Source organism: Thunnus albacares, chromosome 4, assembly GCF_914725855.1.
Source record: "Thunnus albacares chromosome 4, fThuAlb1.1, whole genome shotgun sequence".
In the NCBI taxonomy this organism is placed as follows: Eukaryota; Metazoa; Chordata; class Actinopteri; order Scombriformes; family Scombridae; genus Thunnus; species Thunnus albacares.
Window position 1 is genome coordinate 36,151,542 of NC_058109.1, and position 72,089 is coordinate 36,223,630.

The window sequence follows — 72,089 nt, forward strand, 5'->3', positions numbered from 1 at the left end:
TTTGACATGCCTCATAATGCTTTATCCATTTAAAACAATAGGCGTACTTTATTAATACATTCCATTACTTGAAAATTTTGGGGGTGGGGTATTGTTTACTGTCGCACCAGGAGCTGACTGGAGGGTGAACAGACTGCTATGTGAGGTGTTCGCAATTCTAGATGTTGGGAGGAGGCTCCTATCCTCAGAGGAGGAATATGCCTTAAGTTCAAAGTTGTTTAATTTATATGCTGTGTCTTCTTAGCCGCCAGCTAGCCACTGTAATCCCACATTCAGGGGATATACATATATACACCTACATATATATACACATACACACACACACACACACACATACATATATATATTTTTTATTTATTTATTTATTTGACGATTCTTCATCTTCAGTGGCTTAGACTTCATGTTGTGTCTGTTGAGGCAGAGGTGCAGGAAACAGTCTGGAGACCAGCCTGACCAGTTGGGTTTTTATTAATTTTCAGAATCATTTCTTTAAAAAAAAAAGTATTTAATGAGCCAGTTCTCAGTGGTGCTGTTACGAAGCTTGCATGATTCCTCCCACCTCTAATGGCAGCCATCTGTCTGTAAGGCAAAAATAGACACATGGATTTTGAAAGTGGAATCTTATTAACATGCTTTTTTAAGGTGTATGGGAGTTCAGCTCCTCTTCAACTGTCAGTGAAAGCCAGCAGTCTTACTAACGTTCCTTTGATTGTCTGCTACTGTTTGACTGATTGATAGCTTATGATGCAAATATTTTTGGCAGCTTTTTGTTGCTGCTGATATTTAGTGTAAACACAAACTAGTTTAAGTAAAACTTTCATTGTCATATGTATTGATGCCTTGCTGGCTGTTACAGAACAATCCGAAAAACAATCAGCGATCAAATCAACGAAATGGGGTTTCTAGATTTTGTTCGTTTGTCATTATTAATAAATTTTTTGACTTTACTAATGCTCAATATGTCCCATCAACATGGTTCTTATACCCATGAAACTATGACAATCTCATTCTTCCATTCATATATGGATATTTGTGCTTTATTGAAAACTTCTAGACATAAAGACAAAAAATGACATGGAAAGTCTCCCATTATGTATTGTACTACTTGCCTGCAGGATGATGGCATTTCTTCTCCTGAAAAAAAACAATATATAATGTGCCTGCTTGACACCCACCATGAATATTAAAGAGTGCTATATCTTTTGTTAATTTTGTGATTCTAGGACAAAGTATTTCATTTTATTTCTGTTTGTAAGAGCTAAGAGTAATACAAATCTCCCTGAGACATCCCTCAGTGTCCCTTGAACCACCTGTTAAAACTTTGAAATGTCTAGACTTACAGCATCTTCTCCTCTTAAGGAAAAAAAAATAAAACCTCCACAGCTATCTTCTCCTATAGTTTGAAGCAGTGGTAATTTGCATTGATACATGTAAGCTTGGAGGAGCCTGCGGTGCACATTTACATAAAGCATTAAGAGTGTGGATCATTAGATCAGTGACACTGTATCCCTCAGATCCCCTGACCTGCTTTGCGTCATAACTCCACATGGAGATTTGTGAACAGGGATGCATAATGTAAGAGAGACTGTATCAATTATGCACCATTTATTCATGCCACAACAATACCTCACACAGTTGATTTGGTTCCTTCTGCTTCATGTATAATTCAATAGAGCTGTGTCCATTCTCTCAAAGTACTGTATTTTCCCAGCTCGTCAAACATGCAGATATATTGTGTTAGTGCTTTGTTGTGCGTCATTTCTGTCTCTGACACACATACCTCACCATGTTTGACTTCTGGAGAAGCTGCTGTATGACTGTCTTCAAACCCAGACCCACACTTCCCAATTTGTCACATTTACTCACTTTGAGTCTAGTTGATTTAGTCAAGTGACAGTTTTGTAAAGATGATAGATATTTGATTTGATGTTCAGATATCTGAGGAGGTCAAGAGAGAGTTTATACATTTTGTGTGTAATCATGACCTTTTTATGTATGTGATTTGAACTGAAGCAGTAATACACACATCAAAACTGTTTCAGTATGTTCTATATTAAGCAACACTTTGCACTGAGATAATTTGTGGGTGTTAAGATATAAAGACGTAAAGAAGATTAGTAGGGACATCAGTTCAGAGTTCATTTTGAGGGACTTATGTTATCACATACCAACATTAGTTTCCTTATATCATAAAAAAAGAGTAAGAGGATGTGAAGATTGTAATGCAGGCTGTAACTCAGACTAGCAAACTATCATTAATTGATAAATACCATTAAAATATATATATTTTATACATGTACTGAGGGTTCTTCTGGAGCCCTTTGTATGAAAAAGGAAGCAGCAGAAAGTTGGAGTGAGTGGGTACCTCGGGTAAAAATTGCCTCAGTTGTAATTCAGTTGTGGGTGTGTGTGTCTTCGTGCATGCATACTGCTAGAGGTCAGAGGAGCTGCCAAATGATTTTCACTGAGAGGTCATAAGGTCAACGTCAAGGTGTGGAGAACAGGGGCTCGGCCGGACCTCAAGCTGCATACCAATGCTCCACCTCTCCCCCACAGCACTTCTCACATTTACATCAAAAATCACATCCTGCACAACCTGCTTTCTCCTCCCATAGGCAAAGAGAGCTGAGCAGCTGGTATATTCTGTCTCAGCCTCGAAAAAACAAGAAGTCCACTGCAGCACTGAGAGGTTTCCCTCCACAGGTAAAGCTTACATAGCTTTCAAACTGCCTACTTGATCTGAACCGAGCAGTACTTGTGACTTGTGGTTGTGGTGGTTTTGAATGTTTTAGCTAAGTAAGTACAAGTACAAGTAAGTACTAAGTACAAGATGTGTATACTTGACATCACAAACAACGCTGTTCTATCTGTTCAGCCATTTTTTCAATAAATTTCAGTTAAAATGAAAATCATCTTGCCAAGACTTGAAAGCAAGTTTAACATCTGCAAGTTTAATTTTGAAATCAAGCTGCTGAAACTAGTGGCTCGACAGCATCCTTGAATGCACCAATGACAATTACATGACAAAATAAAATTTTAAAAATCACTTTTAAAAAATGGTTATTAAAACTTACTAAACCACCAGCAATGTCCTTTAAGTTGAAGTATTCATCCTAAATGAATGCAAATCAGTTGTGGTGCAAACAAACCTTTGTGAAGAGCTGTGTGGAAGCAAATGGCTCATTCATCAGTATTTGCGAGCACACAGTGCTTCAGACTGAAGCCCCACTAATCCACTAAGTGACTCATTCTGCCTCCATTCATTTTGGATGGGAAGTGAGTAATTTGCTGCACCAAGCTTTGCAGTTCTGGGAAAAGAGAGGGACAGAAGTTCAGAATCAGGTGACATGTCTTGGGCTGGTACCACTTAGTGATTATCAATAATTATAATCAGTAATGTTATCATGTCTATACAGGACATGTTTTTGAGTACAAAATCACATTCAAGGCATTTGAGCTGTTTAATGCAGGCAGCTGTGGTCCTTTACCTCTACTATAAGCTGTTCAGAGAGGGAAGACGCAACTAGTGTTTCCTGACAAGGATTTTTTGAGAGAGGGTTTACATAGGTGAATTATTGCTTTGATTGTCCCTGTTGCAGTACACTTCTTCAGTGTTTTCGTGTCACTGATGAAACTGTCTAGTGTTCTCCAGCAGGAATTTTTTTATGAGGCGGTGTCTCTCGGCAGGTCTGACAGTATAACATAGTAAGTGTGTTTCCATTAGATTCCCAAGAGAATTTTAAGCAAACTTTTAAAATGTCACAAAAAGGAAAATGCGAATTAAGTGCATTTCCATAAACTAGTTTGAAACAAATAAACTAGGCTATGAAACGCATAGTTTCGTCAGTTGATGGCAGTATAGGCTTAAAAATCTGCCAGTAAACGGTAGAAGAAGTTGAGGTTGCCAATTGAAAACAAAACAAAAGGTATTTCCTTCATGAGAGAAAAATGGAGAGAAGTCTTCAAGAATGTGTTTCAAGTTGGGAAATTGTAATTGTTCTTTCATGTCAGCTAGTATTGGCCATGCTTCATGCTATGCTGAGATGAAGACAAATAAATGTAATGATTGTAATGGCCGCAGCAAGGGCCATACAACAATGACAGGTGCCATACATATGGGAGAGACAGCGCACGCAGGATTTCTGGGAGGTCATAGTGAACACACATTTCACAGCCAGCCTTTGGCTGCAACATTTCAGAATGTCCAAGCCCACTTTTGAACTGTTGTGCAATATGATCGGTCCATTCGTTGGGCCCATCATGACAGAAAGCCCTCAACCTCCAGTTCCAATGAAAAAACGCATTGCCATCGCATTGTACAAGCTGACCTGTTCAGAATAATGGGTTGTGGCAGAGACATTTGGTGTCAGCAAGACAACTATTCATCGCTGTGTGTACTAGGGGTGTGCCTGAATACAAAGACGTTATTCGCACAAATAGTGTTTTGTTTTTGTTTTTTTACAAATATTTGTTTCATTCAAATATTTTTAAATTTATTTGTTTTCAGGAAGAAAAAAAAACATGTTAAATACCAGCGCACAGGTCGGTTACATCACTGTCTCAGTCTCTCTCCTCTGCTCCACTGTTACGTCTATCAGCAGGTCTCAGTGAGGGGAGTCACATCCACCTGCTACATGACGCACATTTCCTAATTTGGATATCACTCCTGGAGTTGTGGTTGTTCCCCAGAGATAAAGCTCTGACACAAGTACTCCCAAGGGAACAATTCATGAACACTTATTGTAACACTTTAATTTTCTAAAGGTAAAAGCGTAATAAAAACAAAAACAAGATTTTTAAACCTCTCTCCACTTTTATTCAAATACAAATACAAATAATTTTGCTGCCTCAACAAATACAGATACAAATACAAATACTGGGCCCTCTGCACATCCGTAGTGTTTACATAGTGTGCAGGGCCATACGATTCAACCTCTTGAGCCAATTCAACAAATTACCCAACCTGTCTGAGGCACAGGCCACAGTGCACCGCAACTCCAAGACGCACTTTGTGCCACAGGTGTACAGCGCATTGGATGGGACCCATATCCTGATCCTTCCCCCATCCGATGGATACCAGGAGTATGTGAACCGGAAAGGGTGGCCCTCCATAGTATTAAAGGCATTTGTGGATGATCAGTTTCAAATCAGGGACATTTGTGTTGTATCACCCGGCAGTGCGCATGACGCAGCTGTGTTCACCACGTCCAACTTATACAGGTATGATTCCAACAACCAGTCGGTTACCTTGTTAGTAGACTTAAATCAAACTGGTATGCTAACGCACTTGTACGCTAGCCTATTAATGTAAGCCTAATGTTTTACTCAGTGGTGCAAGGTAACTAAGTACATTTACTCAAGTGCTGTACTTAGGTACTTGAGGTACTTGTACTTTACTTGAGTATTTCCATGTGATGCTACTTTATACTTCCACTCCACTACATTTCAGAGGGAAATATTGTACTTTCTACTCCACTACATTTATCTGACAACTTTAGTTACTTTTCAGATGAAGATTTTACACAATGGATAATATAACAAGCTTTTAAAATGCAACACATTGTTAAAGATGAAACCAGTGGTTTCCAACCTTTTTGGCTTTTGACGTCTTACAAAAAGCAGTGTGTAGTCTGGGTCACATTTCAGATGTCTATGAGTTGTTAACAGCTCCACTAAATAGTGATTTTTCCTTCTAAACTCCTCACATGCTTTCATTTCAATAAATGTTCAAATTATCCAATATTTCACCATAAATCAGAGTAGAGAAAAAGTTCACAATCTGAAAACAGATTTGTGTATCAGAACTTTTCTTCTTCTTTCCTCTCCCATTGATCATCTCATGACCCCTCAGATTTATCTGGTGATCCTTTGGAAGGGCCTGACCCCTAGGTTGGGAACCACTGGACTAAACTAGCTAACTGTATATAAAGTAGTCCAAACTAGCTCCACCTCCAGCTCCAGGTGCCTCTACCGATAGCTGGAGACCCAGCCTATCCACTACTCCCGTGGCCCATGAAAGAGGCTTTCAACATTCATCTCAGTGCTATTTGTGTGAAGGTTGAGCACACATTTGGGCACCTTAAGGCAAGATGGCGTATTCTTGCCAAGCGGTCAGATGTGCACTACTCCTTCATGGCGACAGTTGTGGTTGCATGTTGTGTGTTACACGTGTGAGAAGGAGAAGCAACAGCTACCACCTGGCCTGTTGGAGCCCCCTGTGAATGCCCCACCTCAGCCACCTCGTCAGTGCTATGATGATCAACCCAACAGAGAGGCCCAGGCAATCAAAGATGCCCTTGTCTGTCATGTGGCAAACAGACTTCACCTGGCAGCTCCTTAAAGCTATGAGGACAAGGGCAGATAGTCTCTCTCGTGGACAGATGCATCCATTTATCTCAGGGAAATGTACATAGTTAAAACCATTATCTACATGTCACTTATACTGGGTATTGCCTGGACTTGAGTTCTGGACTTCTCAGATTACTTAATTTAGCTGCAAGTAGGCCTATGAGGCCAATGGAACCCATACAGAGCCCATATTAAGAGATGGAGATGTACATTTAAATTTAATTTCATTGTCTATTCCCAATTATGACAGTGTTTGAGTGTTCTGAAAGATAATTGAAATGTGGGCTTAAAATGCTTTCAACTGTATATACAGTAAGCCAGTATTTCCCAGTCAGTAGAAACCTGTATGTTGGCCAGTTGGTAAACCTGTGGTTCTTAAATCTCATCTAAGGAGCAGCTCAGCTCTTTTGAGTGTTGGTGTTAATATAAATGAGCTAAAAACATTTTTTGTGTTTTCAGAGGGACGATGTTTTCAAATTATTATCTAAAGGTGGTTAGTTAGTGTTGTGTTTGTTCATATTTTAAGTGATTTGGATTGTCTTTATAACTCATAATAATACACTGGCTGTCCAAAAAAAATTTCAAAACTGAGATATATGATTCTTCATCTGAAGGGTTCAATTACTGTATACAAATAAAGTAGAAAGAATTTACTCTCAAGTAAAACAAGTTTATTTATTTAACAAATACACTTGCACACATTGTGCAGTACTACAGTAACTATTACAGCTGGCATTAAAACATATTGCTTCTGTAGCATCTTAAAAAGTCTCAAAGTTGGGCCAAAAACAAAAAAAGAAGCCCCCCCAACTGCAATTCACAGGCCTTACAATATGCATTCTTTAAAACTCTACTGACCTTGGATAGTGCAATTGTGACAGATGTGGCAAGGGTATGTAACGAGAAGACTCATTGCCTTCTGGTCTCTCCTGCACATCTGCTCCCTCAGCAATGCAAAATGGCACTGTGTGATTTCATTTTATTTCCCAAAATATAGCACCTAAATACATTACATACATACATTAATTGGGCATTACAGTATCTACACAGATCCACAATATTCCTAATATAAAGACATTTTTAACCAAGAGCCATTAAAATTGAAAATTGGAAACTCTTCTCTTTTTCTTTGTCCTAAATTATCACGACAAAGTCTTAACTTATCCCTCTTCAAAACTACAAAAGGACAAACTGTGCCACCTGGTGGGTAAAGTAAACAACTACGCAGGATCAGGTGATTAAACATTGAAAATTATAACATTTTAAAAGAAACAAAGCACGTACCAGAATACAATGTAACACATATAAATTGCCCTCTGGTTTCTCCTGCACACCTGCTCATAAACATGCAAAATAACAGAATTTACACTCAGAGATAGATGATAAAATCTCTGCAGCGCTATGTTGACTACATGACGCAGGGCAGCCTGCCGTAATACAAATGGTGCCAAGAAAGTTAAATGAAAATGTCTACAAAACTCATATTAATGGTCAAAACAACATGAAACAGCTAGGTAAAGTAACAGTATTGACAGTAAACAATATGCATTAAATGTTACAACATAAACGGTTCAATTTCCAAAGAAAACAATAAAATAGGGCAGCGGCATTTGTCTGCACAACTTACCCTAAGCAATGCAAAATGATACTGCGAGGGACAGAGGGGGAAGGCTACAGATGCTCAGGAGGTACAGAAGGGGCAATGTGCAGCAAGATAATTTCCACAGGAAACATTAATAAAAATGGTAAATAAAAATAACTCATTGAGATAAAATTCACAACACAAAGTGGAAATAAGGATAATTAAAGTGCCTTTTTTAATTCTGTTACACAATCAACATATATAAAACTGATAACTGTCTCAAGTTTTTTTTAATACAGCTCAATTTCTAGCACATAGTGTGCAGTGCAGTTTGCAGCTCAACAAGCCTTACATCCTTTTAAAATATATTAAAGACGAGAAACAATCTAATGCAAGTGCAAATAGATTTCACCTTGGACAGTGCAATCAATATCTGCAAACAATAGACAACTGTCTCCTTATGCTGGGAATAAGAACACCAAAAACATATCCGTGATGTCATTAAGTGACACTGCAGTGTACCAGTAAGTGGCCTTATACAAATAACATAATGCGCAAATGGTGATCAATCAATCAATCAATCAATTTTTATTTATATAGCGCCATATCACAACAGAAGTCATCTCAAGGCACTTTTCACATAGAGCAGGTCAAGACCGTACTCTTTAATATACAGAGACCCAACAATTCCCCCATGAGCAAGCACTTGGCGACAGCGGTAAGGAAAAACTCCCCTTTAACGGGTAGAAACCTCAAGCAGACCCCGGCTCTTGGTGGGCGGCCATCTGCTTTGACCGGTTGGGTTGAGAGAGAGAAAGAGAGAGGGAAAGGGGGAGGGGGGACAGAAGAAAAACAATCACAACAACAACAACAAGCACAAGCAGCAACAGCCAGGGAAGGATGCCATCAGGACTGTGAAGGACCGCGAAGGTTCGGCCCGGGACTCAGGTTTTCCTGTGAGATGAGAAAGCACAAAAAACTCCGGGGAAGAAGCAAAGTTAGTGACATGCATTGATGTTACATGAATGCATACAGATGGAGAGGAGGAGGAGGAGAGAGGAGCTCAGTGCATCATGGGAAGTCCCCCAGCAGTCTAGGCCTATAGCAGCATAACTAAGGGCTGATCCAAGGCGAGCCTGGTTGGCCCTAACTATAAGCTTTATCAAAAAGGAAAGTTTTAAGCCTACTCTTAAACATAGAGAGGGTGTCTGCACCCCGGACTGAATCCGGTAGATGGTTCCATAGAAGAGGAGCCTGATAGCTGAAGGCTCTGCCTCCCATTCTACTTTTAAAGACTGTAGGGACCACCAGTAAGCCTGCATACTGGGAGCGCGTGTTCTAGTGGGATAATACGGTATTATGAGCTCTTCAAGATATGATGGTGCCTGACCATTAAGGGCTTTGTAAGTTAGGAGAAGGATTTTAAATTCTATTCTATATTTTACAGGAAGCCAATGTAGTGAAGCTAAAATGGGAGAAATGTGGTCTCTTTTTCTAGTTTTAGTCAGAACACGTGCAGCTGCATTCTGGACCAGCTGGAGAGTCTTTAGAGACTTGTTAGGGCAGATGTGTTACCAAAGGTTTGAAAAGGAAAAACATTGCATATTACAAGTTTAAATATGATGTGAAAGACACGCTGGAATCATATGTGTCAGCAGAGGTAGTTGGATGTTGGTTGTAGGGGGTTGAATGGTGTTGGTAGTAAGGGGCAGACTGGTGGTGGCTGTAGGAGGTATACCACTGTTGGTTGGATGTTGATGGCTGTTGGTTGTAGGAGGTAGAGTGTTGGTTGTGTGAGGCAAATAAGGATGTTTAGAAATGACCTTGCACTGTGTTGTCGTTTCCTTGGTTCCCTGAATCAGCCATTACCTCACATGCATGTGCTTGTCTCTCTGCTGCTTGTGCACAGCGCTCAAAGCACTGCACTGTTTTACCCAGAGCAGTGGAAATGTGGAAATGGACTGCAGAGTCACTTGGTCTTTCTCTGTTTGCTCCTGCTGTTGTCTCAGGAGGGTATTGAAGATGGTCGTCATGTCCCCTGCTCTTGAAGGCTGCTTGAAGGCCTTTTATTTGCAGTGGAACGTGTCCACAATCTTTCGCGTCTTGATGGTGACTTAGAACTTCCCTTCCCCTCCTAATAGTAGTTCTAGGACTCACTAGGCTTCATAATAACAACACAGCTGCTGGAGATATATCATTAATAACATAACTGCTGGAGATAAAATGTTAATATGAACAGTGGAGCACTCTGCCTTCTGCCTCTGTTATTTCTAAATAGCTAGCAACCACAACATGAACATAGAAGGATAATGGCTGTGCAAAGCCTCTAATGTTATATAACACGTTAAATGTTCAACAATATTTTTTTTTTTGTAAAAACTTGATACCAACCTGAGCTGCTGATAATAGAGCTCAGAGATGTAATGATGGGCCTCTGGCCCATGGATTCATGGATGAGACCGAGGAATACTTCGGTCTCCTCATCAGTCCACACGAACTTGTTGTTGTTACTACTACTAGCCATGTTTCATGCCTGGGAATATCTGGGAAGACGCCGAGAGTGGAAACAGCTGATCAGTCACGTGAGTTAAACGTTCGCTACGTCATTATTTATTCCACAAATGCCATCCTGTTTTGCGTATAAACTCTCTTTCGACATTTCCAAAATCCACCTCAAGCAAGCATAAAACCTTTTGTGAAATTGAGGAAGTTTTTTCGAATTTTGGCGTTTCCATTAAACTTTTTTAATGCGACAATTCAAAATGCACATAAAAATAGGTTAATGGACACGGCTAGTATCTCCTCCTGATGTACTGTCAGTCGCTATCCAGCCCATCCTCCAACCTGCAACTGTAGACTCTGACAGCTTTGGTAGCTTTTTTTAGGCACAGAGCAGACCGGGAGAAGGTCTATGAACTGACTATGATCATTTTGAACTGATTGTGACTCAGCCGGAAGTGTGACAGGTTCGCAATGCTCAAGTGGGAGGAGGGGGCAGGGGTTGTACAGGTAGCTAAGTCACACTTTGAATACAGAGAGAAATCTGGACAAGCTGCAGTGTTTCCACTAGGATTTTTTCTAGCAGCGGCCCGCATTTGTGCTCATCAGCAAATTAAATCTACCTTGGAATTGTTCCAGACTTCCACAGAGCATGAGCATTATAATTTACAGGAGCTTTTGACACCAAAAGGATTCCAGAGACCCAGATAGCTGTAGTTCTAATAAATGTCATAGACTGAAATGAACCAACACAGAAAATGTACACTATTTTTTAGATGCACTGATATGGAATTACAGGGACGATGACAGTTATGATAATTATAGAGTAAGTTACTACAGTTCAAAACAAGATAATTATGTGTTTTTTTTGTGGTTGATACAATACAATAACTGATAATTAAATGCAAAAATAACAATGAATATATATATTTAGATTGGTTGATTAGATTTTTTTTCTAATACAGCACCAGGGTTTGCAGCACTCACCATCCCTACAATAAAGAATATATTTATTTATTGTAAACTTGTTTGTAACAACCAGTTTATCTTTTTAATATGTAGACTAATTAACATCCGACCGGAAGAATCAGAATCAGGTTTATTGCCCAGTAGGTTTAAACATACAAGGAATTTGCATGGGTGTTGTTGTGGTGCATAATAATCAAGAATATACACAAAATTAAGTAATCCTAAATAATATAAAAGAGAAAAGAATTTACAATAAAGAAATATATAAATATATTCTAAGTGAGAAGAGCTGCTACAGGTTTAAATTTTAAATATTAAATAGAAGACAATAAGTTGAAATGTACAAAATATTGACCATGAGTAAACAGTATACGTAGTGTGCAATTAATAATAGTAATAATAACGCAAGTTGTGTTAATGTAACAAGCCATGTTAGATCAAAGATCATAGATCTGCAAATATGGGATTATGGATAATGTGTAATGTCCATGGGTGGGACAGAGTCCATGTCAGTGGGGTTCCCGGGCCTTGTTGATGAGGCTGGCTGTAGATGAGAAGAAACTGTTCTTGTGATGTGAGGTTTTGGTCTTGACCAACTGCAGCCTCTTGCCAGAGGGAAGCATTTCAAAAAGCTTATGTCCAGGGTGGGAGGGGTCAGGCATAATCTTACCTGCTCGCCTTAGTGTCCTGGTGGTGTGCAGGTCCTAGAGGGACAGCAGATTATAGCCGATCACCTTTTCAGTACATTGAATGATGTGCTGCAGTCTGCCCTTGTCTTTGGTAGTTGCGGCACTATACCAGATGGTGATGGAGGAGGTGAGGATAGACTCAATGATGGGGGTATACAAGTGCACCATCATTGAGTCTGGCAAGTTGAACTTCTTCAGCTGCCGCAGGAAGTACATCTTCTGCTGAACCTTCTTGGTGAGGCTGCTGATATTTTGCTCCCACTTGAGGTCCTGGCTGATGGTTTCCAGGGAGCGGACGGTCACACAGGGTGATGGGGACAGGTGGGGCTCTGTTCCTTCTGAAATCCACATTCATCTCCACTGTCTACAGAGCACTGAGCTCCAAGTTGTTTTGTCCGCACCAAGTCAATTGAGAGATTGATAGTCAATCTCGCCCTTGTAGGCGGTCTCATCCCTACCAGAGATTAACTCAATGAGGGTGGTGTCATCCACAAACTTCAGGATCTTAACAGTGTGCAGGGAGAAGAAAAATGGAGAAAAGAAGCATCCTTGAAGGGAGCCAGTGCCAATGGTCCAGGAGTCAGAGTCATGTTTCCCCAGTCTCATGTGCTGTTTCCTGTCAGACAGGAAGTTGGTGATCCATCTGCAGGTAGAGTCAGACACATGCAACTAGGAGAGCTTGTCCTACAGCAGAGCCAGGATGATGGTGTTAAAGGTGGAACTGAAATCCACAAACAGGATCCTGGTGTGGGTTCCTGCAGAGTCCAGGTGCTAGAGCATGAAGTGAAGGGCCTTGTTTACTGCATCATCCACAGACCTGTTGGCTCTGTAGGCAAACTGCAGGGGGTCTAGGATTGGGTCCGTAAAAGGCACTCAAAAGATTTCAATACCACAGAGGGCAGACAGATCTGTAGTCGTTGAGTCCCATGGTCCTTGTTTTTTTTGGGAGAAAGAGTCTGGTCCAGCTGTTTTGCGGGGGTTCTGTCTCTTGAACAGCCTATTGATGTCACTCACTAGGATGGGAGAGTCGTCATTGTGGATCAGAACCTCTGCTGAGGTGGGGGAGGAGTAACTGGTGGTCTGGAGCTGGTGGATGGAGTCACGGGGGATGGTGTCAGGACTGTTCCATTGTCTTTCAAATCAACAGTAGAACTCATTCAGGTTGTTGGCCAGGTGCAACTCATTAGTGGAGCGGGGGGCTTTCGGTTTGTAATTGGTGATCTGTCTGAGGCCCTTCCAGAGGCTGAGGTGTTTTCTGAGAACTGCTGTTGAAGCTTCACAGAGTACAGATGTTTAGCATCTCTGAACCCCCTTGCTAAACCTGTATTTAGACTCTTTAAACTGGTTCTTGTCCCCATTCCTAAACACTTCCTCCTTTTCCAACTATTGTTGTATGAGTTTAGCTGTAAACCAGGGTTTGTCATTGTTGTAACTAACCCAGACCTTATATCCTTATTGACAAGACCCTTAGAATAACCTTTCATACTGTTGAACTGATTAATGGTTGAATCCCTCAGACTCCACTGTTTAGAAAAGGTGCAGGTCTTTAACAATGTACTGGTTAACAGCTCTGTGGCATCATCCTCCGCTCCTCTGTCCTCCTCCTTCTGCTGCTGCTGGTCAGACTCACTGCTGTAGGTACTGTTGGACGAGGGTGTGTGTGTGCGCGTGTGTGGGAGAGCGTGATCAGCCCCACCCTTGTGCAAAGAGGTACAGACCATAGGCAGAGAGCATAGGTGAGAGAGATGGAGAGGCAAAACTCCCATTTGCTCACTACTACCTCCAGTCAAGTGCTCGAAGTGGAGAAAGCGTGTGTTTTGCGTTTGTTGTGATTACGTTCACCACTGGTGAAAGCATAAAGCACTGTGCTTTGCAAAATGTATTAAGTCTTTGTTTAACTGTTTATTTTCACATTTAAAAGCCCCCATCACCCCAATTCCATGGGCAATTTTTAAGGGCATTTTTCCCTGAGCCCCCATTTGTTTCCAAACCTGACTGGAACCAGAGTTTAAACATGTGATAATGCATGCCTTCACTGAGTTGTGTGTGTGTGCAAACAGATATGTAAGTAAGTACACACAGTATATCTCGGCTTTCTTTTCTGGTTCATAGATGTTCTCTGGTTTCACTGTATTGACAACAAATTAAAAATCTATTTTTCTTTTTTTCTCTCATCTTTCAATTATTATTATTATTATTATTATTATTATTATTAGTAGTAGTAGTAGTAGTAGTAGTAGTAGCAGTAGCAGTATTCATTTATATATGTACTTTTTTCCATTGTGAATCGCAATTACGCTATATTTTTGATTAGTTATCACTATTGCACATAAACACTTGAAACATGATTTAATTGGTGCTGCGGACCTGGTATGGACATTGTCAGTGAACTCAAATTATGTCAAAATAAAGTAGAAAGTATAAAAATAATAAAACGTGAAAGATTCCAAATGCAATGTATACCAGACATGTTTATTGCACACTGACAGGACTGTAGCTGCTGACCTGCTGCTTTCACTATGCGGTATGTTGAACAAGAGGAAAGACCCAGAGGTTTTGAGAATTAAATAATATTGTATATCAATAGGCATGTAATGACTGACCGATATGTATCAGAAAACTGATACAAGAGTCAGAGATTTGGCAACATCGATACAGAACCACAGATCTGAGACAAATCCTGAGCAAAAGAAAAGTTACTTGACAGAGATAAAAGGCGAGCAATGCATTAGCAGCTAATGCTATTTCCAACTAGCCTTTAAACTCCTTCTGGTTTCTGAAGCCATGAACTGTTTTATTTACTGGGACATATAGTCAGACAGTACTATTTATAAATAAATAAATATTTAAATATTTATAAAATACTTCATTCAGAGGTGATCACTCTGACCCAGGAACTAAAATAAGAATGCTCAGTCAGCAGCCTTTAAGTGAAAAAAAAAACCTTTGGGGACTGGCTACAAAAAAAATGATTACAGTGTTTCACTGCCCATGGGTACTACTATTGGTATGGCAGAAGAATTCATTTTCTAGAATATTTCGTATTTAGTATTTAAAATCAATATTATGGAAATTATAAAAAATATCACATGCTAATTGTGGCGGAATTGTATTGGCCTTGAATCAGAGAGTATTGTACCAATACACATTTCGTGGATCATGAACTGTGTATCTAGATAGATATCAAATCATCTGAGAGAGAGAGATACACACTCCTAATACCCCAGAATAAAGAATCTCTAAAGTTGTCCTGGAGGCATTGCATAGTGTGTCTTGACTGATCAAAACCCACATGATGAGATGCAACATGTCAATCAGAGAGCTTTGGATATTTTGGGCGTTGTATTTTTTGACACTGGCTAACAGTTCCTTCCTGCTTCTTATTTTTGTGCTAAGCTAGGCCCTGACTTTGTACTGAGCACATAAAAACAAATCTGATATGAACTTGATTAAAACATTACCCAAAATGCCATGTTGCTTCTTGACAATTGGCCCAACCTGAAAAACATGATGTTACAGTTAAAATTACAAAAAACTGTATTTCTTAGAGTGTGGGTGACCAGTGCCCCGCATAATTCATTATCTGCATAGGGGTCATAGGGTAATCTAACAGGTTGAACCTTGTGTCCTTTGGCCTCTTTCTACTGGGAGATCTCTAATCTGATGAGTTGCATGTAGTCTCTGCTTTGAAAACAATATAAAGTTGGCTAAAAAAGAGATTTACACAGAATGAATGAATACCAGTGTTCTAATTTGGCCATTCTAATGTCATGTGTGTGCTCTAGCTCTATAAACATAAAGTGAAACAAACTCGTGAACCGCTCCAAAGACACTCCTTATGCTTCCAGTCATGTATAATTATATGGGCTTACTGTTTGCAGCGAGAGTATCAAAATCAATGGGGATAAGTCAAAGTCATTCATGACCTTTTGAATCATTCAAATGCAATAAAAGGGTATCAGGCAATAGAGAAGATCTTTTGGAATATACAGTATCATGCTATTATTATTTTTGATACTCTTCAGCTGAGTCTATCCTGTTAGTGTTGCTATGGTGGCAGCTCACGTCTCTTGGCGGAAGCTTAGTGTACATCAATGTCAGCACTTGCTGAATGTGGGGAAAAAAAAAAGGAACCACAGCTGCCTGCAGAGCCCAGCATAGGAGAGTCAATTATCCCCATTCAGTAGTTTGTGACATTAATCCATCACTCTAAGACATATTAACTAGTTAGCTTCTGGTCAGACTCAGTTGTTTACTCTATTTGTTTCTTTATGGGCTGGAAAATGTTTTACTGTAAGTAAGTCAATGATAAGACTGTGCTACTGGACGATTACCCAGAATATGATGTAGGGAAAAGGGGATTTCTCTAAATGTTGGATTGTTTCTTTAAGTATTATGAAGAGGGGAATAATGTGGGCCAATGATATTAAATTGTTTACCACATTTGATGGCACACGCCTAATTCATGGAGCAAATTAGGGACAAATCTGTCCCGACGGGTCTGCCTGAATTTCTTGGGATGAGCAGAATCCAGTTTGACGTTTGTCTTGGTTTAAAAGAAACCCACATGTTCTTTTATTTTCATGGTGGACTTGATTGCAGGAGATCTGATGTAACATGTTTGTGCACTATCTCTCCTAGCTGGTGGATCTGTGCATGCTACACTGAACAAAGACAGCAAATATTAGCTGCATTAAATGCCAAATTTCTTCATGTTATGTCATGTTCCATAGATTCATTCCAGAGCCTGTCAAGTTGCATGTCTTAGAATATACTCATTACTTTTATTTGCTCACATCTTAAAACACAAAAGAAAAAGCAAAATACTGTTATTGTTTTAATTGGATTAACATGATCACTTGCATTAGATCTGGGGTTCTGAATGTGTTAGTCTAAAGTGTGTGGATAGTAGTGGCATCATTTTACTGTCAGCCTGTGGTCTAAAATGCTGAATTAATATAAAGTTGAAAGTTTTCTGTTTAACAGAACACTGTCTTATAAAAATATATTTGATTAATGATGCACATTACACTTTTGACTAAAAGTGTCATCTCCATCATGCCTTACATTAAGACTACATACACTGCTGTACAATATGTGTGCTATTATGAGTCTAGTGTATGGAGTCTAGAGTATTATGAGTCTAGACTCCATACACTGACATCTCACTCACACATAAACTTTCTGAGAAGTTATGGGGTAATGCTTATTCCATTATGATGACATGGGTGCAGTGCAGTAGTTTGTCTTTTCTCCATTCTCAAATTATTATTAATAGGAAGTAATGTATTGTGCAGTCAGTGCTTGCTAACTTATTTTGATGATGATCTTACTCATCTTCAGCAATTTCCCCAATTAGTTAGTTATTCATATTGCCACTTGTTTATGTGTATTTGTATTAGCAGAGACTAGAGGTGCAGTCATAGCACTTAGCTGTTATTGGGCAGTTCGTGGTAGAGAGAGGAAGAAGAGATCCAAGAAAGGTCTCTGGTTAGATTCAAACTGTTAACATTACAGTCGTGATGTGGTATGCACCTTTGAAAACTGGATCAAAATATGTCAAATGCTAATTAGTGGGTGTTTCATCAAATTTGCTGTGGATATAGAGGATGAATCAAATGATTTTGGTGAAATAGTGACCTACACATAGCTCCACCATTCAGCCAAAATTTCTCCTGGACCCAGACTTTGTTCCACAACAAGGTATCTTGAGAATTGTTGGCCAATATTCAATGCAATTTTCTTGTGGATATTCATGGTTCCCAGAGGATGATCCTAATGTTTTTGATCACCCTCTGACCTTTCCCTCAGTGCCACCATCAGACCAAACCAGTGTCAATATTCACACCTGTGTTCAGTTTGCAATCACACCCTGTGTATTTATAGTCCAGTTTTCAGTTCAGTCTTTGTCCAGTATATAAGGCAGGGTCTTGCTGCCGCTCACATCCCTCTCATTCACAGCAATGGTGAATCTAGTCACTGATCTTACCATTCCATGGATGGAGTCACAACTTCAAGCTTGTTCTTGCCCGTTGTGCCGTGGCCTCATCGCTGCCGCCAAAAGGTATCTCTTATGTTTCGAGTGCCTTGGACAGGACCATGCAGAGAGTGGAATGATGCAGCCACTGCCCTGCATTCATTGTCGAGGCCTTCCTCTGACTCCATGCTGGCAATGGTGGGACCATTTTTGGCTGTGTGATGTCTTGCTCCACTGCAACGAGAGTGACCTGGAGCTCAAGATAGATTCCTGCGTCGATGACGAGTCCTTGCTTCATCCGGTGCTCCACCACCACCACAGCCAGATGCCTTGGTCAAGGCTGTCTCAGTGGCTTCACTGATGGATGATGTCTGCAACATTGCTGACCTCCGGAAATCCACCTCTGATTTCAGTTTGCCATGATTTCCCAAAGGTTATGGCCCAAACCAGTTAGCTGGCTTCATGAAGGCTTTTATGGCCCGGCTCATGCAGCTCAACCTGCTTTTTTTCACCTCCTCTCCTGGACATTTCTTAGTCTGTCGAAACATTCTGGAAACAGCCACTGAAAACAAAGTCACTAGTCGCAGAACTGATTTCCTTCCTGGGAGTGCAGGGCCACACGGAGACAGGCTGTCCTGGTATGCCCCCCCTAGAAGAGGCCCTTGCAGCCCTCCTGATTCCACACTCAGCTGGCTGGGCAGTGAGCAGGAAGCTCCAGCCTCCACTGGTGCAAGATAGAGACACGCTGGAATATTTTGAGAAAACTTTCTGTCAGCTGGCCGCAGCAGCTAACAACTTGGTGTTGGGCATCGCTGCGGCTAATACACCACTAGACCCTGACACATCAAATGCTGTGTTGAAGCAGCCGACAGTGATGACTTCACAGACCACCCTGTTAGCTCGGCGCTTTCGATATCGGTCCCTCATGGGCTAATCTTCCATTTATCCAAGGTTTGTCGGTGGAGAGGGCCAAAACAGTGTACCACAGCTTCCTGGCTGCTGCCACTGAGCTGGCTGCCTGCCCTCTGACACTGTTTTATGAGGAATGGTGTCACAGCTGCCCATTAACAGAAGGGATGGACAAAACACAGAGCGTGTTATTCACTCCAGTTCTGCTGTGGTCCTTCTCCGTTCTTGGGCATCAAGGAGATAAATCTATCCTCCCAAGAGGAGATAGATTCTCTGTCCGAGAAGATCCAGGACCTGTTGCTGAGACAGGTCTCAGTCATTCCCACTCATGACGGACAGTACTTCCTTGTTCCCAAGAAGACGAGAGGTTTCAGACCCATTTTGAATCTCCACATCCTGAACCTGCATGCTAACCATCAGGAGATTGCTGCTTTCACCTTTATGGAGATAGGATATGAGTACAAGAGGCTACCATTTGGCTACTCTTTCGCTCCCTGCATTCATTCTGAATTCATCTTCAGTCATCTTCTGTCTGAGAATAACACAAAAATGGTTGGACAAATGAAAAACATGCAGGCAGTGCGGCCACATTTATAAAAAGGTAAGCTAATTTAACATAATAAAGTGCTGCGGATGTAACGTTAACGTTACTTTCAATTATCCAGAGTTTGGAAATGACATCTGGATTTACTGAGGAGAGTCGGTCTGTTGTTTTGCTGCAGAGCAGAGTCACATGGACACCGTGTGTGAACCAAACGGCAACTACCATGTCTTGAGGCTGAAGTACTTTAAATTGCCACGAGATGCTCCAACTGGTTCCTAGTCAAAAAGCCTCAACTTCTCTCTAGAAACTCAATGAGTCATTATGGTCTCATTTTCTAAATTCAGGCACTCTAATAAGTGTGCTGGTGGTCATTTTGGAAATTATTGCTCCATGAATAAGATTTGAAGACTTATAGTAGCTTTGATGTCTGCCGTGTGGGCGTTAATTGACAGTTGTGATTGACAGTTGGCTCACCTGCTGCCCTCCCTGGCTCCAGGACTCGCACTGAGTTGGAGTATTGTCGCACTATTACACTATGTTTAATGTTACTTGATTACAATATCTGCCAATAGCACAATTTAGCTAAAGTTACTAATGTTTGCCCAAGTTTGCAGCACTGTGTTCCCAGTAAGCTAGCATTTGGGTCTGAAGTAGCAGGGCGTGTTTCCAGAGTGTGAAAGACAACACCCTGCACTCCTTAATTGAAAGGTTGGCTGGCTCCAAATGGTCCAAACCTGCAAATCTGGGCTTCAGTAAAGACTGTCTTTTACACTAACCTTGCAATAGACAAGAATGACACTTGTAACCTTGGTAAAATACACAACAAAGGTCGTGACAGATGCATCCTCAAAATGCTTAGAAAATAAATGTCTTTAGTTTTTGTTTAATACTAACAAAATCAAATTACTATATTTTGACTGTATTACGAAAAGGAGGTCAACAGACAACATCAAAGTAGAGTTTGAGTGCAGCGGTGAGGTGGAGATCTGACTGGTGCACAAGGCTCAATGTTGCTCTGCTGCTGTTTAGCAACTTTGCTTTCTCTTTGAGGGCCTTAGTCTAATCTGTAACACACCCTCACAGCCCTGTGCATTTTGTGCAGTTCCAATACTGAGCTGGGAGAAATTTAGGGATATAATGATGGAACTTCGTGCTTGAACAAAATCAGGGAGTGTTGAAAGAGATGGCTGCATAAATGTGGTTAGCTGCCATCTTGTTTGATAAAAGCACCAATATTTGATGTTACAAAAGTACCTTAAAATAAAATAACTATGTCATCATTGAGACATTGGTATTGATCAGGTTACGTCTACTGATATACACTGTTATAGTAATTTTATGTTGAATGGGAAAACAGTCCCAGTAATGAAGCAATCAGTTCATCTTCTGTTAAAACTGCACATGATGTTACAATATGGCCCTTACATTTGTAAACCACGTTAAAAAGAAAAAAAAAAACTTAATGTAGGATACAGAGAAATGTAATTCTTAATTTGTCACAGCAGTTTGCCCTCAGCCATGGAAATTTCCTGCTCTGACAGTCCATCACTCATTAGATAGGAGCAGTGATCAAGGTCACTCTGCATCCAGAACCATGCTGCCTTAGGTGGAGTTTTTCTGGAACAGGTCCAGAGGCTGCTCTGCTGCATCTCCCTGCATCTGTCATGCATGTCAAACTGTTCAGAAACTTTAAACCAACTCTGAAATCAGGAAGATTCATAACTCCCTGAACTGACCCCAGAGTGCTTCAGTCAGTCATTATAAGAACTAGTGGAATTCTTTAAATGCTAATGGAGGCTGTTTCACTCCTTCCATCGTATTTCCTTGAGCCGAAGAGACAAAGGACCATTTTAGGAACTAAACTGGAGATGCTGCCTTCCCACAGTACCTAGTACCAGCAGATGTGTGCAAACATTTTGTGCATTCGTGAAATCGTTTCACCTTGTTATTGTTGGTTTGTAGGAAAATGTAATTGGCAAACAAGGTAAAACCTCTCTGTCAGACCAGAGTATGGAGAATATCTTTATTCCCAGTATATATTTCATTACACATCACCGTATACACTTCTCTGCCACTGACTCTTCCAACAGGTCGTTGTTCAGTCCTTTCCCATACGAGCATTTTCTGATATAGTGTCCCAATCAGCAGGGCGACATTGTTTGTCAGTTCCTTCCAAAAAGCATGTGATCGTGACGAAAATGATCAATATGAGTGTTTTCTGATGTGCCACTTCTAGGGAACTACAACTATTTTTTTTTAAGGCTAGAGAACGCATCACCATGGTAAAAGAACCAATTCTAACTGTTAGGAGATGGAATCCAAACCACAATCTCCTGTGTCAAAGTCTCACATTTAAAAAAAAAATATTTTTAAATATGGGTCTCTACAATCAATGCTGGTGAGGAAAGTCTCATTCACTATGTTCCAAATAGTGCTAAAAAGTGCTAAATATGTGTTCTTTATGTGCCATGGTTTTACTTACTTGCCCTCTTAGAGAGCTCGGGCTGAGTCAGGAACTGCTGTGGGCCTGTAAAGCCATGAGACTGTATGTGGTACTGCACGGTACAAATTAAGCTTGACTTGGGTACAAGGGCGTATGTATGTTTGTTCCAGTCATTCATATGTAAATGCATTTTGATGCCTTTGTGCCAAGAGGACTCTTGAAGAGCACTTAATGTTGCTGTAACATAACTCTACTGAGCATCAACTGGCAGCTCTCCTAATTTAATTTATTTTTTCCAAGCCAAAGAAAAAAAATCAAGATGCTTTCATCCTGATTTATCACATTAGGTCCATAAATAAATACCAAATAAATAATGAATTACTTCCACTGTAGTTGTTATTTGCTGTTGATGCCAAGCACCCACATACTGTAAGTATGTGAAGTCTGGATAGAATGTGCTATTAATTGAAAGTGATGCAAGATGCTGTAAAGTTGAAGATGTCAGTGAGTGCTGCTGTGTCCAGGAGGTTGTGTGTATTGGACTTCATTTAATTGAGGTTATTTCAGCCTTAATCCTGTATGAGTTTGCTGTCCTCAAACTAGATTCATGCTGCTGAAATAAGAGCAAATGCTTACTGATTTTAATATGGGATCAGATTTATTCGGACATGCTTTAATGTCTGTGTTCATGGTCCTCTGACATTTGAACAAAACTATAACACTCTTAAAGGACTTACTTAAAACATAAAGCAGTCTATGAGTATGCTTTCATGCACTCTAGTGTCTTATGCTAATTTTGTTCATATTCATTCCATGTAAACGCCATATTCAGGATATGGTGCGCATCTAACATACTGTCTACACAGGCTGCATAGTAAAGGCAGCACGTTAGCAGAACAGCGGCGGCAGCTTCAGACCTCTGCCTATGTCCACACAGGATGCGTTCAGGCACAGTATTGAATGTAGGTCACTGACATGCTCAGAGCCCAACACACAATGACTGTGGTTACACACCTTAAACAGAAGAAAATAGACTTGAAGTGCAAAAATATGTGTTGTTTCATGGTTACATATGAGTGAAACGCATTGCTAAAAATGTAATGCTGGCTGAATTATGTTTTCTCTCGACATAATGAGAAAATGTTGTTGATGAACGCATTTGACAATTTGAAAAAATGTTGATACTGAACATATGAGTGAAATGTTCAGCGACGATGTAATTCTTTTTTTCCTCACCAAAATATCTGATCCTACAGTACAATATCTGCTGGTAGAAACTACAGCAATATTAAACTTTTTATGGTTATGCTTATACACTGGCAGCACTTGGATAAAGTTGGGGAAAGATCATGGTCTTGGTTTAATACAGAAAAAATCTGCAATGACTTGAAGAACATATGTTAAAGTGGCTCTATAATCGATATTTTTTATAGTAACAATGTATCAAATGACAGTGTGCAATGTGTTGTACTTGGCTTGTAGTGATGAAGAGAATTATCAGCAACTCTACAGCTGCCCTTGGCTTTGCGGAGCCTTTGTCTGGCTGCAACCTTACTGTTTTGGGTCACTCTCTGCCCTTTTCAGCCTGGAAAAGTGGATAAAAACTGGATAAATATCTGTTTCATGATTGTTGACATTGATTGCATATATCTTTGACTTTTCATAGTTTGAGTATGAATCATGGAATAATATAAAAATATAGATGTATCAGTTATTTCTGTGGTATGAAAGAAGGAAATAGGCCTAACAGTCTTGTTCTTAGCTTTACCTTGAAAAGCTCTCAGTAGAGCACATCAATTGGCTCTGTACAGTGTTTCTGGGACTTGTGTGATGTGTCTCCCCTGAGATTCTGCCCCAATTCAAGTGACTGAGGACAAAAAAAAAAAAAAAAATCTTCCTCTGTTAACTTGAAGACTGATCTGACGTGATATCTGCTCCAACACTGTAATTTCTACCTCACTCTCTTCTTTTTCCCCCTCTCTCTGTCTTGAGAGAGATTCTTGTTTTCTCCCTGGGTGTCCTCCTTCCGTCACTCTAATCAACCCTTTTAATTACTCTCACTATCAGCCACCCAGTGCCTCTCTGTCACCCCTGGGAGTCTCTGCCTGGAAAAGGAGAGAAATGGAAAGGGAATGCAGAGGCTGATGGCAGGCAAGGGGCACATCAAGGAGGCTATGGGGAGACCGGGGGCTGTGGTAATACAAGGCCTTTGCCAGTCCATCAGCAGCACTGCCAGCTCGTCTCCCTGCCTGCTGGGCAGCTGATGTCATGATAAATGGGCTTTTCCTGTCCCAATCCAATCCAGCATCACCCTCTAACAGCACCACACAGAGCCAGGGGAAAGAGGCTAAAATTGGTGCTTGTATTCAATAAGAGGTCTTTAAACTCTTAAACTTGATTTCCCTCTTAGATTTATAATTCTTAAGTTTCTGTCCTCTTGTTTTGTTTGAAATATCAACAACTGGGGGAAACACTTTGCAGCACTTTGAGTAGCTACTGTCAGAAATACAACAGAAGAGGAAGAGCTGGTGTACAGGCAAACAAACTGGGCAGAGAGGATTTATCGCTTCATGCTTTCATAAAAAAAGACTACAGAATATTCATAACTCTTCTGACCATATCCCACAGTCTTCTTTATCAAATGTGGCATCCCATCTGTGTTCTCTCTCACTCAAAGATAGTGAGCTCACTTTGACTGCTAAAGCAAATTTTTACAAGCTTACAAGTCTCGGGAATCTTTTTAATAAACTAAACAACATAAAGTGTTCTAACACAAAATGTGATCTGGAAATTCAAGACCTATTGTATAAAATGTTATCCTGCATACCTTGTGATATGTAGTTTGTGAAGGATGAGTAACATGGTTTTAAATGGTACAAACAATCCTGAGAATAAGGTTCAAAGTTCATTCTTGACACTGCAGTTGAGAAAACAAACTCACCGCATGGTCTATTTAGTCGATCTGGAACTACTAAATGGACTTTGTGATTTGATTATTTCCTCAAATCATGAGAAACTTTTTTTTAAAAATGTATTTAAACTGTATCCACCACCTCATTTAAATTCAGATTTCTATTGGAAACATTATTAAAAGAAGTGTTCTAATTTATTTCTTGTTATAATCCTAAAAGGTGTCATTATGATGAAATTCAATTTTTGATACTATTTCTGGTCAACATTTTGCAGCAATAGCCAATTACATTGTCATGAAGTGAGTGGAGCAGGTGGACCCAAACACAGATGATGGCAGGCAGGCATGATCAGATGCAGAAATTATTTATTGAATTTCTCAAAAGAAACAGGAGACACTGAGACACAGGAACACTGACTAGAAACGCAGACGACTCGACAAAAACTGAACTGAAAACTGGACAACAAATACACAGGGGGCACGTCTCAAGTCTCTTATTTTATGTCTCTTCGCCTGAACCGGAAGTTGTTCCTGATGCGTCATTTTGACAGGCGTCCCAAGTCTCTTATTTTGCTCTGAGGAGCGACGAGGGATCTCTGAGGAGCGAGGAAACACGAGAGCAGCCTTCACAGAAGTCTTTTACCGGCCGACACGCCTCCTTATTGGATATCAGTTATTGAATGGACGCTGCAGCTGATCTGACTGATCAGATACATCACTGCAGTTTCATACCAAATTGGAGACAGATTACAGATGAAATTTAAGTGTATCATTCCCAAGTTTTATGTTTTATTTATTTTCTGATTCATCATAGTTAAAAATCTGTTAATTGTCAGTCTGATCAACAAAAGAACCATAAACAACTTTCCTCATTTATAAGAAAGATTTTTCTTTCATGATGTTATTTCCTCCATTAGACTGTTTCTTGCTGACAGACAGACTCTTCCTGACTTTAATTTTATCCATAATAACAGTTAAACACATTTATATTTTACATCATTCATTTCCATTCAGTCACATGTGAGACTGAAAATTCCTGAGCGTCGGTTTTGATATGAGTTAAATCATTTTCATTTAGCCAAATACATATTTTCCAGTGTTCAGAAGACACCGTGATCATATTCTGGGTTATTGAATGATGAATTCACTATCAGGGTTATCAAAAAATACAGATGCAAATAATCAATAAACAGTATAAACGCATTCTGCGAGAAGAAATGGTTTCTGTGCCTCTGAGTAGGACACTGTATAAATGCAGAATGCAGGTTTTTATTTAGGTGTTTGTTAAACAGGTAACAGGCTGCAGAGAGGAAACAGCTGCTCTAGCTGTGAACCTTTATTAGTATTAGCACAGTGCACATGTGTACAGACACAAACTCCATCAGAAGTTTCTACAGCTGTTAAAGCTGACTGACAGCTCATCCAGCTGTGATCAGCTGTCGCCGTCATCAGAAATGGACGTCGCTTCACGTGACGCTTCAGAGGAGAGGACGTCTCATGTCTCTTAAAACAAATTTCCTCGTTTCCTCTCTCCTTGCTTGGTTTCCTTGCATCCACGGTGGGAGGGACTAAGACGCAAGGAAAAGACCCAGGAAGTAAAGGTTATACCACAAGGAGAAAACATTTCAAAATAAAACAGGAACTAAAGTAATCAGATAAGGAACAGATGACACAACACAAGGGCAGACAGGGGCTGCAGTCGAATAGTCTTTTTTGCTTAGGAAGGTTCCTAACTGAGTGAAATGACCCGGATGTATCTAAGTGGCAGCCATGATAAGAGCTGGTCGAATTCTCTAGATGCTAAGGAAAGGTGCTCCAATGCTTCCTTTCTAATCTCCTTTAGCATAGGGTACACTTGACCATCCTTTACGAAAGAAGAGGAGATAATTCCGTCCCACGATTCCTTGCAGCAGCAAGCGACGCATCATTCACAAACTCAAATGATTAAACCCACATTACACATCCATAGCGGTCTGTGTCCCCTCCGTCCAAAGCTGTGTTCAGCTTGTTTGATAACAGAATAAAAAAATGTACAAAGCGTTACATGTTTTTCATTTGAATTGAAAAAAAAAAACAGAAATTCATGTGCTTTTCCCGTTTTCGTCTTCAAATCGGCAATTGGAATAGAAATTAAATCAAAACCAGAAAACAACTGTTTTTTCACTTTTATTGTTATATCTATATTATCTGCCCCAACTGTCATTGACTATGCTCGCTATAGATAGATAGATAATCAATGAAGTTACACTGCTGTGCCTCACATGTAAATGTGCACAGCTGTCTTATTGGGGAAATGCACTAATCATTTCTGCTTTATTAAATACTTGCAGGGATCACCCCACATTAAGAGAGATGCTGTGCGCATTTATGCACCAGGCACAGCAGCATAACTTTATTATTTAAATCTCCAGACATGAAGTTTCTTCACACGAAAATCTGCAACAAAATAATGCATTGTATATTAGTTTATCCTGTTATCAAACAAGTTGAACAGAACTTTGGATGGAGGGGACACAGATCCACAGCCTGTATCAACCAGAACAACTTTAAAACACAAACAAGTCAAGATTTCAAGGTGTTTGGGTTTGTATGTGGTGGTTCTTAAACTAAACATAGCACAAAAAGTAAGGAAATTTGTGTTTGGTAGATTATTTCTTTGTTGTAACAATGCTTCTTGGCAATAAATCTTATACCATTGGAGAGCCTGTTTATTTCCCTTTTAAATGGTGCCACATTTGTAAGGAACATGCATTTGTGGGATGAGCAGGAGAGCTGAGTATGTGGGTTGTGCTCATGAAAAATATGCCAAATCTTCTGCGGGACTCTGGGACTCTGTAAGCAAGACCTTAGTTTCCCAGGGTTTGCAGTGTACCCACGAGGCCAGAAATCTGGGTGTAATCTTTGATTCAGACCTGAATTTTTCAAAACATTTCACCAAAATCACCAAATCAGCTATCACTGAAATCAGGAACATTGCAAAGATTAGATCTTTCCTCTCATTCAGTGATGCTCAAATACTCATTCATGCTTTTGTCTCTAGCCATTTAGATTACTGCAACTCCTTATCTGCCGGACTGCCCCTAAAATCAATCATCTGCCTACAACTTGTACAGAACACTGCAGCTAGGGTTCATACGAGGACTAGAGAATATGATCACATTTCTTGCCTCATTGCACTGGTTACCTGTGGTTTTTAGAATTGATTTTTCAAATTTTACTGCTTGTTTTTAAATCTCTGAACAGCCTTGCCCCCATCTTACCTCACAGACCTTCTCATCCCTTAGACCCCAGTTCATTCTCTTGGATCTGTGGACCAGCTGTTGCTTTCAGTCCCCAGGGCAAGGCCTGAGACAGAGGGTAGAAGGGCATTTGTTATTAGGGCTCCTCAATTGTGGAATAACCTTCCTCTTGAAATCAGACAAGCTACCTCTTTTAAAACTCTTTAAAAACTTGTTTTTATTTAATTGGATTTAATCTTTTTTTTTAATGCTTTTGCTCATTTATTTATTCTTAAGAATTTTTCAGGGTCTGTTATCTTTGTTTCCATTTCTTATTGCCTTGTAGCTTTTCAATAAGTAATTGCATTGTGTATTTTGTTTTGATGTCTGTAAAGCACTTTGTAAACTTGTTTTTGAAAAAGTGCTATATAAATAGAGTTTAATATTATTATTAATAAAAATACATCATGATGTAATGTGAATTAAAGAAATGGTGAGGCGGGTGGGAGTAAATATCTCATCTGCAGTACCATTTGTGTATTAATGGGGAATTCAGGCATATGAATCTCAAGCACTGCAGTTTTGTTTTGTTTTTTTCATTTTTAAGTGACGTAACAGCAGTGAGTGAGTTTAGAAGGAATGGTGACTTGCAGGAGTTGTTGATATCTGGAACTAAAAGCCAGATCCTAACAATACATAATATACTGTACACTTAACAGAAAAATCCACATCTAATGCTGGAGTTTAATTTGGACAGATATCTTTTTAAAGTCAAGTTTTGTTATAAAGTCATCATACATAATGATGCTTATGCCTAACCCTTGCCAATTATAGCTTTAATGGAACATAATGCTTAAATTTCCTTCATGTGTTTGTGGTTGATTCAACTCATTAGCAGAACTACAGGTAGGGTAACATAGCTGTTGGGATCTGTCTGGGGGCGTTTCTGCTCTCTTTGTCAATAGTGAAGTGGCTTCCTGCCAGAGCTGCTGTCACATGGGCCTCATCCTTAATCAGTCAGCGTAACATCCCGGCTCACGACCCCCATATGTTTGATCACAATGTGACAGAGAAGTCTTATTAGTCCTCTGTACCCTACAGTAATTAAACGTGTCTTGTTATTTTCTATTCCCCCTGCCCCCCAGCCCAAGCACTGCTTCTCTCCATCCGTTCCTCCATCCTCTCTATAATTATCCATCTGCAAGGCCGTGGGAAGCCGGTGAGGTTGAAGGTAAGTGTATTTATTGCATCACGCCGACAATAAAATTGGCTGAGCCATTGATTTTCCTTCCTTTTTTTTTCTTTCAAGGGATGTAAGAAAGTTGATTACAGATAGAATAAGCATTAGATGTTGTGTTCACATCCTTTGCTTTAGTGCAAACTGCTGCACACATTGCTGGTCTAATAACTTAGCCGACAGCGTTACTGTGTGCAGTGGCTCTCATGGTTCATGGAGTGTTCATGGTTTAGCGTCATGCACACATGGAGCACTTATAGGATAGTACTGGAGTGCTATAGTCAATTCTGTGTCTTGCTGTGTTTTAACGAGCACACTGGAGACTCTTTTTGGAAACGAAACTTTTCTGATGATTATTTTAGTGTTCTTTAGACACTGATCCCTGTTTAAATTCACAAGCTTCCACTTACACTGTGAAATATTGCAGTACAAATGATACAGTGATGACATGTCACTTGGAATGGTATAACATCAATAATGCTGTACAGACACCAGTTTTTTTTGTTGTTGTTGTTGTTGACTAATGGAACTTGTGAGTCAAAGGAGGTTTTTGTCTGTTTTGGAGAAATACAGTAGTGTCACCCATAGGATTGCACACCCCCTGATCCTGATGCAAGTCCAATGGTGTGGGCCAATAAATGGATAGGGGAAGAACTCAAGTTCTCTGTGACACGAGGGGGAAAGGAAGTCCTGCAGCTGTCGGCTCCTCTGCTCCAGTCACGTCACTTCTTCCGGGACCTTGTATACGGAGCTGCTGTAGGAGGAGGAAAATAAATATCCTCAATCAAGTGACCTATGACTACCACTAGCACACACACGCCCTCAGAGTAGCCTGTTACACATTCCTTTACTTATCGTAATAGTGCGCGTTGAACCAAGTCTCCATCATCGACGCCTGGCTAGTCCCGCTGTGGTCTGTCTGCTTCCTCGTCCCAGCTGCACCTTTCCACCGGTGTATCCACGCTGCTTCAACAAGTAGTCTCCGTCCTCAAGTTCCCACGACCAACTGCAACCAATTTTCTGTGGAGCGAACCCTCTCACATCCGTTGCTTCCCCATATCTCCAAGTCTCTCCTGCCTTTCCTTCCTTCTCCACCTGCCTTCACCTCACACACTCAGCCAAAAAAATGAAGGAACTCAGTCCAGTCTGCCAATCCTGAGTGAAGGGGGGGGGGGGGGGGGGGGGGGCATCCAATCAGTCACCGGTGTTCTCACTTAGTCCATCACTTGATCAATTAAAGTTCAATGCACTCAGTCCAAGTTAAAACACAATATCTAAAAACAGATGCATAAAATAAAAATAAGACATGCAAAATATAAGATCAAGTAGGACTACAATTATATCTCACTTTGACAATCATTTTGCAGGGGTTGTGTGGCGCTCAAAACAATGTATCCATTTTACAGCCACAATAGTAGCGACAGAGTAGTCTATGACATAAGCACATGTTGACAGTGTTTTTGTAATTAATATCACTGCCAGAAGGGAGAGACAAAAGTTCTGCACTCTGAGGGTCTGCATAAAGGGCTGGTGTAAGATAAATAAATACGTTTTTTGAATTGTGAATCGTGCAAAGATATTCCAGAACAGCCCCAAATTAAAAATATGGACCTGGAAATGTGCAGAATATGTCCCCTTTAAAGAATAACTCAGATCCTTTAGTGAAAGTAATGCTACAATGTACAATGTAGAGCACATTAAAAGTAATTTAATATTTTACTGAAATGAAAGTATAGATGTATTATTGGCAAAATATACTAACAGTATATTAAAAGTATAATATCCCCTCCCAGTGCATTACATTATGTTTATATGTTTGTATAATGCCCTATAGTGTTTTGTATAATACACTTTGGAGAGAGGAATGTCGGTGTGAATGTGTTGTGTCAGGTAACTTCAGTCAGAGTTTAAACAGCCTCTCTTCATCTCATTTTTCAGCAAACGGCAGCATTTTAAACATTCAGTCCAGCTGAGAAATGCCAGTAAAAGAGACACAAAGTGACTTTATTTAACCCAGAGCGGCTCTGCTCTGTCAGTGTGGATATCATTAATTCAAACTGCTGGCTGTTTGTTTGTGCTGCTCCATGGTTCACTCGCTCTCAACACAAGTTGTAAGAGTGCAGCAGGGTGTTTTTGACAGCTAGTGTACCTGGAGTGCATTGGGTTACTATAAACAAAATGATCAGAATGGATTGACTTTCATATAGCCATTACCAATCAAAAAAAGAATCTGATAAAATTGTACTCTCGTACATTTTCTGTTTGCACAGATTTTTTTGCACAATATGTCTTGCAAAGTGGTCATTTTGTGTGTTAACTATCTTGTGAAGCTTGCCACCTCAGTAGTCAATTTTAATGGTAGTGATTAAATAATTAATTTTATGTTGTCACAATAAGGTCATGATGTCCCCACAATGCGACAGCCTTCTCAGAATCATCGGGATTTTAAGAAGCTCCCCTTTTGCAAGTTTTTGCTTTATTTCATCCTTTCCTGACTGCTAGCTCGCCAGGCTAATGCTAATGCAGTGGCTGTGCTCTGTTTAATCTCCCTTTATTGGATTTTAAATTTGTACATACAAGATTTTCATCATTGTAGGTTGCCCAGGCCGACCTCGTGAACTATAACATGAAGGCTCCTACTTTGACATGTGTAAAATTCTCTGTGTGGATTGTTGGTCTATCAGCCATACTGTACCTTTTAACACAGCTTCTCTTGCCTATCTCTCTAGTAGTGTAATGCTTCATTTATACTCCCGAGTGGATGCGCACACAGACAGCTGCGGACACCGCAGCCAGATAGTTGATGTGTTTATACTACCTTCTGGTATCTGCGTTGAGGATGCGTTCCACACATGTGCAGTAGATCAGCGTGTGACATTTACCGCAGCGTCTGACGTATTGCGCACATGTGCACTACGAATCAAATCAAACCAAGATGGTGACATATGTAGACGAAGAAGAAGAGCTGCTTTGTCTGTTGTACTTGGCAAAATCACACAAAAAAAGAAAAACGAGGAAACAAAGAAAGTGGAGTGTGCGGCCGCTCAACCACAACAGGACAAGTGTAGCTGCAAGTTACAGACTGGGCAGCTGCACTGTGTCGAAGATCATTCCAGAGGTGTGAAAGGCCATTTGGGACACTCTGCAGCCGAAATTCGTCCCCTTCCCGTCCCAGACACAGTGGAGGGAAATTGCAAAGGATTTTTGGAGAATCTGGAACTTCTCACTGTGTCTTGGTGCCGGGAAGCATGTTACCATCAGAGCCCCCCCAAATGCAGGTAGTGACTACTTTAATTATAAGGGAAGTCACTGGCTTGTTTTGATGACTGCATGTGATGTCCATTATCGGTTCACGATGGGGAACGTGGGGGCCTATGGACATGAAAGCGATGGAGGCATCTTCAAGGAGAGTATTTTTGGATCCAAAATACTTGACGGGTCTCTGGAGCTGCCACAACTGGCCAACCTGCCAGGCACAGATGTCACCAATCCATAGTTCAATTATGTTTAAATGGCTTGCCATAGTTTTTCATTGAAGACCTCTGAGAGGAAGATGCAAGAAAAAGATGTAATGTAAAGTAACTCTTTTATTTACAGAACAACAACAAATAGCAACGTTTAGAGCAAATAACTGCCTGATCACTGGCTTAAGTCCTTTTCCAGCACTTCCCTCTGCTTCCAATAAAGCAGCTGGTGGATCTCAAATAGAGCCTCCATGCGCTCACGTGTTGGAAGTTTCGCCAACATGTCAGCCACCATCATGACAAAGTGGTGTTCCTCCCTCTGATTGTCTCTGGCATGGCGAATTTCCTGGAGACGTTGCAGGATTGCATCCTCAACAGGTGTGGACGGCGCTTTTCTTTTCCGGGACATGGCGGGGGAAAAGAGGACACTCGTGGCAGCTGAGGAGGATGAGCTGAGGGATGAAGGCGATGTTGGTGGTGGTGGTGGTGTTGTTGGAGTCACTGGTGGCAGAGTCACTGTTGGTGGTGATGGAGTTGAGGTCCTTGGGGAAGTGGATGAATACTCTTGTGCATCACCACCAGCATCAATAGATTCCAGGAGTAGCGTCACGGTGTCACCACCTTCATCTGCCTGCAATACATTAATAAGAGTTTGTCAGCTATGTTAATAGCTTCCACATACTATTACAAATGTTCATTTTTTCCGGCTGAAGCGGCTGAAGTAATTCAGGACAGTAACATGTACTATCTGTATTACTGGCTGTAATGTACATGTGCATTGTAGTTTGTATCTAGGCTTAACTTGTGGGTCACACTAGCAACTCCATTTCGCTAGTCTGTGCATTCAGACACAGGCTTGCTCACTTTAACAAGTTGTGCGGCAAAAATAACAAGCACTAAAAGCACAAGTTAACCAAACAGTGGTTACAGATACAAACGTAGACGTAAGGTTTATGAAACTAACCAAGCAACCAGAAAAGGCATAACTTCAAATTTGATTCACATTACCTCTATTGGAAAGTTGGAGTCCGTGTCCCGGTGTTTCACGAAGATCGACAGCCAGTTCAAGAGGGAAACAATGGGGGGAACAGAAACACTCCTGCCTGCTGCACCGCTTCGTCCTTTGAGCTTCTTCTTCGCCTTCACAAACTGGATCTTTAAATACTTCCACTTCTGCCGACACATGGCTTCTTCTTTCCCCAAACTCTGGGCAATTTCCCTCCACGAAGTATTGCACATTTGGCTGTCTTTGTGCTGTTTAAGAGACGAATTGTACAGGTGTGGGTAGCGACGGACCTCCTCACACAGCCTCTCTTCAAATTCAGCCTCCATGTTTCTTTACAAGCACACGCGCAGCTGGTGCCCTTGTAGCGGACGGCTTTGTGCAGACAGGTCCGCGCGGACACAACAAATTGCAGGTACGCGGATGTCCGCACAGAGCCTACGCACACACCCTCTGTTGACGAAATTTATGTCATGCGGACTCTAGCGGATCCTCGTGGACACGGCAAGTATAATTTGAGCTTTAGTAGTAGTAATGCAATCTCTAGTATCATCATGCAAAAAGTTTTGCTTTTGGGTTCATTTGTCCAGGCTTTAAAGATACCCTATGTAGTTTCTGATCTCTAGTAGTGCCATAGATGAGTTTTTTTTTTTATGAGTGTGTCCCTGTTTGCTTCTACTGATCTATAGGTGGCAGTAATGCCAGAAATGCAGCAATATGCTAATAAAGGCAGAGAAGAAGGGTGCAAGCTATAAACACGGATGTAAACAATGCAAGATTTAAAATAAATAATTATTAAATTAATTTGAAAAAGTTAAATGCATTAATTAATGGATTAATTAATTTAAAAGCATCTAATAGTCTCCTGCTTGTATGAGAATAACACAATGGGGGGAGGTGGAGTGCTCTGCTGTGTTGTTAATTATGTTGTGTCTCCAGCAGTGGAGAGCAGCCTCTCTGCTGCACCGTTAGCTCTGAAGAAAGCCATCGCTGTCCAAGACACTGTGAGCATGAAACAAACTGAACACTGAATTATTTTATATAGTTGTTTAGTTGCTAAAGCCCCCCTAAAATAGCGACACCCCTGGTTTTGTCTAATTTCTGCTGAGCAGGCTACTAAATTGAAGTGAGTTGTTGCGGCTTAATTTATAAAATACTTCTAACTTCTGCAAGCCAGTGAATTGAAATACATTTTTAATCATTTACGTTGTCACCAATTTCTGTATAATTCCAGCGGATCAGTCCAACTTTGTAACAAATTTCCTAAATGTCAATTTTTTTTAAATTTATTGCAAGCCACTATTAATTGCTAATTGCTAATAACCAACAAATACAACTTCATAATCAAGAATCAAGTTACTAATTGACCATTTTCAAAGTCTCATTCCTTGATTGCTTATTGAGGCCTGATAATAATGTCTTCACACCACTCAACAAGTTAAAAAGTCATGTTTTTTAATACTTTGAGACAACAATACATAAATTTACACTTTTACAAAATTTTTGAAATGAAAACACAGCATTTGTGTTTTACACCGTAAATAACACTCTTTAAAAAGGCGTCCAACCACTCCATCTTTGTTTTTTGGCCAACCACTGGTTCCACTCAATGAATCTGAGGTTCTTAAGAGCTGTGGGCGTTCGGTTACCCCTGAAGCGGTAGATGTTCTCATAACAACGCCAAGCTCTTTAATGTGTTTTCTGTGAAATATACTCATCCAGAGCGTTTTGGAGTCAGTTTAACTCTGAATATCGAGGAGGACAAATCAGCTTTCTTTCAGCTTCTTGGGTGACACCTGTATGTGAAATGGTTAACAACAGTTTGGTAACACGTAGGCACTTCTGCTTGTCACTTCTGTGACTGTTTGGGAAGGACGACACAGGCTATTTCCACACATGTAATTAATTAGGCTATTAATTCACACTGCACAACTAAATAATATATCACACATTTTTTGGATAAAATATATTTCATATGCATGGCATATGTAGGCCTATTTATCTATTTTATTAGGTCCTGTGCTTGCATAATGTTGGGTGTTACATTTTTAATAGATTGGCCATTCTATCCTTTTGGATTTTATTTTGACGTTTTTACACTTCACTTCCGCTTCCTGTCTGTCCACCGCGCTACTGTGTGTCCCAAATGAGAAATGAAAAAAGGAATTTGCAAAAACCAAAATTTTGAATTTGGTGTTCTGGATTTTCGTTGGGAATCAAAAAAGGATTAGATCACGTGTTCTAGTTTTTTGTTTTTGGTTTAAAATGAAAAAAGGAAAAACCTCTGACTTCCGTTTTTGGTTTCAAACGCAAAAATGAATTGGCTGAGGATCATGGGTAGGCTAATGTAGTCGCTTCCGCTATCGTACAAAACTGACAAAAAAACTTTATTTCTAAACCAAAATTGCACGGTCTTTTGAATTTGGTTTTCCGGATTTTCGTTGGGAAACTAAAAAGGAATAGATCATGTGATTTAGTTTTTCAATTTTGGTTTCAAATGCAAAAACAAATTGGCTTGATGTCCGTAGACCTGTTCGATATTCAATCCAAAAAGGAATAACAATAAAACAAATCGGAAAAAAACAAAAAAGGGTTTTTTGTTATTTGATGGCATTGTTCATGCACCAAGCTTTGTTAACATAATGCACAGTCCCCCACAAGTCAGTAGCTGTTGTATCCACCCTGAGGGTGAAGCAGCCCAGTAGCTCAATGGTGTTATCAGGGATGCTGCTGTTAAGCCATGTTTCCATAAAAATCATGAATTTGCAGTCTATAATCCTTTTATGAGTGGTGATACGCAGTAACAGTTCATCAATATTGTTCACCAGAGACCGTACATCGGTACACTGACATTAGTTTAGCCATTAGCGCTCCTCTTTCCCCTGTTTGTTCATGCTCCTTCCTGGCTGGCGGCATTGGGCTGATAGACGCCGGTGTCATGGTATTAGCTGTTACTGGAGAATGGGGCCATTTTCAGTCAATGGTAGCAGTCAAGGAGTTATTTCAAACCCAGCTGAAGTGTCTGTTGATGGATAGAGTCGGTGTTAAAGCTCTGGTCCACCAAGAGGATATATCTATGTCCTGCTGCTCGTATAGTGCTACTGCGCCATGCCTGTGTAGCAGTGGTTATAACATGTTGATGTAGTGATATGATATACGATTGGGAGTCTGCTCATGGTGTTTTATTTTGCTTGATGCGGCTTCTGTCAAAAATAGAGTAGTGGAGTGGAGAGTCGTTTCTGAGACACTTCTGAAATGTGCTACGGTGCGTTTGGTGGGATCAAAAGCATTGACTAGAGTGGCCCCAATCAGCTCTGGTGGCTGCGTCGGAGCCGGAATGCAAGCAGACATGGCTGGTGATATCATGCCGTAACTTGACACGCCAAATGGCGCATGATGTCTGATCTCGCAATTCTCGCATGATCTTATAAATCTCATGTGATCTTGCAAATCCAGCTGCCTCGCAAGGTAATCGCTCCTCGCGCATCCATCAAAAACCTCCCATACTACTGAAGCCCATTCTAGGAGGAGTTTAGATACGGGCCAGGGATTGTCAACATGGTTTAGAAAAGAGGGAATATCAACAAACTGGCTGATCTGCAGTGGCAGACACTTGTGAAGATCATATCTTACTGAACCTTCACACAACAGATTTCTCATGCTGCAGCTTCAACCCAGTGTCTGTCATGATGGGAGTCAATACTTGTCACAGGGGAAAAACATTCCAAATAACACATCCAGTTCGAGCATTTAGCCTTCAAAATAAAATGGAAAAAAAGGTGCAAATAAATAAAGATCAAGCAAGATACCAAGGCCTGTATTAATTAAAAATCTTGTGCCATTAAGTAATTTTAGATGTGCCTTCAAAAAATGAAAAATATTACAAAAATATACATTTTATTAAATAAAATGCGACAAAAGCAGCTTATAATAATACCTTAACCAAAGTTAATCATTTTTGCGCCTTGGCCAGCAGATGTTCATATGTTTCTATCTCCTCTGCATCACTGCATCAAATGGGTTGAGTACCACTGCACTAACCTCACACTGAAATAAACTAAAGAATAAGCAGTGTGACTGTGATCCCTCAACATCAGTGATTTGACAGTTTCTTAGAACACAAACTTTAGTGCGAACTTGGAACAATCTTGGTGTACAAGCTATAAAAATCTCAGAGGTTTACATTAACAACCGGACTGTGCTATGTACCAATTATACAATTTTGTATTCGGTTCATTCTTTTAACTACAACTAACTAATCTCTATTGTATCTGACAACCTGAGAGCATTTATAAAATTCAAAAAATATGTTAATATTAATATGCATCTAAAATGACTGCAATGTCTTATACAAATAATAATGACAAGAAAAATCAGGACATGTGTTACCATCCATAAACAAATCACAGTCCTATGTAAAGGATGTTACAAGTACGTGCAATGAACAAGTCAACCTAAAGCCATCCATCACAATGAATGACTATTGTAAGATAAAAAAAACAAAACAAATAGGTTCAGAACATGAATATAAACACAGCTGGCAAAGGAATGCACCGACCCTCTGGAAAATTAGCGCTTTGGACAAGTTACCAGTTATGTGATAAGAACATAGGGACCAAAACCATCCATCTTTCTCTGGTGGACTGTTGGCTGTTAACCAATACTAACACTATAGCATACATCATGTAAACTATCTTACACAACTTGCATTATCCAAAAAATGATAACCTTCACCTTCTGCATGTCCTGTATCTCCGCCATTATCTTTGGTTTTTATCCAGGAAGGCCTTGCATGCACTGGCGAATCTTGATAAGGCTTTGCCTTCTTGGAATACTGACCTGCTGTCCTTATCAACCACGATATACACTTCTGCAATTATTGCAGTCAGTTTAATTGTCTCTTTGGTGACAATGAGTTTCTTACATGCACCTGTCAAACTCAGTGACTTCTTATACTGTTGTAATACAGTCTTGTGGCGTTTGGTGACCTCATCTGGTGTCATCACTTGGAGAGGGAGCGAGAAAACGAGCGCAGCTCAGGTTGACTTTTATTGACAGCACTTTGATTCTTCCTAAACGTCACATTTGTGTTTTTCCCATACATTGATTTATTTGTGGAGGCCTGCCACAATATCAACATTGACTGTAGAGATGCGCACAGCACATTGATTCTCTCAGCCCCTCCTTGCCTCTCTCTCTCTCCCTTTCACACATTGACAACAGACCCATCTGATCTCCATACACACTCTGAATCAAAACATGATTCCTCATGAGTTTTCATCATGATGCAGAGAAGACTGCAGTCACACATCTACACTTTGGAGAAGTACAGTCACGCCATCTCCACTTACAAATCGATTGCATGTCTACATCACTATGTGCGGTAAAGCATGTGCGCGCAAAAAGGGACTTCATGTTGCATTCAGGTGCACTCCATGAACTCTGAAATCTAATCGCTTGTACAGCAAAGCGCGTGGGACTTCATGGTGCATTCAAGTGCACCTCGTAAACTAAGAAATTTGTGCTTGAATGGCTATGTAGGTTGTATAATAAGGAAAGTTTCTCATTTTCCTTTGTTGAAATATATACATCTGTCATTACTTTCTTTTTCATTCACTACAGCATTTTTTAGTAATCACATAGGAAAGCAAAACCAATCGCCCACTCAGTGCAATAGAGTCTAATCTTCAAAAGTCCATAAAATAATCAAATCACATTGTTAGCAGCAGTTGTTATCAGCAAACTCCAGCATATTCTTGTACAACGAGTTTTTAGGTACCTTTGTGATGATTTTCCATGTTGTTGTACTGCAGCATTTTTAATAATTAGATGCTAAAATCATCACAATATCCCATTCATTTCTGCATTGGCAGATTTTAAAAATTCTATTAAAAAAATCTTTAAAAATTATTATCAGCAACGTGTTCTGTGGACAACACTACTATACAGCAAAATAAAGTCAGTGTCAAAGTAATTAACATTTTGGGTGCTTCAATACAATACAATAATATAAAATATAAAAAATGTAATTATGACAGCTACGTCCCCAATAATAACAGCAAAGGTCACTTTTGCATTTGCTCACTTAATATTACTTTTAATTTAATAAGAAGGTTATGATCATCTACCATCACCAGTCTACTGATATGTTTCTCTCCCCAAAAGAGAGCAGAGTTAGTGTAGGCCCCTAATCTGTTAAATCATACCAATCTCAATGAGAAGCTCAACACTGAATGAACAAAACATTAATAGACACGCTGTTGTGGTATACATCATCCATTTCCAGGATTGTAATTCAGAGTCCTACCATACAATTAAGCTAATTTGAAATGCTAACGCAATCAATCTGTGAGGCCACAAAGTTAATTGTCCACACAGTAACTGTGGAGCATCCAAATCAGGAATGTCAGTTTTGGCTAATTTTGCTTTCGACAGACCAACACCCATTAACTGGTAACTAACCAGTTAATTTTTTAAGAAAAGCTGTTATAGCTTTTGTTTGTTAGAGCTGATCCACCTTTTCCAACAGCTGTTTTTGGAAAAATAATGTTACTTTTTGAATATAACTTACATCATAGTATAGTTACATACTCAGACACTCTCCTACCAGGCTTTTGGAAGCGGTCAAAATTATTTTGTCCGGCGGTTAGCATTTATAAGCCTTCCACTTTGTCTTTTTGAGCTCCTTATCATCTGTCCAAGTAGTATTTGGCAGGTTGACATATTCCATTTCTGCGGTAGAGACGTCAGAAGACGCTTTAGACTCATTTTCACCCATCATGAATTTATTTCCTCCGTGGCAGAAAAACACGTTACACGAGCCTTCAGAAACTCCTGCAGGTTAAACTGGATTAACCAAACACTTTTAGGGCTGACTGACTCTAACAAACTCACTATAAACAGACTTTAAGACACTCGCTAGCCTAGCAACATTAATGCTACAAACAACTCATTATGCAAAACTCCGTGTAGGAGTTGATTTTACACCGGTACTTTATCCATTCAAAAAATAATATTTGAATTATTACAATTACATGTTCTGTTGATGTGAACACGTAATTGTCTAGCTGTTAGTGGTGTGTGAATGCATATTAACCTATAGACCGACATGCGTAACCGGTCAAAAATATTCTCAGCAGTTAACCTAGTAATGGTTAACCATTGACATCCCTAATCTAAATAGGGCCACATGATATTATATGATGAAAAAATAGGTGAGATAAAACATGACCAGAATAATCATTTAGCAATGAATAACAATGAATCTACTGTAAATAAGTTCATGACTGAAGTATGAATGATGTTATTATTTCTGTTTTTATTTAGCTCCAACTACACATATCAACTACAACATATTAACTTGACACTTGTCAAATACCTCTGCCAAATCTCTGTTTTGATCCTTCCCTGCTACTGTTCTTTGACCTCTTGGTCAGTTTCCTCTGTTCAGAGGTGTAGGATAACAAACGAAAAGATTATGATCCCTTGTGGCCTAAAAGTCTGTCTGTGTAGGTGCAAGAGCACATACACACGGACCCAATGACCTCTGACCTAAAGGAATAAGGATGTCAAGGAAACACTGGACAGGACTAAAAACCTAGCCTTCCTCCACCAATCACAGAGAGAAAATGGACAGTTTTTGAAATTAACAACTTGGTTCTTTTTTTCAGATACAAACAGACAGCTCCAACCTGGATAAACTATTCTCTACTCTCTCCCTTCTCTTAAGTCGTAAATTTGAGAGAAGGCACATTCTTTTGAGTTGCTCCCTCTCCTCCTGTCTTCTTTTTTTAATGCACAGTAAGTGTCTGAATTAGTCAGAAAATGCTATAAATGTGTGAAATCTTGACTTCTCTAACCCATGTTGACATTTATTGTGTTTTAGAACTATTAATTAGTTTGAAGTTATGGAAATTCAAACTCTGCTTCAAAATTGGTTAATTATAAGTCACACATATTATTGCATCTGATTTATTTGACATTTACCAGTGTAGCAGCTAATCAAGTGGTATCATGAATATCGAGGATTACAACATTCCCAGTGACAAATAAAGGATACAACCAATTAACTGAAATGTATTTGTTAGTTAAACAAAAACGAAAGTCCTTGTTAGTTTTGTTCTATTGCTCACTTGGCACTTGTATTAAGTGACACTCTACCAGTAAAAAGTCTCAAAAATTCTAATTGTAATATTGGTCAAATATGATTTGTAAAAATAAAATTCAACTGATAAAGATTGTGCTTTTTAAAGCCGATATCCATTAAAACCAAATGTCTGCTGATATATCATGCATCCCTAGTAGAGGTTTGGGGACAGGGGAGGTGTGATGAGCTGGTAGGGAGGGGTGCTGTGGAACAGTAGTGGTTAATTTCTTATTAGATAATAATAAACTTTTCTGATACTGCATGAATGCTATTGTCTAAGGCAAAAACAATAAAAAGCCCATTCAGGGTTTTGTAGGATCTTCTCCTGCAACTTTGTGTTGTGTAGTTGCTATGTTAGTTGTTTTATAATATATAGCCAAACAAATCAAAACATTATAGCTAGAGATGATCTGTAAAAACCTTTTTTATATTATCTATGCAAACAATCTACCTAGTTTGGTGGCCTTTTCCCTTCTGTTGTTGACAATGACACTTGGCTTCTTTGGTGTTTGGTTACCCAAATCGGCTGTGGTTGGTGTAACAGCTTAGGCATCTATAATGTTTTTCCTCAAGAAGTCGCGGTCCTCTCTCAACAATTTGACTTATTTTTTATGTAGTAGGATTTCTTTTTTCATGGTTTGATTGTCTTTTTTCAAATTTTGCAATGATTGCTGCTGCTATTGGTGCTTTTCTTTGACCTGCAATTTTACCACCACTTCCAGGTCTAATTCCAGCACAGGGGAAGTTTCTTTGTCCAACACATAGATTGTAAAAAATATGACATCATCCACTGGTTTGTGGATTGCCGTTTTGAAGCCTCGAGTTCAGAGATTTGACCATCGCCTTCTTGGATTTTTGGCGCCAGAAGTAACCATATTTGGACGAGAGGGTGGAGCTGACCCTAGCACTAGCTGCTAGCTGGGTTAGCACAGTGCATTTACAGTCTATGGTTAACTGTAATAATGTTAAGGCTAATGCAAATTTTTGCTAGCGAAAAAAAACATTGAAACAAAATGTACTTACTGGAAAAACTGCACATCCAACTCCTTAGAGGGTCTTTTAGTACAACCAAATACTAAACAAGACTTTTTTAGCCTACCAAAATGTTACAATTAACTTTCATGAACTGAAAACTGTGAAATAGCGGCAGCTACGCCTGTACTCTGTGAATCTGGGGTTACGCCATGGTTACGTTACTTAATCAACGTTGTCACTGTGATAGGAACTTGTCGATCACAAGGTAGCCATTCCCAAGCATACGCTGCTTTATCATCTATTTTACTTGAAATAGGACCATAATATACAAAATGAACATCATGCTGTATTGAAGAAGACTTGGAACTAGCGATTGAGACCATAAATTCATTAGGAAACAGTTTACTGAGGTAATAAATCAAGAGAGAAGTAGGGTCATTTTCTCATAGACTTCCATCCAATTGGACTTCTTTTTGCAACCAGTGAAGTCACCCACCAATGCAGGTTTAAGGCACTTCTGCATTGGCGTCACTTTTCAGACCAACACTGTTTCTGATTACTGGTGATCAGGGATAACTACAAGAGAAGGAACATGTTTGAGAAAATTGAAATTATTTGTGTAGGATACACTAACAAAAAAACCCACAACATTAAAATATGTGAAAATATGTTATGAGAGTTTTGAGATCATTGTACTACATGTGTACATTGGCCATAAAAGTCCCATAACCTATTTTCACTTATTAGTCACATATGTGGTCACATCCATGTACATGTTCTTCCATGTTGAGGAATCCACAGTCAATATCAACCACAACACTCATACTTGCTCTCATTCTTTTTTACTCTACCAATTAATGTTATGTCAATGCCACATTTTTAAACAAGACACTTTAATTATTAGAGGGAAATGAAGACTGCTCAACAATCTATTGGAATTATTGCTAAAAATAAATGGAAAGTATGAGACATACAATCATATGTGGGCCTATCATCTGCTTGCAAGAGAATAAATAAGCCAATTCCCAAATATTTGAAAAATGTGTTGCACCTCTAATTAGGGCTGGGTGATTCATTTAATATTTGTGATAAACTCAATGTATTTTTGCATGGGATACAACTTCAGACATCGATAATATCACCCTATTGCTCAATAGTCATGTTTCCATCCAAATTTTTAGCAGATTTTAAAGAAATGATTGAAATGTCGCAAAACTAAAATGCAATCAGTGTTTCCCACACATAGGATTTATTTGGGTGGCACATTATTATTTTTCTCCTTTTGAAGTTTGTCAAAGTTACATGCAGTTACAATGAGTGAGACTGTCATTTCTTCACGGAAGCAGAGGAAGAGGTTTCAGTGTCACCTCACAGCCTCACAGCCTTCACATTTCCAGTACTTGGGGAAACAACAATTGTGACTTTTTTTGGTCTTGACAAGCTTCAGCATTTAACTGACACACTGTATTCTGTACTGTACATTTACTACCAGACTAACAACTTACTGCTGACCTTTTCCTCTGCTCTGATCACATTCACCGTCACTTTTCTGCTGCTCGCTCTCACTCAACCACTCACAACGACCATGGATGTATAATAAGAGCTAGATAGGGCGCCACCTGTCAGCCTTGCAGCCAGTTTTTCCCAGTGGTCACTCATGGTATTGCAGGAAAAAATCCCCCTGTGGCCCAAAAAGCATTTTCCCCATAGACCACCATTGTTAAAGAGACATCTGTCAAAGCTGTTGACAGAACATCTTGAACTGCAAACGTCAATTATGACCCTTTCTATTATGAGCTTTTCATCCATGGAGGTTTTATATTTTCAAAACTTTTTCCTTTCAGGCCTGCTGTTTTCGGTTCAGATCATGGTAACTACAGTTGGTAAAGTCATATAGCTCCGGATATCCAGCAACAGCCACCACTTGTTTGTCCTCCATGACTGTTATCCCCACTTGTTGTCATCACCACTGAAGACGGCCCGCCTCATAATTCATCTGATTGGACAATGGGAACAAATGCAAAAGCATCTGGTGCTTCTCCGCTCTGAGTTGAATTTTTTTCAACTTGAGGCATTCAGGGTGCTCTTGCTAAAATGCAAGGCACATAGAGCAAAAAAACGTGAGGTGCTCAGCAACACAAAACCAGAAAGCAAAAAGCTTTGCTCTCATTGAAAACAATTACAGAAAGCCACCCCAGGCTGCTAAAAGGTGCTCTGTCTGATCAGGGCCTAATTGTTTAAAAAAAAAAAAATCCTCTGGATCTGATAAAATCAAACATATTGAATATTATCATAAGTTTAGTCTTGGCTAATGCAAATATTGAAGTTCAATGACATGAATATTGTCAACAACCAATAGGAAGCAGCAAACCAGGTAGTTACTGTAACGGCCAGAAAAACTCCTCATATACCGTTACACACACACGATAGACAGTGAATTAACAATTTGTATTCTGGCTAGCACCTCCAAGACTTGATCTGCATTATGCTGTCAAGTTTTTAAAATGCTGTTGTTAGTTTCCAGTTTCTTTTAGTAGAGAGCTCTGTCCACAGTGAAACACCTGAACACCATAAAACAGCAAAATCTCTTCTTCAGTTGGCAAACTCTTTACCAGATGTTGGCTGCACATCACAGCCAACATCTGGTAAAGAGTGGGACAGACAGCTGGCTGACCAAATCACTATTTCTTGATCGCAACGTCATCTGATAAAATCAACATGAATACAGGTTAATGACAGCAGCTGTGCTGTATCATCAGCTATATCAACAAAAGTTAAAGATGATAGAAAGTTGCCTTTGTCATCTTTGCTGCCTCACAGTTGACTGGAGAGCACCAACTGCAGCTGCCTACTCTGCTGTGTGATAGCCCGTTAACCTCAGTCTCCTCCGGCTCTCTGTGATCATTCTCTTTGTGTTTTAATGCAGCCAAACATACAATACTGTTGTATTTACATGTTTTTCTGTTTCTGTTGTCAGATAACTAAATAGGTATGAAATAGTAATTTAATCATGTCTCATAAACACTACCTGTTAGCCAGCAGTCATTATCAAGCTGCTGCACTGATAAAGTCATTGTTTTATAATTTTGACATCAACTGACAAAATCAGCACAAACCCAGGGTAATGACAAGAGCTCTGCTGTGTATTCAGCTATACTGACTTTTATTATGATCAAAAACAAAGCGAGTTCAATGTGACATAGAGTCCTTCTTAACTTTACTGCCACACAGAGTCGACCCTCACTGGGCTGCTTATTCCATTGTTCTGCAAAAGCGTTTTCCACGTACACATTGAAACACCAAGCCAGGGGTTTTAGGATTTATACACACTGGAAACCATTTTGGAAAATCTCTGTTTTAGTCTGGATGGAGGGCTGGATGTAAATTTGTAGATTTGTTATGTAGCTCTTCGGGAGCCTCTGAAACATGCCCGTGAATATAGATGTTCATTGTGTCACCCCTGCTGGAGCACATTAACAAGCCCCTAAAATCTAAACTACATAATAGATCACTTTATCTTCCAAAATAACCCATATGACTGTAAAAAAAAAATGATTCAAAGGAGTGTTGTCTGATCTGCCACCTGTATGGCTGAGGTTTGGTTAAGTCTGGGCAATTAAATCTACTTGGTTCTGGTTAGGGAAAGATTATGAGATAACCCTTTGAACCCTTGGCCTGCTTTGTTTTCATTCGGGTTTTTTTACAGGCTTATGTCATCTTCATTAGCATTTTCATTTCATCCTAGCAAAGTATGATATATATTATTATTAGAGTAGGTTAAGGCTAAATAGAAGTGCCATCAGTTGGCATGTCACCTGTACTACACAGGTTCAAGCATTTGCATTTTTTTCAGGAATAAGAGCTGACCTTTTACATTTTGGTCACTTTGCCCCATGACAAGTCATCCTGAATTAGCTGCTAGCAGTTTCAGTTTGCACAGTAACCACGGACCAACAGATGACTATCACCGTATTACTCTCAATTATACATTTGATGATTATGAGGAAAGGTCAAAATTTACATAATTTCTTAGCATATTTATCACATCTTGCTCCAATTTCAGTGAGTTACAGCATGACTCCCAGAGGAAGTACTGATTCAAGTACTGATTCAAAGGGTTCTCAGAAACCTCCTTCAAAAGAAGTTTTGTGAAGCTCTAATAACCTCACTGCTGAGAGAGGTCAGTCATTATTCACATGGCCATAACGTAAACTTAGGTTAGTTTTAAGTGTTCCAACAAATGACAGAGGGTGTCCTGGTGAGGACAGTTTCTCTCTGGAATACCTCTCTGTGACCTTATCATTAGCACTTAGACTATTTAAAATATTTATTGTTCTCTTTTATTGATACTTCTCCAGAAAGCAGAAGCACATCAGTTTCTAGATCATTGAAAATGTCTTGAATGATTTATTTCAGAGAATGTGAACCCTGTAGAAGGCTGAAGAGTTAACACACAATAAACCCCTTTCTCTGCTGTGTGGTCTTGTCACATGCTGATCCTAATCTTGGGGGTAACAGTACAACTCTTGTTGAATACCAATCATCTTCTTAGGAGAGCAGTTTTCTTACGCAGTCCTGGTGGATTCCTTCCTCCCCCCACATGTAGCACAGCAAGTATCCAGTCAACAGCTGTTTGATTAAAGTTGCCCTCCTCAGTGTCTCTGTGCTGCTTTGCTAACATCGCTCTGCGTTCTGTTTGTCTTGGCTGGAAAAGCCACACATCTGGCAGCCAGTTTTTATTTTTTCCACCGTTACAATCAGGGCCACTAACCCTCAGGATCTGAGTGCCGCTTTCTCTTTATTATTCATTTCATTCACGTTGCTGTTTAGCCGAGAGGCAGAATGAGGCCCTTCAAAACCAGCCCAGTATAACCCACTATTTTGTCAGCACTTAATTGCACTGGTACATTTGGAGTGCCAGCAAAATGTTTAATGCAAGTAGCTGAACAGGTGTAATTACTGTTCATTTGATGAGTTGTAAGATGATAATCGCTGTTAATGTGTTAATGCACTTCAGAGGAAACCAGCCATCATTAGCATTTTTACCACTGGCTTATTTTGGGCCTCAATATCACCACCACCACATTATCATCATCATTATTATCAACATCATCTGCATCACCACAGTTTCAAGTCAGGGTTAGGTGTGTCTGTTGGAGACACGGCAGTGTGCCACAGCAAATACTGATACACATGCTCTACTGTGTATATGTGACCTGTTACTGTAAATGGTAAATGGACTGTACTTGTATAGAGCCTTTCTAGTCTTCCGACCACTCAAAGCGCTTTTACACTACGAATCACATTCACCCATTCACACACATTCACACACTGAATGGGTACAGGGGCTACCATGCAACCTGCCCATCAGGGGAAATGTAATCATTCACACACTGATGGCACAGCCATCGGGACCCGCTCTACCTCCTGCAATACAGCCGGCCCTGTACAAAGCAAAGCACCTTTAACAAGTTCAGCTTTTGTCAGAGGTTATTTATTCATGTTTGGTACCTGTAGGCATCCACAATCTATTGTATTGTAATTTCAGGTAATTTTTTTTATCAATTATTTTATTAATTTTCACCTTGTATTTAACAGCTAAAAGTGCAGAGAGTCCTTTTTAAAATTCAAGCTGAAACAAACTGACATATGATATTATCTGTAATCCAGTGGTGTAATCTAACAAAGTGCAGTTTTCAGGTACTTTCACTTTACTATTAGCATTTTTCACAGTCCCAGGTTTTATTTATCATTTTGATTGGATGGCACTTCAAGGGGGCAGGCAGCAGCGAGCTTATGAACCAGACACATCCCATACCACTAATAATAACACTACACAGCATGCACAAACTCAACCCAACATCAAACCAAGTTTGATGTTGGGTTGAGTTTGTGCTCAAACACTGATGAGTATCAGTACACCTGAGATACGAGACCTGCCTGTGCATCACATGCACCAAATCAGTTCAACACCCCCATGAATGAGAAAACAAGCTCTCTGTTTCATTGTGAGTATCTGAGCATAACAAAACATTAAAATGCCTATCAACAGAGTACTGCTGTGAAATCACAGTTCATTTGGAAAACCTCAAATAGTGAAACTGCCACGCTGTCTCTTTAAACAGCCTGGTTTGTGTATTCAGTTGTGGCTGAGATGTGTGCTATATTGCCCTCCATTTTTATAGTGAAATACTAAGCCAAATGCACAGGTTACTCCTGGCATAGACTTGTCATTGCTCAACACTACAGAGAAATTGGCCATTCTCTTAATTATAAGTAGCTAATTAATAACCTGTCAATCACACATCAAAGGCGACACACATGAAAGAGACTTGTGGTCAATGATGATTGAGTTGAGGTAAAAAAAAAAGCGAAGTTAACAGTGACTTTTCTAGGAGATGATGGCAAGATCACAGACACAGTTAACACCTTTTCAGTTTCAAATTTACAGCTTTGACTTTCCATTGGCTTTATGCATGAGGGCTATATCAGATATCAGATTTCACAGGTTAGCTTTTCCTCTAGTGTGAAGGCTTGAGACGCTTCCAAACCTGCACCAGGTTCACATGGACAATACAACTGCCCACAAGTGTTCACATGGAATGCCATTTGAAATCTTCCATTGTCTAGGAGTCTTTTGTGTCAGAAAGCACTTTGCTGAAGTCTAAAGAGCATTCTACAGCCTTAAAGTACAGCAGTACAGTACAGCCTAGTTTTTAAAGTCATTGTTTAGTAATGGTTGTATTATCTGTTTCAGTTGATAATACTGAGTTTTAATTAAATGGAAAAGTTTTACATCTACCATTGGGCAATTGTTATACTACCACTCAGAAACCTTGACAACCACATGACAGGTAATTTCTACATTCAGAGTGCCATTATGTCAAATGGATCTCTAAAGACGGGGCTTTTACCAGCTGCTTGTCATTACAAACTTTTCCTCAGCTTAAAGGCCCCAGTTATGAAAACGAAAATAAAAAGGCTGAAATGCTCTGAGTCATTATGTAAAACGGGGATACATCTTAAAGGTGTTAAAGTGTACTTATTGAAATCACCATTTTTCAAGATAAAAGGAAAATTGCTCTCCTTAAACTGGAGTCGAATCGCTTGGTAAAACCTTCATGGCAGCTGCACTTAATTCTGGGTATAAAGCTTTCTCTAGCAACAACTGAAATTCATGTATTCTTAATCATGCCAGGACAAAGCCCATCAAACTGACACCTGCTGCAGAGTAGATTCCTCTGCTGTACTGATGAATGTGTTCACACTGTTGTTTGTTAGTCCAGGAGTCACACGGTTCAACTACTTTGTTATAGAAGCATGGAAATATGGAATGAAATCTATTTCTTTTCTTTCTGCACCCAGTATATAGACAAATCAGTCTTTAGAAAGACCCAAATATGTTGCCTACCATTTTCTACCAAAATCAAGGACTTGTGATACTAGTAACTCTTTTGTAATTTTGTTTAATATGTACCAAATTGGTGATTAAAAAGAATCACTATATTGGAATTAAATGAGAATATCATGTTGTGTCATTTGACGACTGTTCCACATACAGATTGAGCTATACAGACGCAAGCAGTTATCAAGGAACAGTAGCCGTGATGTGCTGATCCAGGAGTAAATGGGGTAAAATTGCTGCTTTTCTTGAGACTTGATGGAAGTCCATGCTAGTAAATGGGACAGTGGCAGAGGCATAACATGAGACACATTGGGGTGTGTCCCCTAAAACTTATGGTTATATACCACTAAGGGCCCTATTTTAATGATTTGAAGCACATGGTCTGAAGCACATGGCGCAAGTGCATTTAGGGTGTGTCCAAATCCACTTTTGCTATTTAACGGGGGAAAAAATGGTCACTGCGCCAGATGCATGGTTCAAGAGGGTTGTCCTTAGTCTCTTAATTAATCATGGGTGTGTTTTCAGCAAAACATGCAATAAACCAATCAGAGTGTCATTTCCCATTCCCTTTAAAAGCCAGGTGCGATTGCACCTTGGCGGATTGCTATCATAATGGCACATTTGCCAAGTGAAGCTTAAGAAGGAATGCTTCTCTGCAGAGAAAACGGATCTGATCGTGTGCAAAGTGAAAGCGCACAAGCACACTGGCTCCTGTTGCTCCTGGACCCTCCCATGATCTGCCCCAGACCACCAGTGTAAGATCCTTTTCATTAATTTGGTGCAAATGTATTTTCATTTGGTTTTTGAGGTTTATTCTTTTAATTACACCTTTGGTTTCTTTAAAATCATTTTGTTCAGTAATGGAGTAACAGGTCAAATCAGCAGAGTTTTAACTGCTGAAAGTATGGAAACCTGATCACTGTAATCTCAAAAATGTTAAAGAATATTTGTTAAATATTGTTCAAAAATTAAATTATTAATTTTAATCATGTAAACACAGTTATCAGGACTTGATCAGCTCTCCAAGGTGCTGATCCTGCTGCTGGCAGCAGCTAGAAGCTGTGCAGATTAATTTCCTTCTTTAGTTTAATCGTTTTCACCTCATTTATTTCCTCATGTGTTCCTCATGTCATCATGTATTAATGCAGCAGGAAAGTCGATCTGTGTCTGATCCATTGTCGTCCATCTGTTTAAATACCTACATGTATTGCTATGATTTGGTCAAATAATTAGACAATTTTATCCGTCATTATTGCGATTAGTTAATTCTGATGAATATTATGACTAAGCATTATGACATGTATTTTTTAAAATATGATGATGTACACAATAATAATCTTTTACATTATAATCCTTTTATTTGTAATCTTTTGCATGTCTGTGCACTGCTGCGCATCCTATGTGTGTAACAAGCAGAGTGTATGTTGTGCACCCGCCTATTTAGGTACATATTACTGTCTTGATAATGTGCCCTTAAAATAACAATGAAACACTGCGTCATTGACTTCAGACCAGGTTTTTGTTGGTCAATCACGCAATCGCTTTCTGCTGCTTCAAAATAGCAATGCGCCAACGATGCGCCTGACTACACCTCATTTTAAGACCAACACGCCCATGGGCGCTCTGATGGACACAAGTGCATTTTCTATTTGAACAACATGCGTGCTGGATGGGAAAATGACAACTGCGTTGACCTTAAACTAACAAAGACACTTGCGTTGCACTTGGCGCTGCTTTGCGCCGCTTTGCGCTGGGTGTAAGATAGGGCCCTAAATGTTTTTGCCAAATAAATTTTAGAAGAAACTGATCAGTGAATGGTCACTGGAAATTGCTTATGCAGTCCAATCCAGGTTGTGCATTCCTGCACTGCACAGCAGTCATAGGCATAGGCGTCTGAGCAATGGAGCAAGTGGAGCAAATGCATCCTCATTATTCAATTAAGGGAAGCAAAATTATGGTGTTGCTACTCCACTTTTTGTCTTCTAAAAATAAAATTATCATACAGTCACTGCTGTCAGGTGATTATATTTAAGCAGCTTATGTCAGTGATCATTTTTCTATTTTCAGCAACTGACGAAAAGAAGATAATAATAAAAAAAAATCACATCTTTGGACCACCCTTTGAGTTGGTTCAGTCCAACCTGTCGCTGATCAATCAAAGCAGACTGACAGCACAGTGACAGACAGACAGAGCAGAGCTTTTCCTCACAGCATTAAAGTGTTTGAATTAACAAACAGCCAAATGTTCAGCTGTGGAAAGCGACTTATTAAGACTTCTACAGACTACTTTGCTTTAGTTTAAGTTTTAGTCAGACTTTGGATGGAATTATTTTTAAATACGAGGATGCATTGCTCTGTGTAATGATCTCTTCTTTCATCCAGCCGCTCTGTGCTGTGCTTTCATTATTATGATTATTCTCTCTAAAAGAGAGACGCAAGTTTACTCTAAGGAGTGGTTTCACAGTAAGGTCTGGTCCTCTACTGAAATGGCCTTTTTAAGTCTTGATGAGCAAAAGTAACAGTTGTGCATTAAAATAGTCCTTGATTTGAGATAATGTAGGTTAAAATAATCTGCTTTTGAAGTTATTTATTCCTGTATAACATTACAACTACATCAGCTGGTGGTGCTAATAGCTCCCACTAGAACCTGTGTGTAAAATAAACAGGTAGAATTGGGATGAGATAGTTGATGTGAGGCCATTTCATTCATCCAAACTGTTTTTACCTTATTGAGTTGTTAGACTTTGAAGATGACCTTGTGAGTATTGAGAATAGCAACCCTCAAGTTTAACGTTGTTTAACCAGGTTTAATTACACAAATCATATGGTGATGTGTTGTAAGACTATTTCATTTATATAAATTATATATTTATTTATGTATTGTTTGTCCTTGTTTAAACTTGAAGATGGCCAAGTATCCTGCAACCTGCTCACATTTTAGGCTAAATAATGATTTTATAAATATAATTTCAATTATGAAATAGTCATTCTTCTAATAATCATTTCTGTCCTGATCCACCCAGTTATATACTGTTCTTGATGCATTCTTAATCCAAGAAGTTAGGTGGTGTAGAAATGCAGGAAATTTGTTTTATTTATTTATTTTTTCTGGGGGAGGAGCCCAGACCCCCCACCCCCACTCTCCAAGTTTTTTTTCCCCCATTTTAAAACATAACCAGGCACCCATGGTCATAGAGAAGTGGTCAGGGAAGGTGGTGTGTGCATGAAGTGCAGAACTTTGACACCAGGGCCCAGGGTTTGCATTTTGTCCTATATGTAGTTTTCTTTTGGCTACAAAAACACAGATCATGGTTTGGTTAAGTAAAGGGAAACATCCTTAACTTAAACTAAGTGCTTTAAGGCATGATTTGTGACATCACAACTAGTTTGGAGCCAATCCTGGTCCAGAATGCATATAAGTGTGATGCAGAAACTTGAAGCCTCCAGTGCACATACACTGAGAATAGATTTTTTCAGTGAAATAGGAGACATCTTGTGTTAAGCAGTTCAATTTTTGAAATCAACAATGTTTACATATTTATTGATTGTGGATTTTTCAATGAGGGAGACGGAGGAGATGATGTTTTCTTCGATGATTTCTTACTGGGTAATAGAACTTTCTTACCTTGCAAGATCACAGAGATTATGATATAATGAGATCATGCGAAATTCCATCTCATCAGGCTTCAAGTTATGTGCAATCAGTGTCTTATGAGGATTTTTGTGTGATCTTGTGATCTTGCAAATCCGGCAACCTCACAAGGTAAGATGGTGATAGACAGATGGTTCATCCAATCACCTGCCAAGTATTTTTTGAAAGTTCTTGCCCTTTTCCAAACAGTTGCCAAGGACGACTTCTCAGAAGGTTATGTGTAACAAACCATCTGGTGCATCAGGTTAGGAACTTTCTGTGGAAAACAAAACCAAACCAAACCCCTTGGACACAAATTATAATTTAAAGCAGAATTTATTCATGTCTTTAAACATTTCTGGAGGGGATCTTTAACCCACTGTCTCTTGTATATTAAGCTACACTCAGCAGCTAGCATGAGGGTGGTAGCCTCACTGATCCATCATGTCTGTTTCTATACGCTTTTCTCAATAACCTTCTAATCAGAGCTGTCTGGACAGGGATGAGGATGCGTCCATCTCTGTCAGATTTCCATCTGTTTTGATGGACAGAAACTTCAAACCCGTTCAACTTTTTCTCTGGGCGATGGATCCATCACCATCTGTTCATCCAAGTAGAGGTGTTTTAAGTTTTTTTGGAGAGAAAAAAAATCTGCCAACGCTGCAACATCAGAGGAAAATGCAGCCTGCACGATCCTGTTGTTTTATACAGAACTCATTAAGGGATTACAAAAACACTTAAAATGAGAAATGCTGAATGTAGGTTGCTGCAGGTCTGTTTTATATTGAATTTATGCTCTAAGTTTAGTTCTGTTGCTTCATATTAGCACTGCAATGTGCATATATTCTTCCTGGTATTGTGCTCTCTTTTATTTCACCAACCTAAACTTCAACTTGATGCAGACTTTACTGGGTAAAATGAATTAAATATGACTGATGGGATTGTTTGTCTCTTTTCTCATCTTATAAAAACTCAGTTTTCTTTTTCCGTGACATTTTGACATGCTGCTCTGATTAATGACAGCGAAGCAAACAAAAAATGCAGATCACCTGCTAAGCTGAACCAGACACATCTCATCTCATTATCAATGTGGTAACTGACAGTTTCAACTGTCATTAAATACATGTCCTTTGAAGTATGATGTCGTGCTGTTGCTTGTTTTCTCTGAAACTTAATAAACCTAATACTATATTTCATAAAAACATCAGAAATTCTTCCAACATTAGTAAAAGTGCCCTTTATTTCAGATGAGGCAGAATACCTCCACTTTAAAATGTCATCATGGAAAATCGCAAAAGATATGACTGAACATGAAAAGGAATCCATGAAGTTTTAACCTCAGGATGTGTGTGTTCTTCTTAGATGTGACACATTTGAATATTGTTTATTTTATTTAAATATATCTATTTAAAAATATACATGTATATTTAATGGATGTAATGTATTAATAGTAGTGAGATACCTATGAGATTCATTAATGCAAAATAAATTAGTTTAATTTGGGGATCGTCCTTGCATGTACGAGACCATGTGCTCTCAGTCTCATAGTGTTTGTGCCCACCATTTTCTACTTCTGGCTGCAACAAGAATGGTGAGACGCTGACTAAGTGAAAATCCATTCCTTGGAAAATATTTGTTTTTTGTAGTAGTACAGTAGTACAGTAGCACAGTACCTCTCTGTCAAATAACGTGCATTCCGTACTACTGACCAAAATATGTGCAACAGTTGTGATAGAAAGTTAAACAAGGCGAATTTTACTCAATTTTCAGTAAAGTTGGAGGTGGGCTAGCTGGCTAGCTAGGTAGCCTCTCCCTCTCTTCTTGCACTGTGTGTAGACAGGCAGGAGGACACAGTTGGAGTGAGTTGCTATGGTTACATTGACCAGGGCTTTAACTGTGGGTGTTTTTCTTTAACCATGGGAATATTTTTACCTCCAAACTATTTAACGCTAGCACCACCAAGACACTCTGACAGACTATTTGGGTTTTTATAATGCAAATAACTCTACTAAAATAACTAAAAATAAAACTGCATGCCTTTCAGCTCACAACTTTTCCTAAATATGTGTTTTATATGTTTTCTGAAGCTTATAAGGTAATAAAATAAAACACACAAGAGCATTTATACCGCTGACCACCACCACAGTCATAGACTGCATTTACCATATTACACATTATTACCATACATGGTAAATTACCATGTATGGTAATTTTTCCACTTCATGGACTTTGTTTTTGCGTTCTATGATTGGCACGTCTATGATATTTTTTATTGGTCATTTTTTTATGTGCAGGTACTGTCTGGGGAGAGAGATAAGTAGCCATTTTATTTATCCTTTTCGCCTAAAGTAGCTAGCTACTAGCCTAAAAGCAAAGGATCAGAAGATGGTGAGAGGAAGAAAGCGTCAAGATACACTGTTCAGGAGGCTTTGGCTTCAAGAACTGAGTGAGGGGGAGTGTGATGGTGGGGAAGTGTCAGACTTCATTGATTGGAGTAGATTGGAGTGAGAGGGAGAGTTCAGACTCTGAGCTTGAACCCCCATGCCAAAATCTGTTGGCATGTCCTATTTTGTGAAATCTTACTAGGTAGTCTATAGTAATTATTTTATAAAAGCAAAAAGCCACTTTAGGCTGTGATTTACAGTGGTTTTAGAATAGCTACACACACAACTTATTTATGTTTTGCAGTCCCGAGCTCATGTGAGCAAGGGAAAGATGAAACCATCTGGACAGCCATCCAGCCTGGAGGACACTCGGGGAGACAACAGACCCAAATTGTCCTGACGGAATCTACTGGCCCCACAGCACATGCTAAGTGCAATATTGAGGATGCTCAGAGCGCTTTCTTGTGTTTTCCGGACAAGAAAATGCTGCAGCATATACGTGACTGCAGTGTGGCAGAGGCGCATCGTGTTGAAGAAGACAATTCAAGGGATCTTTCCGTTGCTGAGCTGAAGGCCTTCATCACCCTACTATTTGTAATAATAATAATAATGATAATAATAATAATAATGATAATAATGTTTATTGAGTACAGCACCTTTCACAGAAATAAAATTCACAAAGTGCTTCACAATAATAAAAGTTAAAAATAAGACCATGAAACATACAAACAATAAAAACATGCCACAAGTTAAAGTTAACATAAAAACAGACAATAGCGTACCCCAAAAGAAACAAAAGAACAATCACTTAACATGACACATCTTAAGGTGACACAAAGGCCAATTTAAAAAGAGGGGTTGCTTTTTACAGGCTTTCATCATAGACTGTAAAAAAATATGGACGTGGTCACCGTGACATCACCCATTGGTTTGTGAACTGCCATTTTGAGGCCATGAGTTCAGCAATTTGACCATCGCCATCTTGGATTTGACCATCGCCATGTTTGATTTTTGGAGCCAAAAGTAACCATATTTGGCAGGAGGGTGGAGCTGACCATGGCTCTAGCTGCTAGCTTGGTTAGCACAGTGCATATACAATCTATGGTTAACAGTGATAACGCTAATGCTAATGCTAATTTCTGCTAGCGCAAAACAGGCCTAAAACCATTAAAACAAAATGTACTCACCAAAAAAACGGAACATCCAACTCTTTAGAGGATATTTTATCACAACTAAAAGCTGGACAAGACTTTTTTAGGCAAGCAAAATGTTACAATTAACTTTGATGACTGAAAACGCACTGTGATAGCAGCAGCTACGCCTATATAAACTAAAAAAAATAATTTCTAGAATTATGTGGCCACAGTTCATTTGCATCAGAAGGATCAGAAGATGGTGAGAGGAAGAAAGTGTCAAGATACACTGTTCAGGAGGCTTTGGCTTCAAGAACTGAGTGAGGGGGAGTGTGATGGTGGGGAAGTGTCAGACTTCATTGATTGGAGTAGATTGGAGTGAGAGGGAGAGTTCAGACTCTGAGCTTGAACCCCCATGCCAAAATCTGTTGGCATGTCCCATTTTGTGAAATCTTACTAGGTAGTCTATAGTAATTATTTTATAAAAGCAAAAAGCCACTTTAGGCTGTGATTTACAGTGGTTTTAGAATAGCTACACACACAACTTATTTATGTTTTGCAGTCCCGAGCTCATGTGAGCAAGGGAAAGATGAAACCATCTGGACAGCCATCCAGCCTGGAGGACACTCGGGGAGACAACAGACCATGTTGAAGTAAATATTTGGAAACTTGCATGAAGTTGCTACTTTAAATTATGTTATTAGCACACTGGAACTGAAAACAGCTCACTGGCTTAATGTACATTGTATGTCAAACTATGAGTGTTATAATCATGAGTTCATAAAGGGGTGATAAGCATGTGGAGATTGAATGCAGTTGAAAATTTGAACGGAGTTTCCACTGCATTGTATGTATGGGCTACATGATGGTCAATAAAGCCCATGCATACAATAGGAGTGGACTAGGCTTCGTTGACATCATCATCATATATTTTATAACTCATAAACTATACATGTCATCATTATGAAAGTGTGCATGTTTGATCAGCATGCCATACCAAGCGTTAAGAAATTTGAATGGAATCAAATTGTTAATTTTGCAGGAAAATCAGCTGTTCGGATAAATGAAATTTTCTTTTTCATGGCATGTCAACTAAATGGCTCATCCCAAATTGTCCCACAATAACAGCAACATATAATACATCTGTAGCTCTTAGCATTTGTGTTGTTAAGAAAATTAATGGATGTATGGTCAGACAACATACTGTATCTTAAAAGAAGTTTGGCTTTATTCATGTTTTGCTTTACATTAGCTCTAGCTCTTTATTTTTCATAGAATTTTCAAGTGAAATGTAATATATAAGAGTCAACAAAAGCCACATAAATAGAGAGCATACAGTATTGTGCTCTTTGCACTGTTGATGTGGTCTAAGCAGCTGAGCAGCTCATGCCAGTATGAAATAGCAGCTATTCCTCACACCAAAGATGTGCTGCTTGATTGTTACTGACACACCCTCTAATGTGCCTGGCGTCCTGCTTTGGTGCAGATGGTGATTAAAAAAATAGCAAATGGTTGCAGGTGACGTAAAAACCTGTCCATGGCTGACAAAAAACATCTTTGCTGGCACAAAGCCTTCACCAAGGGCTGTCCTGAAAATATTGCTTCTTTTCTCTTTCGCTCTGTCTGGATTCTTTGGCCCATTTAACATTTTAATATTTGCTAATTAGTACTAAACACAAAGTATAGCAATAAGTTTTGCAGGTATTTGGTCATAAACCATAATATTGGAGAACATGAGTGTCTAAACCAATCCATGCTAATACATGGAGTAGATTTTGAGAAATTTTACTTGATGTAAAACAAATAAGCTGCTGGTGCTGCAAGATAAAAAGTCAGTAGATTACCAAGTTATTAGGATTCATCGTGGCAATCCATAGGTGGCACTAGGTTGAGGCTAGATGGGGCTATAGCCTCACCATAGTCCTACCAAGAAATACCCAGATGTTTGACATACAAACTCCTGTCTGATTTACTTTATTTGGCCGCTGTTCCTCATATTCTTCAGTTGATCTGGTTCAATAGAGCCCGTAATTGCCATTGCAACCTTTTCTGCACTGGAATCACGTGGGTGAGTTCACATCATGTGAGATGTATTTTACTGAAAAAACTGTCATTCAGTTTGCTCTGTTTCGCTAAATTCATCATTTCACCATAAAATAACCTTGTCAGAGGAACCAGAAACTAGTGATAATGACAAAGTGGAGGCTGAGAGAGTTTTGCAACAGACCACCTGTGACCTGTTATAACAGTCCCTCCAGTGCTGCTCACTCCTGCAGTGCTGTTAGAAGCCAGCAGCCCAAGCAGGGACCCTGGTGCCCAGCCTTGATCATTTTTACCCCTGAACAAACTCCACAATCAGCAAAGGAGCTTCAGTTAGAGCTGGTCAGGTCAGGACTTTTGGATGGAATATTTGGTCACCTTAAGATGCAACTTCCCTGTGGTCTCTGTCTGTGTTGTGTAGTGTCTGTTATTCTCAGGTTGCCTATTTCTGCACGTGTCTGGCATCTGTCTGCATTTCATCTCCTATCTACCATCAAAGTGATAAATATTATCATGTATGTATATTATCATAACCGGCATGCACGGACCATATTAATCTGTTCATGCTGGTTTGTCTACATCTGAGGCTGTGGATAGCTCAGCATCAGTTACCGCTATAGAACTATTTTAGTAGATGAAATAAAATGGATCATGCCTGCAAGTTTCCAAGTTGCAAGGATGAAATGACCAGATCCACATTGTGCAGCTTTCATGGACTACCGATGGACGATAAAGACTTAAATACTGTAATTCCTCGTAGTTGTGTTGTAATCACATTTTCCTTACAGGATGGAGCTGAGCGTTTGATCCAGCTGGCCTCGCTGTTTTCACCCCATTGATTTTGTGGAGGTGAAACAGTCTCCAGGATGATAATATTGATAAACGCTGTAAATCCATTTATAGTAGTTACACAGCTTGGATTACTCTCATCTGTACTCTCATCTGTGTAACAGCAACAGGTCTCACTCTGCAGAAAAAGTTTCACTCTTCACTCGGCAGGAAAGGAGAGCAGTGACCACAGGAATACCACCAGTTTCTCGGAGGTAACCGTTACTGTCCTGTTGCCTTTCTGCCTCCATTCTTCGTTTTTCCTCTTTCAGTTGTTTTAGCTCCTCTCTGTGTAGTGTTGCTCAAATAAATATGGCTGGCCAGTCAAAGTGAAACTAGTGCAGCGCCCATTCAAAGTGTGTCTGTTCAGAACGGGCCAATTGCTTATTCTCGCTTGCTTATTCTTGCTTATTTCTTGAGAACCGCACATTTTTGTACTGTTGACAAACATCAGTGAAAACGATAATGAATTAATAAAATGGTTTAAATCTAGACAAACTTTACGAGTGAGATTAAACAGAGGTTGAACCATAGAAGCAGTTTACAGCCTTCCATTGGTTGATTTTGCTGCCAATCAAACATGTCTGCACTCCTATTGGCTAGTTTTACTGCCTGTGCCTCTTTTTTTCTCCTGTGTATGCTCGCTCACTAGTCAGAGCCTAGAAGCCTCGTCCCACTGTGGTGTGACAGTGTTTATATAAAACAGCCCCGCTGCACTCAGACATGGAGCTGAGTGGCTTGCTGTTTGCTTGTTTATTCAAAGTTAATTAAATGTGTCACAGGTCCGAACAACTTCACACTCAACACTGCATTTCCTTGGGTCCTCAGCAGTACACCTGTCAAGTGTGAAGTCAAGTCAGAGCTTAGAAGCCCTGCCCCGCTGTGATGTGACAGTGTTTATATCAAACAGCCCCCCCTGCACTCAGACACGGAGCTGAGTGGCTCACTGTTCACTTGTTTATTCAAAGGTTATTAATATTAAACATGTTGTGTCCTAATTGCATCAAATTTGACACTGCATGTCCTTGGGTCCCCAGCAGTACACCCACCAAGTGTGAAGTTAATAGGATGAACTGGTCTTGAGAAATGCAAAGGACATACATACATACATACATACATACAGACACACATACAGGCAGACAGACAGAGATTCCTTGCTTTTAGTTGAACTGCAGTGCCTGTCAAAATGTGTCTTAGACATCCCGCAGTAAGTCTTGAATGTACATGCCAAGTTTCGTTCACAGTTCAATAGTAGAGCATAAGTCTCTTAAACTTTTTCAGGCCATTATCACTATGGATGTAATCCCACCTCCAACCACAATGTCGGTTGCAATGGCAGATTGGCGCTGTCTGTATTTCTGCTCGTTGACTCCAGAGGCAGAAGAAGAAGCAAATCAATATTGTTTATGAGGTTGTTATGACTAGCTTGTAGGCCACAACAAAGGAGGGAGACGCACGCCCAAATTCAGCAATAATAACTGAAATTTATTAAAGCAAACAACAACAATTACAATGGGGTGTGGAAGTCAGCACCAGTGGTGTTCGAAAGTGCATGAATGCGCTGTCCAGTGTGAGGTGCGTGCTGTCAGTGCAGAACAAAACCAAAAAGGACATGCAAAAAACAACCACAGCATGGTGAGTGGGGAAGGGATCAGAGAGGGACTGGAATCAGGGCAGGCGGGCTTAAATACATTCTGGGGCACTGGCCAGGTGTTCCCAGTTAGTACTCTAGTGACACGTCGGCTCCACCCATCCAAGGACCTGCTCACACAGACACAAACCACAGGACCAAAGACAACAGAGGCAACAGGCTCTGGGGCCGTCACAGAGGTATCTTTATATATTTCTAGAGAACTGCTCATCCAAAGAAGTTCACACTCAGTGCACTTCCTTGGGTCCCCAGCAATACATCCACCTGATACAAAGTAGATCGGAAGAATGGTTTGAGATATGCAAAGGACAAACATATATACAGACAGACAGACAGAGATCATCATAATAGTCCATGAGATAATCAGTCATTGCATTTCGTTTTTTTAGTTTCCTTACAGTCTAACCATGGTGAAAGTCAGCCTCATACATGTAAATAAAGTGGTGTGCACAGATGAATGTGTGGGTGGTTCGGTCAGCTGGCAAACTGCCCTGGATGTTCCTTACGCAGTTAGTCATAAAGCTGCTACAGGCAGCTAGTTTCTGTGTTTACTTTCATTCAGATTCAAAAACTTTTGAAGCGATTCATGTAAGAATCATGTTTATTTGGAAAGAGTCTCAGCAGCTTGCCCGATGATTGTTGTTTTTACTACACTACATGTCGTTTTTTGAATCACCCAAATCTCTATAATGGAGATGAGGAGAGCAAAATTAACATGACACATTAGAGCCACAATGGTCACATTTATGGGAAATACTTTAGGTTGACATAAACTGGAATTTTCCTTCAAAACAACAGTCAGGTGTCCATATGAACAGTGAAAGAGGTTTTCCTCACTGTAATCGTTCCTCCCGTCCATCCTGGCTATTAAAAGATCCCCTTCAAATGTGCTTTCAATGTAAGTGATAGGGGCCAAAATTCACAGTGTGTCCACACAGTGATTTTGTGAATAAAATGCATTTAAAAGTTGATGTGAAGCTTATACCTGCTTCAGCAGTCTGAGTTAGTCATATCGAGTGGATATCTCCATATTTACAGTCTTTTTAGCATCAGATTCCCTCTTTGTGTTTCCTCGGACAGTGTTTCCCTGTTGAGCTGCAGTGGAAGTATAGTAACAAAAAGAGGAACTTTGGAACTAAAAAGACTGTAACGTTGATTTGACTCATTTGGATGCTGAAGCTTCATATTAGCTTCAGATCAACTTTTAAATACATTTTTGCACAGAAGGAGGACTGTGGATTTTGTCCCCCATCACTTACATTGTAAGTGCATTATGAAGGGATCTTCTAATGATCAGTATGAATGGCAGGAATGATGATGGCAAGAAAAACCTATTTCAGTGCTCATTTGGGCAACTGGCTGTAGTTTTAAGACAGACTTAAAAAACTGTGAACCCATCCTTTAAAATGAAACATTTTCAACTGGAGTGGATGTGTTGTTTATTCATTTGCATTCACATTGCACCCCTGATTTTTTCATTCATGCTGCTTTTAATTTTCACATTATACTTAGTTGGAAACACTTTTTCAGAGGTTCCAAGGTGCCAGCTCAAACTGCATTCAATTCTTTGCTGGCTGAAGTCAACTCGTGCATGACATTCTAGTCTATTGGATTCATTTCACTAATTCTTAAACCTTTAAAGTATGTGGTCAAGGAAAAAATAAAACTAAACTTTAACTAAAGTTTGAACTCTAACAAAAATTACACAGAGAAATGTCTTTTTATTCAAATATATTTTCCTCTTTTTTCCCACGTTATCCATGGATCTTCTACCAGCAATATTTTAGCCACCTAGGAAGGACAAGAAGTACACACATTGGTGTGTCATAGGGCGAATGGGATGCAGTCATGCAGTGAGTGATGATGTATGAAGGCAGGGTGGGTGATGTGGGAGAGCTCTCCTGGTAAAGCTAATTAGGAATATGGGGGATGGCAGTGGAAGGAGATAGGTGAAATACTTGCGATGTGCGCTGGAACTGATGAGACATTAGATCCAAGGTGAAGTTCAACATGTGATTTCATATGCCTTACATGTTGCATGCATATTTAATAGTGGTATGACTTTGAGATCTCGCTTGGTTACATGTAATACATTATTCAGCAGGGCTGTGCACTATTTCTGTGGGACCCAGGAACCAATCAGATCTATCAAAATTGACACTAAAAGGCTCCAACACAAGAGAATTCAGCCCCAAGACAGGAGTATGTGATACATAGTCAACATTAATCCTTCATGCCATCACAGGAAAACTCCTTCGGCCATCTGTGTTTCCTGCAGAAAGCTTGTCATGAATTCATGTACATTCTAAACATTCATTGTGTCAGGTCAGCTACAGACAAAAAAATCTTCAGTTGAATTAAAAAAGATCCAATGAAAACCCCTTTCTGTCATGTCATTTTCACATCAATGTGTAACATTGTAAATGTCCCATTATGATGATGTATTTTAACCCATCTATGCACTGGTGCTTAAATGAGCATGTTTGCCCAAATTGAAATATTTAAATCAGTGCAACCCCATGGGTCAGCTTAATTTCAATGCTGTTTGTGAGCTGGATACCAATCCAGTGTATGAAGTTAGCAATAGTGTCAGTGCAAGGAAAAGCTACATACAGTAGCAGTACATTTGTAACAATTTAGTGACAAACACAGTTTGATTAAATCGCTCATCAAGTTTTATTTAACCCTCTTTTCATAATAAAAGTAGCCTTACATAATATGCAATTGGAAATGCTGCCTTGTGAATGGCATAACTGCACTGAACATCACATTCAGTTTCATGGATATACACTTACAGATCATTTTGTATTTGCAAATTCAGTCATAAAAGAAAACAACTCCCATGCAAAGAGTTTGACTTAAAAGGTGGGGAAATGCCTGTTAGTGTTTCTCTGCTAAACATAATTGAAAATACAGACTCATTCCCTGCTGTCTGCTTTACAATCTTCCCTATTTCAATGTATTTCAAAAAGGCAGAGCTTATATTGCCAAACAATAGATCGTTTTTGAGTGTTGAAGATAGTCAGCTGACTGAAGACCAGTCTCACAGCATAAAGCCCCTGAAACTAGCCGGAGGTGAAGATGGCTGATGTATGTGGGTCACAGACTTCAAACACTCATTGACTCTAAACGATTTCCAAACAGATATTGAATGTGAAGACTTGATTTGATTTTTAAATGCTTCATCTTGTCCATTGACTTTCTCGCCCCTAAAACTGGGAGAGTAGAATTGCTACATAGGGCTAGAATTCATCTGATGTTCCTGTGAATACAATCAAATTAAACATGAGATACAGCATTTTAACCTCATGATCAGTGTTTCTTTTCAAATTCATTACACTGAAGAATAAAGACAAGAAAAGTATCACCATCATAATATAAGACATTTTATTTTATTTCCTTAAGTTTCAGCTTTGTCTTTCTTTTAAGATATTCTATTATTTAAATTTTACACCAAATCTATAAGAAAACGAGGAGGAAAAGGAGGAATAAATAACTGTCTATTGTCATTGTTTGTTTTCAGACTTAGAAATATAGTCCATGAGTGCACAAACCATGAGTGGACTGTATTGTTAAACCTCTGCAGCATGTTTACTCTGTTTAGTTTATTTAAACCTACAGTGCGGAACTTTTGTCTCCCTCTTCTGGCAGTGAGAGTAATTACACAAATACTGTCGACGTTATCGCCACAGACCCCTGACACTTTTTATGTGGGCCAGTCCCCGTCCTGGCGACACAACGCGGTTGAGATGCACTGAGGACAGTCAGCCTTGGTCGACAGTCGCAAACCAATCATTGCTGGTTTACATGCAATGCATCACTACAGGTGCACCAGCGTGGGAAAGTCACCACAGACACCAGACTAAAATACTCCAGTATACTGTGAAATACAGAGACATTTACCTGGCAGTGATAGGTTAATCAGTATTGTGTGAACTCGTTTGGCAAGGGCTTGGATATAACAGACGTTCATTTATATGTAAAGTCGCGCATTCCACCTTTAACAACACCTTGTATTGTTGTGGAAAGCCTGCAATATCAATATAGTACACCTCTCTATCTAAATGTCCTTCATGCTGCTTTCCTCCCTCTGTCCTGTTCTTCTCCCTCACTGTCTGTGTCTGTTGCTTTGACTGATCAACAGACAAATGCAGCTCTCTCTTGACCAAGCCTTAAGTCATACTGCTGTGTTTTCCTTTCATATTTATCTACGCTGTTTACCACTTTGATGTCAGACATTTTGTGGGTTTTTTTTTTGGTGAGTGAACACTTTACACTTCACCTGCAGAACTGTCCAGATGGATGGCAAGGAGCGTGCGTGTGTTCCCATGCCATCTGCTCATTATCTGCGTGGACCCCCCTCTTCCCCCCTTCTGGCTTAAATGGAGCCAGTGCCTGCTATTGGTCCTCTGGGGACTGAGTCATACAAGACACACATACATACACACACACACACACACACACACACACACACACACAAGAATACACATGGAACAGCTAGCTGTCTGGGCCTCACTGCTACACTAGGGGTAGGACTTGTTTATTTGTGTCTGTTTATGCTAAATCCATTCTAAGACAACATAAACAGTCTTTGTAATGCTTTATTCACACTGGACTGGAGACCTCATGTGATTGAAGACTTTATACATCTGTTTCCTACAGTGTGTTTGCATCAGGCAAACATGTCTGTCTTTCACTTATATTTAAGCCTGTTTCACACAGTTCCCAGTAAATTACCGGGATAACGTTTCAGGCACCGCTTGTGATTTTTATTATTCACACATGCAGATTCATTCAGGAACATTTCCGTCTTGCACCCTTTCACACATGCCATGGCAGTGCCGGAATAGATGGGACAAGGGACAGTCCAGCAGATGGCAGTAATGCAACACTTACAGAGGCCAACTGCCATAAAACTCAACAGAAGAAGAGAGTGAAACTCATGAAACTCATGAATGTTACTACATTGCCTATTTCTTGCCTCACATGTTTTCAGAAACATATGCCGCCGCCATGTTGAAAACAGACAAGCCAAGACCAAGCACCGTCCAACTCACAGTATGTCACCCATAGGTCAAGTCATGTGATTGGTTTGCTTGCTCCACGAGAAAGTGTCTTTCATCAGACGGACGTAACCCTTTACGTGCTTGTCCCTGCAATGTTACTGCTTTCATTCACAGCACAGCCAGACTGGCATTTTCCCTGAAATGTTACGAGGTCTTGAGGTGGCAAATTGGCAGTACACATTTCCCTGAATATCAATCCCTGCTCCCATTCACACATGACCCTATGCAGGAAATGTTCCTGAACATTTCTGGGATAGACTGCATGTGTGAAAGGGAATTTACTGACCAAACCCAAATGTTATCACCAGATACAACTGCAGTGTAATTGATCTCCATGCTGAGCAAGTTACATGAGCCTCCTGAGTTTGCACACATAAAACATCCTATATGCACAGCACTGGTATTACCTGAACTTTTCATGTGATTTGTGAAAATTGCAGATGTCTTCTGTTTTCTTTATCCCATGCAGATTTCACACACAATAGGCTCAATGCAAACTTTTGGTGGATAATACTCTTCCGATATATTGAGTCCCAGAATATGGGATCTGGTCAGTAAATATGAGTGTAAGACAAAAACTTTCTAGACCCTGTGAAAATGCATCAGTTTACCTACATACACTTGACTAAAGTTGTATTCAGAGTGAACCTAAAACACATTTCCAGACTGTGTTATTCACTGGACTGTTTTTACAGTCCATGTTAGGGCACGTCAAACAGCCACCTCCGATCTCTGACTGCACTCGTATAAAAGATATACTACACAGTAGGGATGTGCCCAGTATTTGTATTTGTATCTATATTTGTTGAGGCAGGAAAATTATTTGTATTTGTATTCAAATAAAAGTGGAAAGAGGCTTAAAAAAAATCCTGTTTTTGTTTTTATTACGCTTTTAATTTAAGAAAATTAAAGTGTTACAATAAGTATTCATAAATGTTATGTCCCCAGTCTAGGGGAAACCTGGACACAACACGCTTAGGGCCCCCACTCTTCCCAGTCCCAAGAATGGTCAGCCTAACAACCATCAAAGTTCACTGTAGCAGTTTATTTTACAGAGGCTTCAGAGTTGAGCAACGCACAGAACAACAAACAAAAATTAACTAACCCTACCCTAAACTTCCCTAATGAAAAATTAAGTAGAAACAAAAGACAAAGCATTAACCTAACTCCTAATTAAGAAAAACAGGAGAAAAAGAGTTTACAAAAAAAAGGGCTTCTCACTCCTACTAATTATGACTGCTACCTAAGTTTAGCTATTAACAGTGTACAATGAACTGCAATCTAATGGAAGGAGAAATACCTAGCAGACTTGGCTGACATCTTAGTTCCACAACACACTAAACCACTCAAATACGTCAATTGTTGGGAATGGGAGAGAGTAGAGGGACGGAAGTCGGCATCAGCCGGTGTTTAAATCATTTGCCTTAGCCAATCAGCCAGCAGCTATCCGGTCACCCAGGCCAATCAGGGAGCACCACCTGCAACTCATCACAGGCAATCAGAGTGCACACACTAAAGGGATGAGGAGAGAGAGAGCAGTTATTGCAGGAGCAGAAACACATAAATGTCCAAGGGTCATAACAATAAATAAACTATCTTACAAACGAGGTCCCAATACCGAGTCTTGAACTGGAGTCTCCCAGATCATAGACGACTGCACTGACTACTGAGCTAAAACTCAGCTCATTGCCTTGGTGCAGACAGACCTCTACCTATTTATACACCCATAACACACAGACAGCACAGTGTGTAACATGTAGGGAAGTGCTTTGAAGGCAATTATTGCTTTGCACTTTTCATTTATTGCCTATTTTTACAACTTTGTGGAAAGGAGAAGGGGAACAACAGATTATGGAAAGTCCCTTGGGAGCACTTTGTGTGTGTCAGTAGCTCAGTTTATCTCTGGGGAACACCCCCAACTCCAGGAGTGATGTCTTAATTAGGAAATGTGCGTGATGTAGCAGGTTGATGTGACTCCCCTCGTTGAGACCTGCTGATAGACATAACAGTGGAGCAGAGGACAGAGACTGAGATAGTGATGTAAACAACCTGCATGCTGGTATTTTATGTTTGTTTTTCTTCCCAAAAACAAATACATTTTTAAAATTTTTGTACGAAATAAATATTCGTAAAAAACCCGCTATTTGTGCTTTTTCGAATAACAGATTCGGGCACACCCCTACTACAGAGTAAATGCACATTATCAACACATTCCTCAGAGTGTGATCCCAGGAAGTCCAATTCTTTTTGTGGAGCCCAGTTCTGCTTGAGGTTTCTTCCCGTTAAGAGTTTTTCCTTGCTGCTGTCGCCAAGTACTTGCTCATGGGGGAATATTGAGTCTCTGAGAGTACGGTCTAGACCTGCTCTATGTGAAAAGTGCCCTGAGATAACTTTTATGATTTTGCACTATATAAATAAAAATTGAATTGAATTGAACTGAATTTTCAGTCTCTCTTCTTTTGCCTGTTGTTTCTATACATTCATTAAGTGCAGGCAAGAAGTCAGTGCAAATTTTTTGCTCAAGTTTAAAAATGCTTACTTGATACGTATGTGTCCTCACCTACATCCAGCTGAAATCTCATCCTGCCACAAGCATTTGTCTGAAAGCCTGGTATGGTAATATTCAAACGAACAATACAAACTGTGTAAAAAAATGCAGCCTCCTCATTCATTTTAATGTAACCACTGTGTTAATGCAGGAGGGTCCTGATGCAGAGGACCACCACAAAAACAAAGCAAAATTAAAGCTGCATGCAGCGATGAACGGGTCCTTGCATCTCGCGTGCATCGGAAGGAGGAGCAGCCGTGGTATCTCTACTGGAGGTCATCTGAAACGGCTCTGGGCTGTCAGGATTCTTGGACACAGTGTGTATGGGTAAAATACTATTTCCTGTATGCAGTACGGTAAATTGGGTAAAGTAAATTGGGTATACATTGATGAACTATGCGTCATTTTGGCCTCACTTCCTGTTTGGTTAGTAGATGAGGATGATGAAAAAATATGTTCTAGATTTGGGACTAAAAAGCTTACTTTGCTTAGTGCATCGAACTCAGTCACCCAAGCGGCAACCGCCAGGGCTGAAAAATGAAGACAATGCGGAAGTTGGCTGCAGTTCTTTGAATGGCCACTTTTTGCTCCAAAAGCAAGTCAATCCCCATAGACCCCCAAGTTTTGGTCTCTATAGCTGATTTCCCCTTTCATAACAACTGTAAAAAATTATATTAAGGCTTAAAGTTATGGATGATTAAGAGTGTGGCTGCTTTGAGTGACAGATGGCTGCCGTCACAGGCAAGTCGCTACCACGGCGACATGGTTGGTTAAGCATGTAACCATGGTATAACCCCAGATTCACAGAGTATAGGTGTAACCATAGCTGTCGCTGTTTCATCGTGCTGTAAAATCCAGCTAGAACCAGCTTCAAACCTTAGCTGGTCATTAACTGGTCTTGCTGGATTTACCTGGTGGGCCAGCTTGTTCAAGCTCGTTTAACTGGTGATCAGCTTGTAGACCAGTTTTGTGTAGCTGGTTGAGAGGTGAGCAGCCAGGTTGGTAGTGGTAACTGGTCACATGATTGCAGACGAGCATGGCCATGCTGGTGTAACTGGTAAGATGGTTGCAGACCAGCATGGCCATGCTGGTGTAAATGGTCAGATGTTTTCAGACCAGCATGGCCATGCTGGTGTAACTGGTCAGATGTTGTCAGACCAGCACAGCCATGGCATTTCTTTGGTTGTTGCTTTAGACACAAACATGGTTGGACTTCAATCAAATTTCATCCCAGATAGCAAAAATGATATGGCCCAGATCCGGTCCAGAGCCTCCATAAATTACCGCTGTCCTTTGGCGCAACGGGCCAATAACAGTGCAGATCCGTTTTTTCATTTCTGGGCCGGCACTGGGCCAGCTCCAGAATGGATGAGATTATTTTGTAGTCATTTGTCTGAAGGTGGGCCAGATCTGGTTCAGTTCTATACTGGATCCGGCCCAGAGCTTCAATAAGTTCTGGGCCAGATCTGTAAAATGGGCCCGGGCCGACGTCCTTTCTTATCTGGGCTGGCACTCGGCCAGCTCCAAATCAGATCACTTTCTAGCCATTTTGTTCAAATATTAGCTGTATTTGAATTAGTTCTGGGCTACCCTTTATCTTTTCCATTACTAAAATCAAACTAAAAAAAAAAGTATCTCTGGATATAAAATTCTAGAACTATAGTTGCGTCATCATGACTGGTTGTTAAAAAAAACAAAACAGAAATCATAAGTTACAACAGGAGATGCTGTTTTGTTGGTCGTTCGCTGTACACTCATCAGTCAAAATCTGTAGTGAAGTGTACTCTACTCATGGTGGATTAACTCCAGAAAAAACTGAATGAAGCGTGACATGACGTCAAATTGGGTTTACCTGTGCATGTTGAGTGTAAACTGAGCGTCCCCTACAATTTATCAGCACACACTCCCAGCATGGTGGGACATTTTTATTGCTGCTGCTGTAATTAAAATTTGCATCTGCTGTATTAGACTGTAATGCCAAACAAACATTATTCTAAAATAAATTTAGATTTAAGTTTTTGCATTTAAGTACATTACTTTTCATTTTGACTAGGGCCACAACAGCTGATTATTTTCATTATGGAGTACTCAACTGAGTACTTTGATTTTTAAATTCATGACCCAATGAAAAGCAATGCATTTAAAATGGGACACAAAAAGATAAGAAATAGTGTAATCATGTCATATGACAATAGCATATGACATATAAAGAAGAGATCAAATCCTTTGAAACCCGTAATTTAGAGTGTATACATAACAGAACTAAGTATAAAAACTGACCTTTGACACACCAAAGCACACTGGGAAGAACTACTGTAATTGTCAGGGACCAAGCAGTGAGGCTCAAGAGCACCAGGTGTGTAGCACAAAACATTAATATTTACTTACAATTTAATTTCATCTTAAAATTCAAATTCAAAATACAAAGATAAGGGCACTAGACAAAAGTAAAACATCAGCCTATAATGAACTCAACCTAACTGGGTTAG

The 72,089-nt window shown here is 39.7% G+C and overlaps 1 protein-coding gene across 1 annotated transcript; it reads right to left on the reverse strand.

Annotated features, from left to right (window-relative positions):
- Nucleotides 1-32,396: 32,396 nt before the first annotated feature.
- On the reverse strand, nucleotides 32,397-34,235 carry LOC122980992. Its single transcript, XM_044349470.1, has 2 exons — nucleotides 33,799-34,235; nucleotides 32,397-33,421 (listed from the first exon to the last, which is right to left on the reverse strand). Exons 1-2 carry the CDS (start codon nucleotides 34,120-34,122, stop codon nucleotides 32,966-32,968), a joined length of 780 nt encoding a protein of 259 aa, XP_044205405.1. The 5' UTR covers nucleotides 34,123-34,235; the 3' UTR covers nucleotides 32,397-32,965.
- Between the last annotated feature and the right edge of the window lie 37,854 nt (nucleotides 34,236-72,089).

Excerpts from the sequence above, each read along its gene's own strand:
- LOC122980992 (XM_044349470.1), bottom strand. The coding sequence starts at position 34,122 with ATGGAGGCTGAATTTGAAGAGAGGCTGTGTGAGGAGGTCCGTCGCTAC. Across the intron at positions 33,422-33,798 it reads ACTCCAACTTTCCAATAGAG|GCAGATGAAGGTGGTGACAC; the intron begins GTAATGTGAATC and ends AATGTATTGCAG.